We start from the raw sequence: 71,910 nt of genomic DNA, 5'->3' as shown, positions 1-71,910 counted from the left end.
TCTCTTTTCACTCTATACTTCTCTAACAGTAATTTTCTATTGTGCCTATTAATTTTATCTCTAATTCATTCTTGGGATTGTCTAATTCTGTTTTATACTATTCTTTCTTAACTGCTATTTTTTTTTTCAGTTTTCTAGCTCATTTTGAAATATTAGGTAATAGTTTTCCTCTCACGGGGGCTACATATTTCTAATGTGTTATTGCTTTTCATAGATATATTACTCTGATAATTATCCGGTTTTTCTTATTCTTTGACCACAATCTTCCTCTGTTTACTCATATTTAAGCAGGATGGGTTTTCATACATTTTGGAGGAAGTTCTGATGTTAAAAGATGATTTTCAGAAACAGGTAAAATCATGACTCTCATGCAGATGTTAATATGAACACGTTAAAAATTTTAATCTATTTGTTAATCAACAAGGGAACCAGGTGGATGTTATAACCCAGTCAAAGAAAAACTCAGAAAAGCACTAATGTATGTGGAGTAAAGGAGTGTTGAAATGAATTGCAAATGAAGACAAACATTTTGCACTTGTGTCGATGAGTATAAGACAGGACAGAATCCACGTGTCCATCAGTTACAAACTACTTACAAAGTTGTAAAAGGACTCCCACAGAATCAGTCTAATAAGGCAAAGGGTGTGCTATAGAATATGCATAATTTTCCACTAAAGTATGAGATTTTTTTCTACGCTGTGCAGGAGATGGGGTGGGCCATCTCTCCCAGCTACTGCGAACCATGGACTCCCCTATAGCACAGAGGATTTGCCCACACCATGGTAAGAAACTTGGCTAAGCCTTAGCCTGGCTTCCACCTGCACTAGGCCATGTCTCAACAGACGACCCTAGGCCACTGTGCTGAATCTTTGTTCATGTCGACTGAAAAAAATTGCACAATGTGAGAGTTGTGAGTTAAGTTTTATTTGGGGCCAAATGAGGACTATAGCCCTGGAGACAGCATTTCAGATAGCTCTGAGAAACTGCTCCAAAGAGGTTGGGGGGAAGGCCAGTATACATGTGATTTTGGTGGGGGGGGAGTACATGCAATCAAGCATATATATTTTGCAGAAAGTTGCTGCTAGTCACGAGGAGCAGACGTCACCATGAAGGATTTTTAGTGCTTTTCTAGATAAAAGAAGATGCAAGAATTGGCTCATAAAATCTTCTCCTGAAAATATTTAACTATCTGAAGACCTGTTCTGCCAGTTTTTTCCCAGAGCACAGAGTGCCTCATTCCTGATCTCCACCCTGATCTCCTTTCGGGGGTGTTGAAGGACAGGGCCTGCAGCAGCTCATGATTTAATCCTTATAGAGGTAGATGGCAAGTGCTAATTTGTAGTTGGCACTCAAAAAAACATAATACAGCCAAACCACAAAATGTACCTTGTCCCAACCCACATGCTCAAACTATTTTCAGTAATTCTTCATTGAACTCCCTTCTGTGATTTTCCATTTCCTCATAGCCCCTTTCTGTTCTCCCTTTAAAAACTTCAGTCACCTTTGTCCCAGTCAGAGTTGAGCTCAGTTTGTACCTGGGTTTCTGCCCTACTGCCCTGGTCTGAATAAAATCTGTCTTGCTGCCTTTAACATGTGTCTGGTACTGTTTTTCTTGGACACTCCACACTTTTCTCTCTCTTTGCTGTTGCTTCCACAAAGTATTAAAAAGTATTATCTTTCAGTACAGCCAGCTCCCTTTTTATTTTTATTTATTTATTTATTTATTTTTGCGGTACGCGGGCCTCTCACTGTTGCGGCCTCTCCCGTTGCGGAGCACAGGCTCCGGACGCGCAGGCTCAGTAGCCATGGCTTACGGGCCCAGCCGCTCAGCGGCATGTGGGATCTTCCCGGACCGGGGCACGAACCCATGTCCCCTGCATTGGCAGGCGGACTCTCAACCACCGCGCCACCAGGGAAGCCCCCAGCTCCCTTTTTATTTTCAGAGCTCTGTATCTTCTGGTCACTTCCCTCACAGATAATTAAACCTTTTTTCACTTTTACTCACAAACTTTCTATCCTGGTTGTATTGCGTACTATTCTCAGCAGTTTCCCCCATGAGTGACTCTGTCTCTTTCCTGAGCATTTTGGAGAGCTTCGAGGTCCCAGGTTATCTCAGCACCCAGACCCCTTCTGTCCCTGTGCAGCCACCTGCAAAGCAGAGCCTCTCCCAGTTCTGTGTACTCCGGACTGTTTCCGGTGAAAGTGAGGTTCTTGTCTCATCACAGAAAGAATTCAGAAATGAGACGGGGAGATCAAGAAAGTAAAGTGAGGATTTATTTAAGCAAGAATACATTCTCAGAGGGACAGCAGGCAGACAAGCGAGCAGCTGCTTTCCTGAGTTTCTTTGGCAAGCCGGTTATAAGGGGCGTACAAATGAAGGGGCAGAATAGTCATTGCGGAGGAAGAGGTTTGGGGGTCAAATTCCCTGACTTTCATCCCAGCTCCACCTTCCCTAGAGGGAAGGGAAGGCTTTCTGCCCACGATTCAATCGCCTCTTTTATTATGCAAATACTCCTTATTTAGCTTTGATTGATAGTATCATGGCATGGGTGCATGATGGGTACTTTTAGCTGCAAGGCTAATTTTATTGTAATGACAGCATAATGAGCAAAATGTTACATTTGGACACTGGAGATTCCTGCCTTTTCCCACCTTTCTTAGTCTGTCTCTAGGGCACTTATCACCCCCAAATATGTGGTTTCCTGTCAGTCTGGAGGTTCCTGCTTTTCTTTGTCTGCCCATAGACCCCCGCTGTTCACAAGGTGTGTGGTTTCCTGCCACCTGGCTGGTGCCCCCCCCGCCCCCCCCATTTCTCTGCTCATATGTAGCTATATGCCCGCTGTAACACGTCCACCTCTCAAGGACTCACTGCTGTCAGTCTCTGCAGTGCCTGGCTCTTAGGACGTCTGGAAGTCTTTGTTTTCCCTCTATCTGCTCCCACACAGCTGCGACCCAGGTGACCTTGTTGCCATCAGCGGTGTCACTGCAGCCTCCTGTATTCTGGGATCCTTGGTCCCCTGGTTTTATTAAATATGTTGTCTGTGGCTACTTTTCTTTTGCTCTCCTAGTTATTCTGTGCATGTGTGTAAGAGAAGGCAACTACACTGCCACTATCTCTTCCATTCTTGACTGTGCCCTTTTAGGACACGTGCAGTCCATGGTGCCAAGGTCCCCACCAGGTGGCTTCACTTCCTTACTCAGGACATATTACCCCGCTGGCCTCCAGAGGTCTGTTTCCACATAGCCTCTATTTTTCTTGGTGTATTTCTGACGCTCAGTGTGTGTTTCAGAATCTATCTGCTTATATTTTCTTTATATTTTTTTCTCTTTATAATAGCTAAGGAGTCAATCCCCACCCCCCTTCTTTCTTTGTTCATGTGTTCTTTTTTGGGGGAGGCAGGTATCTGTTTTTGTTTCTATATTGCTTTCTTTGTAGGAAAAACAATGAGATTCAATCCCTTCCTCAAGCACTTTCCTGGGACTTTCTTGAAACACCTACACCTCATTTCCTCATCTGTAAAATGAAAATAATATAAACACATCAAAGACTTTGAGAAGATTAAGAATATGGTAGGTCCTCAAGTAGTGCCTTTCTGCCTCTCCAACTGGTCATAATGTTGAAACTCAAGTACATTTCCCAGTGTTTTGTTTGCATTTATCAAGCAGTTTTACATCTTGTTTTTTTTTTTTTTTTTTAAATGGATGTGAATTCAGAACGTTTTAAAATTCCACTTTGAAGAAATACCCTTCCCTCACCCCCTGCTGGGTAAGAAGAAGAAGAAAGGAAAAAGGAACCAGGAAATCAGTTCCTTTTCCTTCTGCTGCTGTCAGTCACTGCTGTCCCTGTCTGGGTCAGGGCCCCTCACAGCAAAAAAACAAAAAAAACAAAAAAAAAACAAAAAAAACAGAGAGAGAGAGAAAGAAAAAAGGCTTTCTGCCCATGATTCAAATTAACCCCTTTTATGACCATTTTTTTCCCCTCCTGAATTGGTATCTCCCTGTGACACAAGCTTTAGCCTTTGAAAAAACTGCTAGAAATGATTAGAATGGAGAACAAAAGGATTGCAGCCTCTGAAAGGTAAAGACTGTACACGTTTGAATTCAGTCACCTCTTTTATTATGCAAATACTCCCCCTTGGATTCCGCCTTTCTGTGTGATTAAATGGAGACTGTCTTAGGATAAACAGAGCACAGATGCTTAAATAAAGGACCCACATTTCTCAAGTCCCCTTTCCTCAGAAGCCAAATAACTCTCCTCTCCATAGTCCCAGTCGTTTCTTTGGAAAGTTGTCCATGTTCCCTGGGGGAAGATAAATTTTGAATGACTGTTCCTGGCCATGGGCTAAAGACAAAAACAAAACCCCAATTCTCTGGTTTCCTAGAGACTCCATCATCCAGGTTGAGATCTGGGTGGTGTTTCCTGCCCGATAGAGGAAATAATGGCTCACATTTTTTTTCCCGAGCACTTCCTGTGTGCCAGGCACAGTGCCAAGCCCTCTCTCTCCATCCAGTCCCTCCTTTCCTCCTCCCAACAGCTGCATGAGGTGGGCACTGGTTTGGATTATCTGATTTTGCAGATGGGGGGGGGGGGCCAAGACTTACCCAGGTGGAGTCACTCAGCTCGTTAGCGCCAAGCCAGGATTGAAACCCACAGGCAGAATCACAGAGTTGGCTCCATGTGCAATGCACAGAATCTCATGGGCTCTAGGGCAGGGATGCAAGCCTGGGTTTTGTGTCCTGGACCCTGAGCTTCTGGAAACAGAGCCAAACATGAGGACTGGCATCATGTGCTCCAAAGAAAAAGAAAGAAAGAATGAACGAACAAATGAATGGATACCAATCTAAGAAAAATGCAGGATGATGGAGCAGAAGGAACATGGGCTTTGGGGTTGGGCATCTGGGTGACAGTCTCAGATGTGCCAGGGGCTTGCTGTGTGGCCTGGTGCACATTATCTTTCCTCTCTGGGTCTCTCTTTGCTCTCTCAAGGTTGTGGGGAAGATAAAATAAAATTATCCCCAGGAAGCTCTTTGGTAACTAGCATTTTGTCGAGGGGGACAATATATTGTCCAAACCAGGATGATTTGGAAAGGGGCGCTATTACCAAGGACACCCAGTCAACCTGAATGCGGGACCATTCTCTTCTCAATGTGCAAATGATCTCCTGGCTTCCCTGAGAATAGAAGAGAAATCCTGCAGGAGGAGACCCTTGGGAAGTGTTTTTAAGGTCAGTAACTCAGCCCTCTAGGCACCTGACTTTGAGTACCTTGCTCTGTCCTACTCACTCACTAGATCTCCGGGTCACTTCATAGAATGGAGCCGTTTTTGGTTTAACTCAGCAGTGGTTGGGATGATCGATGCCAGAGTCTTTCTTTTTTAAACATCTTTATTGGAGTATAATTGCTTCACAATGTTGTGTTTGTTTCTGCTGTATAACAAAGTGAATCAGCTATACATATACATATATCCCCATATCTCTTCCCTCTTGCATCTGCCTCCCTCACACCCTCCCTATCCCACCCCTGTAAGTGGTCACAAAGCACCGAGCTGATCTCCCTGTGCTATGCGGCTGCTTCCCACTAGCTATCTATTTTATGTTTGGTAGTGTATATATGTCCATGCCACTCTCTCACTTCGTCCCAGCTTACCCCTTTCCCCTCCCGTGTCCTCAAGTCCATTCTCTACGTCTGCAATGCCGGTCTTACTTTGAATATTTGAATCTCTTACAAGCTGTGAGATCTGGGACAAGATACATAACCTCTCTAGGCCTCATTTTTGTTTCCTGCAAAATGGGGCTATGAATCCCCAAGTGCACAAGTTGTGTGAGGATTGGGTGCTTAGCATGGTCCCTGGCACACAGAAGCCCTCTGTAACTGGTGGCTTCCCTTCTTTCCTTTGCATGGACCCTGGAGGCTGTTCGAGTATTTATTGAAATCCAAGCATCACAGAGGACAAGGAAAATCAGGCTGAGTTGGTCATAGCAGTCTGTTATATTTAAGTGGGTAGTGAAAGAAAAAAATACCCTACTATGCATACCTGTTATTACTAGTAATAATAATGGTAACTGTAACAGAAGTGATTGAAACCCCACTGCACATGCCCCTGGCCCTCCGGGGTTGACCCGAAAGCTGAGCACCTCCCTCCTCGAGCTTCTGCATCTCTCTTCTCTGCCAAGGGCTTCTCTCCTCATGCAGCTGTGCCCAGATGCGCAGTGGGGCTGGTCACTGCCTCCCAGGGCAGACCCCTACGTCATGGGGGTGAGAGTCGGGGTAAACGTCCCAGCCTCCTTCCCATCCTCCGGGGGGATGATACTGACATGATTCCACACTGTTTCTCAGAGGCTCGCACGAGGGCCTGAGTCCCAGGTGCCCCCAGCAGGAACCCGCTCAAAACAACACCCAGTACTGGCTTGGCTTCTGTCACACTCCTCCCTGGTCCCCCCTGTGCTTCCTGGCATCACCTCATAAAAAATACACGAGCCCAAATTCTACTCTTTGATGAACCCCAGATGAGATGGTAACTGCTGTAGTCTGAACGTTTGTGCCCCCAACCCCCCAAATTCATATTTGAAATTAACCCCCAAGGTGATGGTATTAGGAGGTGGGACCTTTGGGAGGAGATTAGGCCTTGAGGGCGGAACCCTCCTGGTTGGGATAAGTTCTCTTATAAAAGAGATGCTGGACAGCCAGCTCGTCCCTTCCACCCCGAGAGGTTATAGTGAGGAGATGGCCCTCAATAAGGAAGCCAGTCCCCACTAGACGCCGAATAAGCCAGCACCCTGCTTTCCACTCCTCAGCCCCGAGAACTGTGAGAACTAAATTTCCATCGTTTATAAGCCACCCAGTCTATAGTATCTTTGTTACAGCAGCCCTAGCGGATCAAGATAGTCCCTAACACTTACGTGCTGGCTGTGTGCGGGTGCTGTGCTTAGCCCTCCATAAGCATCATTGAACGTGATCCTCCTGAAAACCCCATCAGGCAGGTCCTATTATTAGCCCTATTTTACAAATGAGAAAAACCAAAGCTCAAGAGGGAAGTGATTTATGCAAGTTCACACAGTGACTTAGTAATTTTCCAGGACAGAGATCCTGGGCCAGAAGCCAAGGTTGCACTGGTTGATTCTGTTCTCTGTCTATTCCATTGATTTGATGTGAAGAGCCTCCTTCGGTGGGGAGTTTAGAGACCACCTCCAAGGGGATGGGGGAAGAATATCTAGGCTCTAGAGATCTGGGTCATGAGATATTGATGAAAGTGGGGTTCTGAGCCATAGAAGAGCTCAGTCGAGCCCTGGGAAGAGGCCATCAGTGTGTTTTGATGATACTACTAGAGGCACAAAGGAGTTAAGTTCTCTCAGCCATTCTCTGTCTGCTTGGCTCTTGGGAAGGGGTGGGCCTCCGAGAACAAGAGGGGCAGCTAATGCATCGTGCCTGTGGTGGGGCAGCTACCACACTGGGAGCCGCCCGTGTCATTCTTTGAGGCACATTTCTTTCCCTCCCTCCCTCCCTTCCTTCTCTCCCTCCCTTCCCTCCCTCCCTCCCTCCCTTCCCTCCTTCCTTCCTTCCTTCCCTCCCTCCCTCCCTCCCTCCCTTCCTTCCTTCCCTCCTTCTCTCCCTCCTTCCCTCCCTCCCTCCCTCCCTCCCTTCTTTCCTTTCCTCCCTTCTTCCCTTCCCTCCTTCCCTCCCTCCCTCCCTTCCTTCTCTCCCTCCCTTCCCTCCCTCCCTCCCTCCCTCCCTTCCCTCCTTCCTTCCTTCCTTCCCTCCCTCCCTCCCTCCCTCCCTTCCTTCCTTCCCTCCTTCTCTCCCTCCTTCCCTCCCTCCCTCCCTCCCTTCTTTCCTTTCCTCCCTTCTTCCCTTCCCTCCTTCCTTCCCTCCCTCCCTCCCTCCCTTCCTTCTCTCCCTCCCTTCCCTCCCTCCCTCCCTCCCTTCCCTCCTTCTTCCCTTCCTTCCCTCCTTCCCTCCTTCCCTCCCTTCCCTCCTTCCCTCCCTCCCCCCTCCTTCCCTCCTTCCCTCCCTCCCTCCCTTCCTTCTTTCCTTTCCTCCCTTCCTCCCTCCCTTCCTTCCTTCCCTCCTTCTCTCCCTCCTTCCCTCCCTCCCTCCCTTCTTTCCTTTCCTCCCTTCTTCCCTTCCCTCCTTCCCTCCCTCCCTCCCTTCCTTCTCTCCCTCCCTTCCCTCCCTCCCTCCCTCCCTTCCCTCCTTCCTTCCTTCCTTCCCTCCCTCCCTCCCTCCCTCCCTTCCTTCCTTCCCTCCTTCTCTCCCTCCTTCCCTCCCTCCCTCCCTCCCTTCTTTCCTTTCCTCCCTTCTTCCCTTCCCTCCTTCCTTCCCTCCCTCCCTCCCTCCCTTCCTTCTCTCCCTCCCTTCCCTCCCTCCCTCCCTCCCTTCCCTCCTTCTTCCCTTCCTTCCCTCCTTCCCTCCTTCCCTCCCTTCCCTCCTTCCCTCCCTCCCCCCTCCTTCCCTCCTTCCCTCCCTCCCTTCTTTCCTTTCCTCCCTTCCTCCCTCCCTTCCTTCCTTCCCTCCTTCTCTCCCTCCTTCCCTCCCTCCCTCCCTTCTTTCCTTTCCTCCCTTCTTCCCTTCCCTCCTTCCCTCCCTCCCTCCCTTCCTTCTCTCCCTCCCTTCCCTCCCTCCCTCCCTCCCTTCCCTCCTTCCTTCCTTCCCTCCCTCCCTCCCTCCCTCCCTTCCTTCCCTCCTTCTCTCCCTCCTTCCCTCCCTCCCTCCCTTCTTTCCTTTCCTCCCTTCTTCCCTTCCCTCCTTCCCTCCCTCCCTCCCTCCCTCCCTTCTTTCCTTTCCTCCCTTCTTCCCTTCCCTCCTTCCCTCCCTCCCTCCCTTCCTTCTCTCCCTCCCTTCCCTCCCTCCCTCCCTCCCTTCCCTCCTTCCTTCCTTCCCTCCCTCCCTCCCTCCCTTCCTTCCTTCCCTCCTTCTCTCCCTCCTTCCCTCCCTCCCTCCCTTCTTTCCTTTCCTCCCTTCTTCCCTTCCCTCCTTCCCTCCCTCCCTCCCTTCCTTCTCTCCCTCCCTTCCCTCCCTCCCTCCCTTCCCTCCTTCCTTCCTTCCTTCCCTCCCTCCCTCCTTCCCTCCTTCCTTCCTTCCCACCTTCCTTCTTTTTTTGTGAGTCTGCTTCTTTTCTGTTGTATTCACTAGTTTGTTGTATTTTTTAGATTCCACATATAAGTGAGATCTTATAGTATTTGTCTTTCTCTGCCTGATTTATTTCACTTGCACAATACCCTCCAAGTCCATCCATGTTGCTGCAAATGGCAAAATGTCATTCTTTTTTATGGCTGAGTAGTATACACCACATCTTCCTTATCCATTCACTTGTTGATGGGCACTTAGGTTGCTTCCATATCTTGGCAATTGTAAATAATGCTGCTATGAACACTGCGGTGCATGTATCTTTTTGAATTAGAGTTTTTGTTTATTCCGGATATATGCCCAGGAGTGGAACTGCTGGGTCATACGGTAGTTCTATTTTTAGTTGTTTGAGAACCCTCCATGCTGTTTTCCACATTGGCTGCACCAATTTACATTCCCACCAACAGTGTAGGTTGGAGGTGCATTTCTGATGCAAGGGGTCAGCCAACCCTGCTCTTCCTCTAACCTACAGCATCTCCCGAGCTTGGGTCTTTGGCCTTTGAGGGTTGCCAACCATGGGGAGACCGAGGCAGATCCTCCTCCACTCTGTGCGCACCGAGCTCTCTCCTTCCCACATTCTGACTCACGTCTCCAAGGTGGGACTTCTGATGCAACTTTACCAAGGAGAAGCCTTTCATTTCAGCTCTTGCTAAGGAATTTATGACCAGATTACCAGTAAACGTCATTTCCTAATTGGTCAAATTCCAAGAAGGAAAGTGTATTTTTAAAAATCTGGAGTTAAGGGCTTCCCTGGTGGCGCAGTGGTTGAGAGTCCGCCTGCCGATGCAGGGGACACGGGTTCGTGCCCCGGTCCGGGAAGATCCCACATGCCGTGGAACGGCTAGGCCCGTGAGCCATGGCTGCTGAGCCTGCGCTTCCGGAGCCTGTGCTCTGCAACGGGAGAGGCCACATCAGTGAGAGGCCCGCGTACCATCAAAAAAATAAATAAATAAAAAATAAAAAATCTGGAGTTAATGAGAGTCTGGAAAACATCCAGGTGAGAGGGCGGAGCAATGAGAATGCTGGAAAGCTGCTCGGCATCCTCCCTTTGGGAGGAATGCAGACACCATCTCCGAGTCCAAGCCTGGCTCCTCCTCCCATTGGCTTTGGCCCCCCGGGGGAGCCACATAATCTTTCCACTCCTCGGTTTCCTCATCTATAAAAGGGGGATGATATCATTTCCTACAGCTGAGGATTCCTGTGGGGACTAAATGGCAGTGCACGGAGAACATCAGTGCCTGACGTGTGCCAAAGGCTCGGTAAAAATTAGCAGAGCCACGAGGTTAATGGGCATAACGCCCATGAAAGATGAAAGGGGGAAGAGGCAGGGAAAGTTTCAGATGGTGGCACAGCTCTGAAGTTCAGCCAAGGCAGCATCAAGTTCTAGAGCAAAGGTTGTTTTTAGAAGAATCTGCATTGGACAGAAATAGCCAGACCTGAGTATCCATGACCCTCTCCTCCATCCCTCTGCTCTTTTTTTTTTTTTAAATAAATTTATTTATTTTATTATTTTTTACTTTATTTTTTTTGGCTGAGTTGGGTCTTCATTGCTGCATGCAGGCTTTCCCTAGTTGCGGGAGCAGAGGCTACCCTTTGTTGCAGTGTGTGGCTTCTCTTGTTGTGGATCACGGGCTCTAGGTGCATGGGCTTCAGTAGTTGTGGCAGGTGGGCTCAGTAGTTGTGGCTCACGGGCACTAGAGTGCAGGCTCAGTAGTGGCGCACGGGCTTAGTTGCTCCGTGGCATGTGGGATCTTCCCAGACCAGGGCTCGAACCCGTGTCCCCTGCATTGGCAGGTAGATTCTTAACCACTGCGCCACCAGGGAAGTCCCAATCCCTCTGCTCTTAAACTGTGCCTCCCAGCTTTGGGGAATGAGACAGTGGTCCAACACTGAGCCAAATATGTAACGTCTGCTCTCTTAGCTGCCGAAGACCCAGAGGGACCCAGAAGCAATCACATGTAGGGACTTCCTTGAGGGCATGTCTGTCCTTGTGTCTGGGGGAGAGGAACCCAGGAAGGAATCGTCTTTTGAATGCATGAGAAGCTTATGCTTTAGAAGTCAGCCAAGGTATGTGTGTGGGCTTGACTTTTTTGTTAGTTAGTTAATTAATTAATGTATTTAGCAGCCACTTACTGAGTGTCACCTATGTGCCAGGCACCTGGAAATTCTCTCAGAGGAAAAAGACACCTACTTGGACCCAAATATGAACAAAGAGGCAAGGCCAAAGTTCCTCTCAGAGAGTAATTTAGAATTATCTAGGTCAGGGCCCTAAAGCACTACTTTAGAGAGCACAGACTAAGACATTTCAACTGAAAAATGCTCAAAGATTAAAGTTATTTTATTTTTTTCTAGCTATGAAATAGTTACTCATGTCGAAACATTTAGAAAGCACAAAAAAGTATAAAACAGAAATAAATATCAGTCTCACTTCAATATTAATATTTTGGTGTTCTTGTTGGTTTTACCCTGGTCTCAAGAGGGGCCATTTTAACTGGGCTTTGAAGGATGAGTAGGAGTTCACCAGGCATATCAAAGATAGGAAAGCTTTCCAGGAAGAGGAAATGGCATGTGCACAGGCCTGGAGATGTGAAAGTACATGGACATGATTTGTAAAAGCCAACGGGAAAAGGACAGGAGGGCCAGAGAGAGGATATTCATTTGCCTAGTCTGGCAGGCAGGAAGTCATGGAGGCTCTCACATGTCAGACCGAGGAGCCAGGACTTTGTCAAACGGCTTCAGGGGAGGGTGTGCCTGCTCAGGCAAATGTGGAGGATGGGCTAAAAGAGGGAAGCCTGGCAGCAGGAGCCAGTGGAGGCTCTGGTCCAAGTAGGGGAGACAGTGGTCCAAAAGAGAATGGTAACAGTGGAGGTTCAAAAGATTTACCCCAAGGGATGAGAAGTAAATTTTTAAAAAGTGACCTTTAGATATTTAGTTCTTACAAAGACAACTATATCCTATCCTGGGGAGGGTGTGGGCCCTGTTGCTAGAGTGAAATACCTTTTTGGAGGACAGTCCATTTACTCCTTGGGTGGTTTGGGGCAAGGGTTTCAACCTCTCTAGGCCTCAATTTATTGTGTGAAAAGTGAGGCTAATAAGAGAATTTATCTTATAGAGTTGATGAGAGGCTCAAATGGGATAGTGAATAAATTGCACTTATCAGACCTGGCACATCAAAATAAAGGCTAAATACAGTTAGCTTTCATCATCATCAACAAAATTTTAAATGCTCACATCCTAGGACCTAACTAATCTCCCTTCTAGGAGCCTCTCTTAAAGAAACAACAGCGTAAGAATATAAAGCTTTGCACAAGGATATTCACAACAGAAATTTTTTTGTCGTAGCAAAATTGTGGAAATAACAGAAATGCCCGTCAATAGAGGAATGATTAATAAATTATAGGAACTCACGTTTCAGAATTCTATGAAGCTCTTAACAGGAATGAGGAAGATCTATAAATATTAACCTAAAAAATAAAAAATTTGATGGGGAAAAGTGAGATTGTAGTAGAATATGTATATTTCATTTGTATAAAGTCAAACCAAATACACTTACAGGTGAGCGCATACATATGCAGTGGCCAGATGAACGGAGATCAAAGTCCACAGCCGTTACCCCCGGAGAAGGTAGCCTTGGGGTTGAGATTAGGAAAGGAGAAGGAAGCCATCTCTTTATACACTTCTGCGTCATCTTAGTTTATTCTTATGAGCGTGTATTATTTTGGTGGGGCTTCTTAGGTCAGAGAGGTTGAGGCAGAAAAGAAGACTGAAGAAGGAGGAGTGTGAGGTGGAGCCTGACGGAGCCTGGATGGGAAAGGAGGCAGGAAGCAGCCGCGCGCCCAGAAGAGAGCACCAGAAGCTTCATCTTTCACATTGCAAACTCCACTCACACTGGAATCCTTCCAGAGCCACATTGTCCAGAACTAACAAGCCACTGCGGTCCTGGGCACATCTGTTGTTTGCCTCTGGCGATGTTCCAGAATTCTTCTCCCAGGCCTGTGGGAATGGAGCCTTGGTTGTGCTTACCCTGGGGTCAGAGGCTGGCTCAACACTACCCCCTGCCCCCCCCCACCCCGCGATGGATGGCAGGCTAAGGGGAGGGTCTGGGCAGGACACATAGGCCGAGGGCGTTCTGCCTACCTCTGCCACGCGTGAGCTGGCTATCTCTGGCAAGTCCCTGAAATGCTGCAGTTTCATGTGTGAAGTGGGAGCAACTAGAGTCGCAGTTACTTGACAGGGTGTTGTGAGAGTAAATGAGGCTGCGATAGGGTAAAATAATTGCTCAGTGCCTGTTAGCCATCGCTGTCTGTAATGGAGGCTCGACAGTGGTCGAGTGCAAATAAATGATAACACAGGTCCACACTCCTAGTGTCCACACTCCTGGTTCACTGCGGGACGTCCCGTCCCCACCACGGCAGAGCACTAACCACTGCCCCCGCTCCCCAGCACCTCCAAAGCCATGGAATCACTTTAACGTACTCTTCGATCTCGAGAAACAGTTCTCAACCCTGGCTGCACTTAGAACCTGAGCCCTGGGGAGCCTAAAATGCCGATTCCCAGGCCACCTCCGAATATTGGGATGTGATTGGTTTGGATGGGACCTGAGCAATGAGACTTGTGAAAGGCTCTTCAGGTGATTCTGGAGTGAAGCCAAGGGGGGAGAAACCCTACCCTACACCCAAACGGGGGTGCCTTCTTAATGCCCAGCATCAAGGATGGGGGCTGCCCATTGCTGCCTCTTTGTGTCCCCTCCCCCCAAACCCTGTCTTCCCGGCTCTCAACTCCCAGACTTGAGAACTGCTGCCTACACCTGGTCCAAGCAGCTTTTCTGTCCAGCCTTCTCTCCCTCTCCATTTTTTTAATTGTCAGCCTCTACTTGGGAGTCCTTTGCTTTGTTTTCTTTTGTTTCCCCATTGTCCAGATCTTGCCTTGCAAAGGAGCCCTGGGAAGCTGGAGGTGCACTGCAGAAGTGGAATCCAGTCCCAGCTTCTCTTTCAGTGACAGCATCCTTTTCCTCCTCATCGGGTCGTCCTCACTAGATTTGCTGATGTGACTCACCCCGCCCAGTGAGAAGGCCGTTGGAAGAAAACTTTCTGCTTCTTTCCTATGTCAGCCATCCAGCGGGTAAGCCACCCGGCTGCACCTGAGGCCGCTCCCCTGCAGAACAGGGTTCCCAGCAACCCCACTCCTAGTTCTGGACCGAAATTATTATTCAGAGTTTGTATCAGGAGGTGGCATCCTTTGGAATTTCAATAGCATCGTCATCTTCTCTATTTTTAGCTTTGCGTTATTAAAAACCTTGTTCTTTCCTGCTACCATCTTTCTTGGAGATTGCACATGATTAAAATACATTTTCATCATAAATGAGAATACGAGGAAAGAACTTGTTCTTGATTGCAATCACACATGATGAATCGATTTCCTGGCCCCTGGAAACGTCACACTTGCCAAACCGACACTGTGACATGCTGGAAATGGCCTGCTTGTCTGTCTTTTCCATTTGGTTTATTGCAGAGAAATAAAAGGACAAGGAAAGGAAAGTCACGACTTCAGGTTCTCCATTTACCCATTTTAAGCTTCACAGCAAGACTGTAATGTAGGTTTTATTGTCTCCATTTTACAGATGAGTACACTGAGGATCGGAGAGGGGAACTGGCTGGTCCCATATGACAAAAACAGCAAGTGACAGAGTTAGGATCTGACTGTTGTTCCTCCCCGGGACAAAAGCCTCCAGAAGGAGTCCCTGCTTTCAGGATGAAGCCCGCACTCCTTCCCTGGGCACTGAAGGGCCCTCACGACCCTGAGATCCTGGTGGCATCTTCCCCAAAGTTCCCTCCTTTGCACACACCATTCAGCCACACTCTCGCTGGTTTCCAGATCTTTCCATGGAAAGGGAAGCCCATTCCGGTACGGAGAAGCCCTAGTTTTCTTCTTGCCCCTTTTCTCCTCCCAGTGAGAAATTTCTACTCCTCTTCCCGGTATCAGTTGAGATGCCACTCTTTAAAGCCCTCACTGATTCCCAGCTCCCTTTCCCTGAGCCAGCTTCGGGTGTGATTGGCCTGTGTCGCAGCACTGATGGCCCCGAGGGCAGGGGCTGGGTCTGGTCTACAATTGTTCTGTGTTCCGCACTGCCCCCCTCCTACCGGGAGTCAGGTGCCCTGTACAATAGTCCCATTCCTACTTGTTGGCATCTTTCCAGCTTCCTGAAGCTGGAGAGATCTTGTCCTTCTCCTGGCTTCCTGCACCACCTTCCCGACCTGGCCTTGGAAATCCAGAGATGCACGTTTCATGGCCGCAGTCTGTTGCCTTGCGCCACCTGTCAGTAGCTCTGGGGATCGGTGGGCTCCAGCCGCGCGATGTTGCAGGCAATGCTGCTCCCTGGCGGCGTCTCTCGGCGCTGCGGATCTCTCCGGCCTGGAGCTCCAAAACCACAGGTTCAGGCCTGTCTATAAGGTAGATACTGTTTCCATCACTTCCAGGAGAGAGATGGAATCAAGGGGAGGGTCAATGATTGGCTCGGTAATCCCAGGGCTTGGGAGCTGAGAGGCTGGGGGGGTCACTCAACGGCCTGAACTTGACGTGTTTCTGATTTTAGAACCAATACAGGTACATTCCAGAAAATCTGAGAAACAGAAAGCTGTAAAGAAAATAAAGATTACCTGTAAATCCAGAGATACCAACTGTTAACCATTGTGGTATATATTCCTCTAATATGTCTTTTTATATATATCAGTGCATATATTATTATAAAATTGGGACTATAACCTACAGGGTTTTTTTTTTTTTTAAGTAGCATTTAATATGTCCTGAGTTCAGAAACAGAAGAAAATCTGTAAAACTAGAAAAGCATAAAGGAGAAAATTTTAAAATCACTTAAAATCCCACCATCCAGAGATAGCCTTTCTTCCCAAATTAGCTTATATTTGTGGCAATCAACTGTTATTTATCCTTCTATCTTGCAAAAATCCAATTCAGAAATTAAAAAATTCTTTTTCCCAAGGGAAAATTTCTTATACTTGGGATTACCCACAATAGTGTACACTTTTTTTTCCTACCTGGCAGTTTCTCACCATCTTCAGGAAATATTCTCCAACCTCCCCCTTCTTTCACTTCCCCCGACCATTCCATTCATATGGTTCCCTCCCAGGAGTAGACAGGTCTCCTGTGAACCCGAGTGTATCCATCTGTGGGATTAATTCTTAGAGGTGAAATTGCTTTAAGGAGGGTACGTGCTTTTATAAGTTTTGAGAGATACACCCAAACTGTCTTGCAGGAACACTGCAGCAATCTGGATGTCTACCAGCAGTCATGAGAGTGCCTGTTTCCCTGTAGGATCACCAACAGTGTTGTCAAACTTCTGGCCCCGGGGATCACATAAATTTAGCTACAATGCGTTGAGTGTACCCTGTGCCAGGCTAAGTGCTGTCCATTTATTAATTCTCATTGAATCCTCCCAATAACCCAATGACGGAAGTGGCATTAACATCATTTTACAGATGAGGAAACAGGTTGAGAGAGATTAGCCTGCCTCAGTTCATAGAACGGAGCTGAACGCGACTCTAGCATTCATCCTAACAACCACCCAGTGGTTCTCAAGTTTGAATGGACTGTGTCAGAGTCACTCAGAGGGCTTGTTAGAAGTTGGCCGGGTCCCACCTTCGAGTTTTTGATTCAGTACGAGAGGGCCTGAGAACATGCATTTCTAGTTCCCAGTGATGCTGATGCTGCTGGACCGGGGACCACACTTTGAAAACCATTGTTCCTATTACTCTAATAGGAGATCCTATCTGGAAATGACCTTGCTGATCTGCCTGTGACCTTGGTTGGGTCCTTATTGGAATTCCGTATGTTCCATAAACCTTTTGTTTGTGTGTGTGTGTGTGGGAACGTGAATACATCTTTTATAATCCTTTGAATCCCCCAAGTTAGGTTGGTGGTAAGTGATTTCACTTCTTCAAGACTGTTTCCCCACTTTTTAAATGGAGATGATGCTCAGAGGAACTGTTGGGGGTATTACAAGGAGTAATGTATGCAGAAATAAAAACATGTTGAAGATTGTAAAATGCTGTACCGAAGCTAGTTCTAATTATTCCTATTGATGGAGAAGCTGTGAAGTACAGTGGAAGACACTGGAGTCTGACAGGCCTGGACTGAGATAGCAGTTGGGCCACCGCATGACATTAGACAAATCAGCCCACATCTCTGAGCCTCAAATTCCTTCTCTTTAAAACTGGGCATATCGTGGTCTCCTTGAGGGTTCAACAAGCCCCTATGTGTATTGTCCCAAGCGCTCCTTCGTCTCCAAAAGCTACAAGGGCAGTGGTGCCCTCCGTGACAGCTGGGCTGGCTCCAGAACAATGGGTACAATTGGATGCTCATTTTGCCTCTCGGTTCCCAAGGATAACATTCATGGCCAGCTCTGGTCCCAGAAACCCTCAGATTCCCCGTTCTTTCCACATCTTGGTGATGACCTCTCCGTGACGCCAAGTGGCTTCCTTTCCACAACTGGAAATCGGAAATGTGAAGACCCTTCTTCAGATTCCCAGAAAGAGCCCAGGATGAACCCGATGACCATATGGGGACCCTTCGCTGGTGCCAGTTGTTCTAGGTGATGGAGCTACGGCCGTGGACAAAACGGAAATCCCTGCCCTCGTAAGCTTGTTGACCCTATGTCCCTAAGAACGTCAACATTGAAGCTGGAAGCCTCCTTGGAATCTGGTGAGGGGTAAATACGCAAATTCACAGAGTATTAGAAGTTGATCTGAAACTGACCCAGTGAAGCTCGGGTCCCTGGGAGCGTCGGAGATGTGGCACAGCCAGAACTTCTCCAGCTGTGATGCATACGGGGATCTCAGGGCTCCTGTTATCTGGCAGATGCTGGCTCAGCAGGTCTGGGCTGGGGCCCAAGAACTTGCATTTCTAACAAACTTGGATGTTGCTGGGCTATGGACCATACTTTGAATATCTAGAGTTTGATACTTTCTAACATCACTAACAGATGTAACCTGATCTTTCTTTGGCTTTTAGTGAAATTCTGAATACACAAGAATACACCAATTTGAAAAACTACTGTTATTGGACTGTTCCAGTTGTTCACACTTTTGGACAGGGCTGTAGATTCAGGTGTCAGACCTTGGCTGCCACTATAGTTTTCAAGCGACCAGGAGCAGCCTTGAACTTGTACTACTTGAAGCCCCAGCCTTCTCATCTGTGAGCAGAGACCTTCCTACCTCTGTCTCATTTAGGCAAAACCTTAACTGTTGGATGTTTTAAAAGGATGGATTCAAGTGTCTCCCCGTGGCCACTTTAATCTGCTACTTTTAGTGAAGTTGTGGGTTATCTCTGGGGAAGCCGCCAAGATTCTGAAATCTTACCGGTGGATTGATATACTGGCATTTTGAATGCACGTCCAGCATCTGTAGACGATTGGCAATCATCCACTGAATGGTTACTCTGTGCCAGGCACTACGTCAACCGCCGTGCTGGAATTATCTTGTTTACAACAACTCTATGAGGTAGATTCAATTATTCTTTCCAAACAATCTAAACTAATAAAACTGAAGGTCACAGAGAATGTCACCAGCCCAGATATGTTTATTTTAAAAGTGGGTACAACCAAGATTGTACCGGCTCTGACTCCTAGGCCCAAGCTCTTGAATATATTTCAATAATTTAAGTGATAAACAGAGGTCCTGTAGCAACACAGAGCAGAGACGTGACCACGGTGGGTAAAATGCTCAGTTCTTTTTTACGTCTCTTAATAAGGCACTCCCCAATCCTGGGTTAAATTTAGATTTTCTCTGTGAACTATGGTAAACGCTAGTTCCACATTAGAATCTGACAAACAATATAAAAGCAAATTGACCTGACCACATGTGTAAGGGTGTCAGTCATCAGGGTCTAAGGCAGAATCTCATTCCCCCTGTGTCATAATGAACGTACCTGGAATTACGCTGTGCGGGGCTGCCGGGGGGTGGGGGTGGGAGCCTCTATGGTGTTCAAGAAGGTGGAAAACTGGTAGCCAGGACTAGAAATATATTTCCTGCTAAAGGCATAATACAAAAATATCTCTTCATCAGGAGTTACTGATGGTACCCAGATATTAAGTTAGAATGAAAGGTACCATTGACTATAACATAAAAACTGCATCATCCTTTACATACAAATAAAAGAGAGAATTTTTTTTCATTCTGAGTTTATTTAACATTTCATCCAGTTGAACTGAAATAATACATCGACTCCAACACTGGCCAGACACTGTGCTAATACTGAAAAAAAGCTGCCAGTTGTTTAATACTTACAGTCATAATTCTTTATATCATGTTGCTAGAAATATTAATAACTATTTACCTTTACAAGCATATTGCACTTCATGTGAACTTTTCTCCAGAAGAGGTATTCCTAAGAGATCAGCAAAGATCGCCAATCTTGGTTCATTTTGTTCCTTTTTATAAACCATGATTCAACTATACAATTCATAGTTCTCTATAAAAGCATCAAAAGTCAGAAGCTTCAACACATGATGTTTAAAAAGACACATCTCCAGGCTCATTATCCCTTTTGTAATGATCCTTTGGCCATCTCATCCTGGTGTGTATTAAAATTTTGGTCAGTTTGTCAATCTTCCAACCAGGCACTCATTAATTTTTCAACGAAGGTTAAGATTTGGACATGGAGCTGCCACCTGACTGGGGGTAAGCATTCTGAGATTAGCTGGGGCGAGTGGGGTAGGCCTCAAGGGCTTTAGTTTCTTGTTAAAAGTGCCCTTTAAGCACCTCGTGGAGCTCTGCCTTGAATTTCCTGCTTTTACGCATTTTTAAAGAGAAGCATCTATGGCCACAAAAGACATCCAAGGCCAGAATGTCATGGGGAAGCTCTTTTGCTCAAATGGCTTAAGACAGGAAATCTAAATGAGAATATTCCGGCAGTATATAAAGGAAGGCTCAGAGTGGCCCAAAACCTTCAGGTCCATTCATCGTTTCAGAGAAAAGAGAAACACAGACACGAGGCACACCATTTTTTCTTTATGAGGAAATTCAGTCTGGTCACAGTGTCAGGAAAAATTTGCCCAAACTAGTTTCTACATTTTTTTCCCACTTATAAGTCTCTGAATTACAGATCGAATCGAGTGGTCTATACTCAGTGAAATGACCACCTCACGTATGCCTTTGAACCTCTACAGAATTGAAACATAATCTATTAACATTAAATATATTATATGTGAAGATACTACAGATGATGTAAACAGTGGTCCATGGGTTCATTATTTTCAAACAGGGTGGAATGTAATATACAACATTCAAGTAAAATTCATTGAGTCATTGATTCACATACACATTATTTCCGTATCTTTCTGAACGCCAAAGAGATCTACGAGGATGACAAGAAAAGACATGTAGGCAGAGGGAACTGTTCTCTCGCTTCTAAAAAAAAAAAAAAACAAACACGCCAGATTCAACCCAGTCATACAGCGTTGGTTTCGAATATACTTCCAAAATTTGACATTTGTGCATTTCCGTTATTTGATTAGTTGATTTAAATGATTGAATATAAAGTCAACAAGTGCAAGGTAAGATTGATATCTTCATAAGAATGTAAAATAGAATAAATTTCAAACTCAACCGAAGAAATCCACCAGCAATACGAAAGCATACAGCTGTTGACAGCAGGGACCTTTCACAATTGTCTATCACTCTGACTTCCGGGAGGTGTATGAAGGAGCTTTTATCCTACAAATGCAAAGAACTCATCATCTACTTCGGGTCGCCTCCAGCCCGAACTGGGCAGGAAAGTAAACTGTCCTTAATATTTACGAGTCATTTTCTTTTACAGTTTAGCTTCAGAGCTTTTGTGTTTTCTCAACTCACTACTGAGCTCTCCTTGATTTGAAACAAGAGTAGGATAAAAATTCAGTATTTTAAACAGATTTCCTTTTCATTGACTGACAGTCAATATACTGAACATCTACTCTATGCCTAGCGGTGCTTTTGAAAACTCTGGGTGAGGGTTGGGATATTGTCTTTGAAAAAACAGTGACTATAAAAGCTACAGGAAGGGTGTTTCTGTAAATTGTACCATGATTCAAATGTAAGGGGAGGCCACCCCAGGTGCTGTGCTATAAGTAGCAGCTTGACTCTAAAAGGCTAATGTGGGTCGTTAAAAGGTATCTGTCACCTGTCGACCAGAACCAGGATATTCCTTACCAACTTGGCTACACCACACTTGTGGTTGGTAGGATCCTCTGAAGATGTTTCTTTCCCTACTTTATAATCCCTTGTTAAAGTACACGCGCCGTATTTCAGGATGGGTCTCTCGGATCCTGGCTTGCAGCTCGGCCTCCAAGCTTGTCACAGACATGGAACTGGGAGAAGGGAGAAACGACAGACAGGGTTATTCCACAGGCGGAGGTGGGAATTAGAAGCTGGAGAGAGGAGAGAGAGGAGCCCCACCCACCCCCCGTGACTGGGACAACAGAGTCCTGTTTGAAAAATGCTTCACGTGCCCAGAAAACGAGTATCCTGTTCCTCTCAGAAAACTGTCACTAAATATCAAAGAAAGGCACCATCAAAACCCAACACTGAGATACGCTTTTTACCTCTCATCTTATTAAAAGCCTTAAAAACCACTTTTGCCAGCAAGGAGGTATGGTGATGACACTCTTAGACCCTGATGGTATTGGAAAACAACCTGTGGTCACGCCACTTCCCAAGGAAAACAACATAAATGTTCACCGTTAATTAAAAAAAGATATATGCACTCAGTGGAATTTTTTAGCACTACAAATTCACTTGCGTTAATCTGCTTTTGTCCATTGTACAGTAAAACATACTTATTCTAAAACTTTCAGAAAATACTAAAATGTATGAGAAAAAACATCTCTTGTTGACCACTGTTAGTGCTTGCTTTATACTTTAAAAATGTACTTGAATGTTTTATATGTGCATATGTATTAAGGATGAAGAAAAACTGTCCAGAAAAACTGTGGACATTTTGTTATTGAAAGCAACTCATTTGCCCCTTTCCTGTTTGCCCATTTCTGTTCCCCTCTAATCTTAAAAGAACCTAATGACAGGGATGAGATCACTAGGCGATTAGCCTAACTCCTGACTTGTGCTGTCCTGAATGCACACCATGCCTTGTCTAACCTGTTGATTCTTTTCCTAGATAAAAAGAAGAATGAAGAAGTAAGCAGTTAAAAAAATGACTAGCTCTCTACCTGCAACGAATATCCCTAAGCAATCCCGCAGGCAGATCATGTGGGCAAGATAACACGTGAAGAGAGTCAGCCAGTCTGCACTCAACGCAACGGAGAATGATGCAGTATCCAACCTCCTGCCTCGATGATTCGCTGAGATTCTTCCCCCTCCATTTTTTTCCCTTTAAAAACTGTCATGGCTGAGCAGAATCATCAGAGCTGGTCTCTGGACACAAGTCCACCATCTCCCCAGACCGCCAGCTTTTATGATTAAAGCACCTTTCCTTTCTACTGACACCTGCCTCTTGAATTATTGGCTTCTGAGCGGCAAGCAGCCGAACCTGGGTCTGGTAACACTATATAATTAGTCTTTTAAAAAGATTTGTTCTTTAATGTAGTTGAGATGTAGTAAACTACGAGGTAGAAAAGGTAGGAGGCCTCTTGCCTTCCAAGATGGCCCACACTCTGTCTATGGAGCGTGCATCTCCCTGAATAAACCTTCTTTCACTTTACTACGTCTTGCTCTTGAATCCTTGCCTGCACAAAGCCAAGAACCCACACGTGGCGGCCATCCCAGGGACTCAGACATGACTTGGGATGTGACCATCCTCTCGCACCCCACTCTCTTTCCTGCAACATCTTTCCTAGCACCCAATGCGGGGCCTCAAAGGCCATAATCTCGATCCGCCTATTGGGCTATGGCTCCCCTCTGAAGGGCGGCTGGGACTTACCCTGAGCCATGTAGATTCAAGTAGCCCGTTAAGGGGCAGCTGACGTCGCCTGCAGGACCTGGCAGAGACCAGTCCTCTGGCCGTGAAGAAGCGCACCGAGGCCAAGGCTTTTCCCCCTCAGTCTTTCTCATTCTCCTATTGCTCTATCTCCGTGGACTTGAAAAGATCCACCCAGACGACCACCAAACATCCAAATTATGACTGCGCGGCAAGTAACTGACAACTTGGTTGGGTCTAAAGATCTCCTGCCAGGGGGCTTATCTGGTGGCGCAGTGGTTGAGAATCTGCCTGCCAATGCAGGGGACACGGGCTCGAGCCCTGGTCTGGGAGGATCCCACATGCTGCGGAGCAACTAGGCCCGTGAGCCACAACTACTAAGCCTGCGCATCTGGAGCCTGTGCTCCGCAACAGGAGAGGCCGCGATAGTGAGAGGCCCGCGCACCGCGATGAAGAGTGGCCCCCGCTTGCTGCAACTAGAGAAAGCCCTCGCAGAGAAACGAAGACCCAGCACAGCCAAAAATAAAATAATAAAATAAATTTTAAAAAAAGGTAGGATATAGATTTATAAACATAGGCAAAAAAAAGAAAAATTATGAATATAGAAAAACACTAGAAAAAAACCACAATGGCTATTTTTTTTCCATATAGTGGGAACTTGGGTAATTTTAAAATCATGTTGCTGATGATAATGATAATGGGTATGACTTAGTACTCAGTTTTGGGGTCCGACGTTATGCATTTTAACCCTTATAAAAACCTGACAAGTCAGGGATTATCCTAATTTTACAGATAAGGAAACTGGAGGTGTCACTGAGATTTGAAGTCAGATCTTTCTCGACCCAAATGCCATGTTCCTAAGTCACCGAGCGCAAGGTCAAGGGCTGAACACACATTCCAAAGCGATATGCTAATGAAATAAACATGTCTTACCTTAAGCCCTGAGATTCTGGGGTTTGTACAATTAAATAGGTGTGAGTGCTCCTCTTTAGGAAATTCATCCGTATTGGGCTTCAACAGAGGTTCTGAAGGTCCCGCCCTCTTCAAGGGGGGCTTAGCTATAGGCATCAAGGTGATAGAAGTTCCCTCTCCTTGAAGTTTAAATCCCCAACTAAGAACAGTGGGGGTCAAAGGCAGAAGTGAAAGACCGGATAAAAGATGGATTTTTCTATCAGGTAGAGGGACCTGATGAAGTTAGTTCTAGAACAGAATACCTCATCCCAAACCCACTGTGAAAGCCTAGGGCATTAAAGGCCATATGTTTGGGGCCTGCTGGCCCACGAAGGATATTACAAGGGCAGGAGTCTGGTAACACAAACCACAGCAAAACAGCAAAATGCTGCTCCTCTGTGCCTTGATGTTAGAATAGAAAAAAGCTGAAGCCTTAGATTTATGGGATGCTGATTTAATGCCTGTCAATACAGTTCTTACATCAAAGGCAGGATTCAAGGGCAGCTTGTGATGAAAGACACGTGCACAATCAAGCTTTTAAGGCAAAAAAAGAAAAAAAAAGAAAAACAGAAAAAAAAAACCCTAAGTAGGAAGAAGGGAAGCAAATATACCAACCACCAAAGCTAAGTGCATATAACTGCTGTCCCTGGGGGTGGAACTTAAATTCGAATATATCTGCATTATAGATGCATTTGCCAATGGATTGGACATCGAGCCATATTTACATTCTTATAAGAGCAAATTGGCACCAGAGTTAACCTGAGTCTTACACAAGAATAAAGAATTTTCAAATGTAACAGTAGCAGGTAGAAAAGAGCTGGGCAAAGAGAATTTTGATATTAGACAGACACGCATTTCATTGCTGCCTCTTATCTCTTCCTTTTAGAGGCTTGGCTTCATTATCTTTTTGAGACTCAACTTTCCTACTAGTGAAATGCACCTGTGTCTTCAACTGGTTTTTAGGATTAAAATGCATGATCACTCTGAAGAGTAACAAATACATACCTTTTCTGAGGAAACAGAGCACAGCACAGAGGTGTAGCAAATACCAAACTTAAAAAAAAAGGAAAAAGATCAGAGCATTTTTGAAATGGTCGACTTTTCAGATTCTTTTTTATTATTTTACTTTGATAACAATCCCCTTTCTTTCTTTCGAGTATTATGCTGCCTCACAAAAATATGTCCTGTTCGTATAATTTTACTACCAAGGACTGCCAAAATATATATATTTTTAAAATCAAAGAGATGAAAGGAGTTTAAAAAAGAATCACACAAATAGCCCCAAATGTTGTTGGTTTCTCTAAAGACAGATTATGTCTAGCTAATGACTGGGACCATAAGTTCCAGATGTTCTGGGATGGTCTCATTTTCGAAACGTGTGTCCCATATTATCCCTCACATTTCATATGCTGTATATTTATCTTAAAAAAAAAGAAATTAATGACATCAAAGTAATTCTACTCACCAGAAGCCAACTAATCCAACTTGAATAGGCGCACTCATCCATGGGAACCTCTGTGTTGAGAAATAAATTATTTTGAGTACTTTTTATACAGGCTCTTAGAAACAATTTCTTCTGCTGGTTAACTGGGACAGGAACCTCGCCACATTACAAGATCCAGCTGGAATGCGATTAGTGAAATGCAGGGGTAACACTGTACCAGCGTTATAGTTAGTCCTGACTTCCCTCTTCGATCTGTTCATGAATGCACAGGCAAAGATTAAGCGGCTTCTCATTTTTCTCCCTTGCACATATAATCTGAGAGATGCCTGGCTATATGGGAGCTGGAGAAATGGTTATCACTTAGCTATAATTTCTCTCCTGGCTGGGGGTCTGTAGAGCGTGGTTCCAAGGCTGGAAGACAAACAAAATTGCAATCAAATCTCTGCCCTACCAGTTCATCCCCACTGTGGGAAAAGGGCACGGTCTCCAACCTTTGGTTCCTTCTCTGCAAAATGAGGATCACGACAGCTTCCTAAAAGCGTGTGAGTGAAGATATGCCAGATAACATTCATAAAGCACCTAGCACCGTGCCTGGAACATAGCAGAAACCCAACAAGTCTCCCCCCTCCTCCTTTGCACCTTTCCTTTCTTGGTTTTAGTTGCTGTCGGTATGGCTAAAACTATTGCTGGCATGACAAATTTTTGCCTGTTACTTTTTTGTTAATGGAAATGAACGAGTTGATTGGTCTTTTAGAGAATAAGTGCTGTTAGATTTTTAGTGTTCAAAAGGGAGTTTTAAAAAAGCATAATATGCAATATAAAGAGCAACGAAATATACAGATTATATAAATAAGGCCACTGAAAGAGCTGCAACCAAGTTGTGAACTGGCTGTAATGAAATCAGCCAACTTAGTTAAGTGTCAACACAAGCTGTTAAAAGATCATGACCCCAAGGAGGCTTGTGTGACAGGCATACCCTGGTCCCCGAGCAGACTCCTCTGGCGAAGAGGTACATCACATGGGTGAACGTGAAGGGAGAGAGGCGTGGACTGGAGAGGAAGGGAGAGATGTCATCAAGCAGAGACAGACCATGGAGCTTGCACAGAGGGGCCCCACCCCTCCAAGGAAAGCAGGAAAAGGAAATATTGTATCTGGGGCAACTGGCTCTGTCTGATGTTGAAGGATTTTCATAAGGAGATGGTAAATCCTCTTCCTAGCACTTCCCAGATGCGTGTCATCTGTGCGGGTACACAGACTTGGTGATGAGAAGGCAAGCTAAGCCCTGAATGAGATCTTGAGGGAAGATGAACCCATGAGAGCCCATCCTCAGGTCAAGTGGACTCTTGAACAGCTGTGTGTAATCTCAACAATGGATGTGTACAAACCAAAGGCTGATGGCGGCTTGTGCAGAGGGTTTTGTTGGAAAGGCTCTCGGTAACGACAAGGATCCTGGAGAATTCTGATCTCTCCCATGAAACCCAACCTGGATGTCATCCCTCCTCCCGACTCCTTCCCAGCATCCCATCCTGCCTCCTTCATCCCTACTTCTTTTTTTTTTTTTCGGTACGCGGGCCTCTCACTGTTGTGGCCTCTCCCATTGCGGAGCACAGGCTCCGGAAGCGCAGGCTCCGGACGCGCAGGCTCAGCGGCCATGGCTCAGGAGCCCAGCCGCTCCGCGGCATGTGGGATCTTCCCGGACCAGGGCACGAACCCGCGTCCCCTGCATCGGCAGGTGGACTCTCAACCACTGCGCCACCAGGGAAGCCCATCCCTACTTCTTAAACAGAAATTAGTCTGAGATTAAATAAGTGAGCTGAGGATGTTTGGTTTTCCCCTAGATAATCACAGAACTCCGTGAGGGAGGGACACACCTTATTTAGCACAGAATTGTGCAAACAGAGGATATTTTAAATGAAAAGTTTAAATGAATTAAAGACAGTAATCACAAGTTTAAAAGATATATATTCAATGAAGTAAGAGCTCAAAAAGTTGATATGAGTAAATTCTTTCTCCTCCCAATGATTTTTCCTCCAACAGCTTTATGAAATACAATAAATTGCACATACTTACTGTGTATGATAAAAGTTCTGATATAAGTATTCAGCTGTGAAGCCATCACCACAATCAAAATAATTAACACAGCCATCATCCTTCATGTTCTCCTTGTTCCTTGTGCCCTTGGCAATTCCACCATCTTCCCTAAACCCTGTACCCATTCCCTGGCAACCTCTGATCTACTTTCTGTCATTATATACTAGGTTATAATTTCTAGGATTTTCTATACAGTATCTACTTTTTTGTGTAATTGTTTTGAGATTCATTCATGCTCTTGTATGTATCCATAGTTCAGGACTTCTTATTGCTGGGTTAGGTATTCCACTGCATGGAATGTATTGCTTTGATACTCCATTCATTCTCCTGTTGAGGAACATTTGGATTGTTTCCAGTTTTGGGCTATTACAAATAAAGCTGTTTTGAACATCTGTCTTTTATGGACATATGTTTTCATTTCTTCTAGGTAAATACCTAGGAGTGAAATGGCTGGGTCACATGGTAAGCATAAGTTTAACTTTTTAAGAAACTGCCAAACTCTTCTCCAAAGTGGTTGTATCATTTTACATTCCCACCAGCAGGGGATGAGAGTTTCAGGTCCTCCACAGCCTTGTCAACACTTGTTATGGTCAGTCTTTTTGACTTTAGCCATTCCAATAGGCATTTAACGGTAGCTAATGTGGTTTTAAACTTGAATTTCCCCAATGACTAAAGATACTGAGCATCTTTACATGTGATATTATTTTATATCTATATATACTTGGTGAAATGTCTGTTCAAACCTTTTGCCCTTTTTTTTTTTTAAAAAAAAAACTGGTGGGATAGGGAGGGTGGGAGGGAGGGAGACGCAACAGGGAAGAGATATGGGAAGCTATGTATATGTATAACTGATTCACTTTGTTATAAAGCAGAAACTAACACACCATTGTAAAGCAATTATAATCCAATAAAAAAATGCAAAAAAACCCCACAACTGCGTTGTTTTCTTTAAAAATTATTGAGGACTCTATATATTCTGGATACAAGTCCTTTATCAGACTCATACTTTGCAAAAATTTTCTCCCAGTCTGTTTCTTGTCTTTTCAATCTCTTTACAGTTCTCAAAAAACAGAACTTTAACCTTTTGTTGAAGCCCAATTTGTCAATTTTTTCTTTTATGGACTGTGCTTTTGGTGCTATGTCTAAGAAATCTTTGCCCAAGTCTAGATCTCAAAGATGTTCTGCTATATTTTCTTCCAGAAGTTTGACAATTGTAGATTTTTCCATTTAGATTCCATGAACTATTGGGAGTTGATTTTTATATATGGTACAGTCAGTTCCCTACACATGGCCCACATCCCAGGCAACCTGACCATCTACAAGTCTCCCAACAAGCCATGCTCTGTGTCTTCTCTGAGCTTCTGCAAAGCAGATATCCCTGGCCAGTTGTCTTCAAGCCTCTGCCCACCTATGGCAGTTGGGGGCGAAACCTCTTCTATGCTCCCTCTGTGCCTCACGCTGTACTCACGCTGTACCATGCATTGGAACCATTTGCCCTGTGCCTCTCCCCACCCCCATGCTATATGGTCCCTGAGAGCAGGACCCAAGCCCTATTTCTCTGATGCTAGGACCTAGCACATTGCTTGGCATGCAACAGGCAGTCAACAAAGGGCTGCTGAATAAAATACATGAATGAATGAATAAATGCTACATTCACACTCCATTAGCAGACGATCCTGAAAATCTACTGAGTAGACAGAGCCGTCCACTTTTATTAAAGAAAATATAAATGAACTAGAACTTAAGGAACGAGCAGCTCTTATCTGACCCAGATCATATCAACTTTATTCCCAATGAAAGTGCCAGCAAAGTAGAGAGACCACAGGAGCTATTCTTCAAGAACACTGTTGGGAAAAGCACCAGATTTTAAGCGGTGAACTTTTTGGTTTACTGCAAAGATTTCTTGAGTCACCTGCCCACAGCTTATGCTTTTTGCCAGCGCTCCATTTGGGAAAAGATAAAGCGTGGGGGGAAGGATGAGTCATGCCGAAGGCTCCCCAAGCTCACCGTTTAAAAAAGCCAAGAACATTCAATTCATTTCATGTTTGCAGAGGAGTCTGGTCATATTCAAGGTAAAAGCCCAGATAAGTACATCCTTGCAGAGAGGCACATCTGGCCGCTGGAGCTGCGAGAACAATCAGAGGGCTAACCGACCCAGGCAGATGCCACCCACATGGACATGAACGGCTGAGGAAATGACCTCTAAGCCTTTGTAAAAGGGCTCAGAAAAGCCTGCCCTTCCAAATAGCATGTGAAAGTGCTTTGCAGATGGAAACATATGGATAGGAAGATAAGCTGCTCTGCCTATGCTTTTGTAATGGCCATAGGTATCAGTGAAGTCCTACAGTCCTCGCTACATGGGCAAAATGCAATATTTTGGTGTAACAGCAACCCTGAACATGGGAGTGGGATGTTACATCTGAAGAGCTCAACGTTTAGCCATTGCTTTTTCAAAGCATCATCCTCCACAGAAGTCCGAACGAGTTCAGCTGCAGCCAGACCCTTTGTAGCTAGCGAGGCGCTCGGACTGACCCATGAGCTATTCTGACCTCCTCCCCCAACCCTGCGCCATGGCTTCTGATGCCAGCGGCCCCTTCCGGTTCCACATGAGGCCCTTCAGTAGTGGAGTGGGGCGGGCAGAGGGGAATCGAGGTGGCACACCTCTATATGATTATTGAAGGGTACGGTACCAAGCAAAGCTGAAAACCACAAACAAAAACAAGGGAGGAAAACACAATATTTATTCATGTATTGCTGTGAAAAGCCTAGGGCAGTGTGGCAACAGTGGCTAACCGCTGGTATCATTTGCTGGTCGCTTCATGGAAGAAAATGCCAGGCTGTATCTACAGCAATTTCTGTCTGTCCCAGCAAGAAAATGATACAATGTGCCCAGCTATGTCTCCTGCCCAGTGTTTGTCACCAAGATATGAGAGTAACCGTGGCAACTTTTCCAACAACGCTGAGACCCCAGGAGTTCAAAGGCAGTTGGGAGAGTAAAGGACCAAGTTCATTTCACATGTCTTCCCCAGTGACCTAACTCTTTAGCATGAATGTAGGTTCGAATGCAGACTTTCCTACCGAATTTCTGGAATTCCACGCCATGATCAGCTCACATGTAAGCAGCCACGTGTGCTCAGTATCCAGAGCCTGGAGTGAGACTCCGGGGAATAATGTCCCACCAGCAGTGGCAGCTGGCAAGATTAGGAGTCTCCACTCCAGAGCCGGGCTGCTGACATACCTCTGCTAACTGGGTGCTGGGTGACGTTTGAGAGGCAGAGAGAAGGGGATGGGAAAGCTTCAATGGTGGGGACACACTGTCACTGAAGGTGGCCTCCCAACTGCTCTCACAGTCACCTGCAAATTCACGACAATCATATATTATTGATGGAATGACCACACTTGCAAAAGTATTCCTCTCTTGCCAAAGTTCACTTTTATGCCAGACAAACTAACATGATGAGATGACAATTTCCAAGCCTTGTTATCTACCCAGAAATCTGGTCTTGCTTTAAAAACCTGATTTTGCTTAAATTCCATGGGAGGGGAAGTTGGGTTTATTAAACATGGTTTTTGATTCTCCATTGTTCCCAAAGTTGGCATGCCAATACCTGAAGAAATTAACAACCAGGCAAATCCAAAGGTTGCCTGGGTCAACATATGCCCTTGCAGAAAGACTATAATCCTAATGACTTATCAGATCAAGAGCCAGCAGAGAAGAACCCAGGGCATCAATTCCATGTCTGCAAAGTTACGGATCCACTGGATGGGTCACTTCCTATTAGCATCCTGGAGGATAATGTTGATGGCCCCCTTTCTAAGTTCATTTGATAGGTTTTCTCCCTCAAAGCCTAAATTACGTCCCATAAGGAAAGCAGGGATGGATAGAGGAAGGAGCATTAATTTTCTTTTTTTTAGATTATTTGAAAAATCACTGAAATGTCAAAGTTGGTGAGTTTTAGATGTTTACATAATTCAGTAGTTTTAAGATCTAGTCACTGTTCAAGCACATACACTAATTCCTTTGGCAGCTTTAAAGAGTTCATCTGTTTATATAATTTGGTAATTTCAAGATCTAGTCCCTGTTCTAGTACATAAACTAATCCCTGAGCAGCTTTAAAGAATTAATCTTTTCTAAATTTTGCAGCAGAAACAGACTTCAGCAAAGCCTTTTCACGAATCCTCAAAATAAGGGCTTATCGAAGTAGGTAAATTATGTCACATGAGGTCACATTTACATTTCGGTCATCACTAATAGCGTTACTGATTAAATCAGTGTAACTGTTTTATATTTTTGTTTAATCTTACACTTAAGGCTGTAGAAACCCTCACAGGAGATGGGACGGGGACTCAGAGCGCATTTGAGGATGCAGCCTCCTGGGGTGGCCCGGGGGTCTGTGGACACCCCTGGGAACGTTCCCAGGAGCAATGGGATAGTTCAATCACTACAGAGCCACTGTGACACCCTATCTTGCCATTCACATCGACATGTAAGAATGCCAGAGGAAGAAGCTCAGGGAATATAATCTGCTCACGTACCCAAAGCTCCCAGGGAAGACTGGGAGGGGGCTGCTGAAGAGAGGGTCCCCTTTCCCTCACATGGGGTTGGTGCATCGACATGCCGGTCAGATGAGGCACACAACACTACTATTTTTTCGAAGCATCCTTTCTTGGCTTATTTTTCTAAGAATGTGATTGTATTGAAAGTATTTAGTGTTGGCCTGGATGGAGCCCATAGGGTGAATAAAGGTCAATGAACATTTACCTGTTGGACACTTAGAATTCTCCTAATCACAGAAATCATTCAGGAAGTGTTTGGTCTGTGAACCATGTCCTTTTTTCAAAGTCCGATACTGTCCTCTCAGTGTGACGGTTCTGTCGCTAAGACCCAAACCAATTCACCCCAAGAGAGCTGCAGTGTTTACAACACACCTGCTCCTCCAGCAAGGAACTGGACCCATTCCTCCCCGCAGGTGTAATGGTGTCAGTTTCTAGATACAGCAGGAGCCAAATGAGTCACCCTATCCCACTCTTTCCTACTTGTTACAAGAACTGGAAAGCTAAGATGGAGCATAAATATGATTGCATTAAATCATGGAAGTTACAAAAACAATGCAGACAGTGCACAGAGATTTCGCAGTGACAGTTTCATCCTGTAATATTTTCAGACCCTGAGGGGAGGCGGCTGATAGATGAATAGATTATTAGATACGATCACCAAAGAAAAACACATCAGGGCACTAAATTCAGTGTTCTGTGAAGCTACTACTCCAGGTTATTTCTTCCTTTCTGATAGTATGTATCGGGACTTACAAACACATCATTCCAAATTCACACCATCTCCTCATTATTATCTAGCTAGGGATCCGACTGCTGACTACGATGAATGTGTACCCGGGTTATAACCTCTCAAGAGGAGTGGGCAGCATTCAATAAATGAAGATTTATGAGAGCTTTTTCAAATATCTGATATTAGAAATAAAATATTCCCTGAAGTGCCCAATTGCCACTGGCCTTCAAATTCTTTACTCACTATTCATGTGGGAAATACTGCAATTTGAAGTCTGAAAACAAACTGAAAGGATTGAGACAAGGATAAATAGAAGTGGGGCTTACCTTGAGAAAGGCTTTCTTTTCCAAAGTGTTCATGATAAATGGAGGGATGGCTGGAAGTAAAGATAGATCCACTTAAATCTTCATGTCTATTTTCAGCTCACTTTTTTTTTGTTCCCCCCAACAATTTCACAAAAGGCTTATATTACTTTTAGGCTATTTTCACACTGGCAGAGTAAAAGTAATTGCAACAATTCTTTAAAATACCTTAGTATTTTTTTAAAAAATCCATTGTTTCCATTCTCTAGATTTTTGAAAAATAACACAATGCTCTTTGCCAGCCAGAAAATTTTATGATATTGAAGAGAACTTTATATCTAACATTAAATACACAACAGTACAAACATCAGGAACTTCTCCCTCCTATACCAATGAAACAAATGCAGCCTTCCTGGGGTGTCCATCCCACGTAGAGTCCAGTATAAAGATTCCTGCTTTGAGTCACGCAGACCACTTGCTAGCTGGGTGAGCCTGGAAAACAATTCTCTGAGCCTCAGTTTTCTGTTTTCCTCATCTATATAATAGGCACAATTGTATCAAACTAGCCAGGATGATTAGATGCAATGATGCACGTAAAACACTGGATAGTGTTAGTTCATTTATTCATGATTTTTATCAGACTAAACTGTCACATCAATTTCAATATATGAATTACCTTTAGAGATTTCGCTGGGATAGAAAGATTGCGTTCCTTCTCCGGGGACTAAATAATGTTTAAAGTAACCAAGCCACTGGAAACAAATTTGTTGGGCCGGCTGAACTTCAAAGAGGAGCGTCCTTATTTCAAAATGGGAAAGAACAAAACCAAAAGCCCACCCAGGGTAGAAGCCGGAATGGCCACCTTGATTTCGGCAAACTGGAAATCTGGGCTCAGCAGGTGTTCTGGGGCTGCCTCCCCAGCCTCCTCGTAGGTTACTGACAACGTGCTGGTCCCGGACTCAGGGGACTCCTGGCCTACAGTTCACGACTGTGGTTTCCACCATTCACTCACCCCTACGGTGCACACCGCTGTCTCATGAGGGCACTGAGGTGCTTCTTTGTTAAATCACTTAATGGTGGTTAAATCAGATAACCAATTAGCTGGAGTGCAATTGGCTGGAATGCGCCTCCAAGTTTTCTTTCATGCCCTTTTCTTCACCTTTCCTTTGCCCACTCCTACTGTCTGCTGATGAGCTTTCCCAGTGACAAAAGGAATTTAAAGACAACAAAAAATATTAGTGAGAAAATCTGACAGCACTTGATTAAGTATGCTTCTTTTGAGAGTTTAGTTAATAGCCAAGTGCTGTTTGCATCTGATTTAGACAAGGAAAGTAAACATACTCATTTCTCTCTGTAAAATATAGATTTATATTTTTCTGCAAAGAGTTATGTACTCCCGGGCCCTCTGATTTCTGAGTAAGTCTGAGAACCTTCTCGAGAGCCCTGGTCTGAGGGTAGCTGAAGAAGCCTTAGGAGTGGATGAGAGATTCTCAGGGGAACTAAATCACCATGGAAATTTTCTGCTTTTGGTTATGTTGAGTCCAGGCCCTAGGGACAAAACTGAGTCACATATTAATAGCTCCTATAAATAACCCAACTTGGTTCATGCTCTAAGGTTTTCCCATTGATACGAATAAATCTTCAGTAGAAGTTATTCCTATTCAAGAACTTTTGGAAGTTTCTTTTCAAGATTTACAAAGATCAAATTCTTTCCCTTCAAATTGTCATCACCTTCACGGTCACTGCCCTGGTCCAACTACCATAATCTCTTGCCTGCAGCAGTCAACAGCTTCCTGAACAGTCTCCAACCACCATTCTTGGTCCCTCTTCAGCCTTCTCTCAACGCAGGACCCTGAGTCACTCAGTTAAAACCTAAGCCAGATTATTATTCCCACTCCTGTGCTCGAAACCCTCCACGGCCTCCTACCCCTCAGACTAAAAGCCAGGGCTCCAAACGCTTGCAGGGCCATCTGCGTTCTGCCCGCTGGGGCCTCGTCTACTCCTTTCTACTGTTCCCACACCCTTCTCTCCCCTCCCGCTGCACCTGCCTCCTCTGATGCTTCCATCACACTGGGCACAGCTCCCTGCTCTCCTGCTGTTCCGTCTGCCCAGAATATTCGACCCTGGAACCACTGGGCTCCCTCGATCCCATCTGTCCAGTCTACTTCTGTAACCAAGCAGGAACGCACGGGGTCTTCCTGGGACAGACCCCTTCCCCATATCCTCTGCTGCATCTCCTCTCTGAAGTACCCAGCTAACAGTACCTCATGGATATTTCCCGAGTTTTTCAGATGCTAAAAACCACCACCCAATGGAAGAAATTAACTGTTTGATGATCATGAGCACGTAGCCCCCAGACCTTCTGGTGCCTAAGGATTGATAATGTTAACTGTCCTGTTACCTCGCCATCAACCAATCAGAGAATTGTGCATGAGTTGATCACACACCCTGTGCCCCCCCTCCCTCACCTGGCCTTTCAACATGCTTTGCTGAGACCGTTTGGGGGTTTCTGGGGGCATGAGCCACCCGTTGTCCTTGCATGGCCCTGCTATAAACCTTTCTCTGCTCCAAACTCCCAACATTTGGGTATCATTTGGCCTCACTATATGTGGGGCACACGGACTTACGTTCGATAGCACTTCCACCCCAAGATCCCCAACCCTCTTCCCACCCCCCCCCCCCCCCGCTTAGCTCTATAACCATCTCACCTATTCATATTTTACTTATTTTTGTTAGTTTTCTGTCTCCCCCGCCAGAAAGTAAGTTCCACTAAGGGAAGGGATCCTTTGCGGTTATTGCTCACTGGTGCACCAACGCTTGTTTGATTGAAACGTACCGAACAAATGAATGGATGGCAAAGCTCTACTCACCCATGCCGGGGGCCGCCATGAGGATCCTGGAGACGACTACTTGCGTGATGGCTTGTTTAGCAGCGTTTGCAGACTCACCCAGGCGGTTCCCGTTTTCATCTGTGACAGGAATGCCAACTTTGAGTTCCCTAGAGAGCAAGACAACGGGCAAAGAAGTTCACAGGTGCCTTCGCGGAATGGCTGGAAACAGCACTGAAGCTATGAAAGCCCAAGTCCCTACTTAATCCAAAAATCCACTCCAGTGTCATTTTTGGCACTAATAAGTCTATTTTTAAAACCACAAACATGCTTAATCGTCGTGTGATAGACACACAAGTAAAATCATGCTAGTAAATTTTGTAAAAAAAAAAAAGGTGTAGCATTTTGAACAACAATAGGACTCAACAGGTGAATACGCTAACTTAGAGATAAGGCTGATTTCTAAGCTCATGTGCAAATTTGAGCAACTTTCCAAATGAGAGATAGATATAATTACTAAAAAATAAACTAACTATACTGACATAGGCGTCACAAGTACACGGAACTATTGCATATTTAACTATGGTCACTACTGCTACAATTATAGCTCCTACTGTTACCCTGTTTTTCGTTATCCATTCCAAAATGCTTTTTTCTCGTTTTTTCTTCTCCTTTAATTTTTGCCAGCACTAAAAAATACTTCCAGAGATATAGATTAATATTACTTGAAACCCCAAGAGAAAATTTGGGGGGAAGGGGGGAAGAACCTATTGTATAGAAGAAGCTTTCTAGGCATAGACGTAAGTTTGAGATCTATTTTTTAAACTTTTTATTATACAGAGGTAGAAAGACTATTCTAAACCCCATATGGCCATCAGCCTGCTTTAATAATCAGCAACTCAGAGCTGACCTTGTTTCATCAATGGACCCATCCTCACCCCCAAAACCAGATTATCTGGAAGCAGATCCCAGATCTCATAAAACTTCATCTGTAAATATTAAAATAAAACAAATTTATTTAAGTTTCAACAAAGCAGATTATTATAAGACCCTACTGTCAAGCACAAGTGTTCTCTAAGAGGGCATATTAACCTTACCTTTGCCTCATTAATGGAATATTAATGCAATTAGCAGCAGCTACCGCAGCGAAGGGAACAAAGCGTCCTATGAGCGGAGAGACATGCTGCAGAAAAGATAATTCCAAAAGCAAGATCTTATTTTTCCTGTAATGCTGAATGCAAGTACTTATTTCTTCTTGAAAACCTCTACAAATGCAGAGTCCTATTTGTATAGAAACTTGGGCCAAGAGTACGTTCAAAACTTGGTTTCCTAGAGGTACTTTCTATTTCCAGCCTGGGCACACTGGGACAAGGCAGACTTCCAAGATATTTTGATGGCTTTATGTGGCTGATGGAGCAGGAGCTTTGGAGTCCCACAGTCTTGGGTTCAGATGCTGACTCCTCTACCTCTTCAGGGCAGTGCCTGGAGGTACCCAGCCCGGCACCCAGCCTCTGGTGGGCTGTATGGATGGGTGAGCATTTAGCATTGAATACACAGTGCCAGGTACAGACCAGGGTCTTGGCAGACGTTATTAGTGACACTCCTTCCCAAACGTATTGAAAGATACACTTTAAGAAAGCAGTCGGAGATAATGACTATAATAAGAGAGTCATAGGACTTGAACTATTTTGAGAAATTAACAGAGAGACTTAGAGCCAGGCAGGTGAGAACAAGTTAAGAAGCTTTACTGCTATGGAAATAAAAATCTGAGTACCTTGGTTAATGCATTGAGTCCTAGAGCTGTCGCTACAGCACCTGTTGTTGCAGAAACATAAGCTGTTCCCAGTTCACTGAAAAGAAGGAAAATGGTACATAAACAACAAGTGTGCGTCAGAAAACTCAAGCCCAACATTTTTGGAAGAAATCAAGATTAAGAATAGAGATTCCATAAAACATGACACAAATGAACTTATCAAAGAAACAGAAACAGGCTCACAGACATAGAGAACAGACTTGTGGTTGCCAAGAGGGAGCGGGGTAGGGGAGGGATGCGTTGGGAGTTTGGGAATGGCAGATGCAAACTATTATATATAGAATGGATAAACAACAAGGTCCTACTGTCTAGCACAGGGAGCTATACTCAACATCCTGTGATAAGCCATAATGGAAAAGAATATGAAAAAGAATGTGTGTATGTGTTAACGAGTCACTTTGCTGTACAGCAGAAATTAACACAACATTGGAAATCAACTGTATTTCAATAAAATAAATTTTAAAAAGGAGATCCCACAGAACAACATTCGTCATCACTCTACAAGTAGAGATATTCAGAGAAAAAGCACGCAGACCCACACAAAAATGGCATTCTTCACATAGAACCTAACTACCACGCCAAACGAGCAGACATAGAGAATACGCATGCGTGGTGGTTGGGGGAAGGAAGCAGGGACTGTGCAGGAAGCTACAAATGTGGGAAAATGCATATTAGCTTAAATGTTTGTAGCATATTTGCTTAAATAAAAAAATACTTCTCAAAATATCACTATACATACTGAAAGTAAAAATGCAGTGCCGCCATTCTAAAAATGACATCTTATGGTATAAAAAGACTAAAAGTCTCATCCTCAAAATACAATTAAGCCCAAGCAGTTCTCTCTTGCTTTAAAATAAATTCTAATTCAAGGATTGGATGAAATGAAGGTGTGACCAGCACTGCTGGGTTGCAGATTTCAATATTCTTTGTTCCCTAGGATGATAATAGAAGACTACAGATGGTCAAAAGCAATTTGAGAGTTAAAACAAAAAAGAAAACGCTTTGAAGTGTTACTAAGTTAGGCTCAAAGTTTTGGTTCACTAATCACTTTAGTCTATCTGAACATCTTTTCACAGGAGGCAAAATTTTAAATCCATTCACTTTCTTTTGGGTTCCGGAGGCGTCCTATTTTAAAGACAAATCAGATACAAAATTCCCCTGGATTTCTGCAGAGATCACATTGTTGATTCTGCTACTTTTGATGTTGGTATCTGTCTACACCCACAGGGTGGATGGGGGTACAGTGTGTCATGTCACACAGGCCAGCCCTGAGCTGTCTGCTGTGTGTTCTGCGGGGGCGAGGCGGGGATGCGCCCTAGGGTGTGGGAGCCATGTCCTCCTACCAGAGCCCCTAACGGCATGGATGATGTCTGGAAAGGCAGGCTGCAAAAAACCGTTACCTACATAGAAAGGGAGGAAAAGAAACACTACTGAAAACTATGCTCCCTAGGATTCCAAACCGTATAAACAATTTGTACGAATATACTTTTTTAACCAGGAGAGCATCACCAGTGACTCAAATGAACCCCAGAGAAGTGCAGAGGACAGTTAAATCTTCCAGTCTTACTTTACAGTGAGGGGAGCATCTCCACTTCTGTTGGTGTAATTGACCACAGCATTGAAGGACTGGTTGATCCACTGCCAGAACAGCACTGCCGGTGTGGTCCTGAAACAGATCGATCCATCACGTACCCACCAGCGCTTGTGAACCAGCCGCCATGCAGAATGGACAACGTGAGCACCAGTAACCAGAGAGGAGATGGACTGGAGAAGGGAGAACGCTGGGTCCAGGACTGTGTGTTCTGGGTCAAAGGCCGAGGACCGGTGTGGCTAGGCAGATTTTTATCTTGTCTGATTCTCAGTTTCCTCATTCGTTAGATATGGATAGCAACAAACTCAGAGGGTTAGGGTGAGGATGGAGATAACTTATTTAAATTTTACCTTAAATTTGTAAGGGAGCCCAGCAAAGAGTGGGCACCCAATTAATGTGATTAATGTCAGGTCCCTTCTCTTAGGGAAAAAAGCCATTTGTAGGCTATTTCTGGTCCCTCCTCACTACATGTCTACACCTACACCTATACTTATACCTAGAGCATATGAATGGATTAAACAGAATCTGCTTAGAGGATCGTTTTATTTTCTTTCTCATTTTCTTTTGGGTCTAAGATTTAGGGAGAAATTCAACCTCCTTTTGGGCAACAAGGAGAGTTCTACTCAACAGAGGGAAAAGGTAAAACAACCCCCTAGAGTTGCAACATTTATACAAAATGAAATGCCACATGAAATGACATTTATTTCGATGAAACCACTCACATAAAAAAATGTACTTTAAGCTTCTGGAATATAAAGCAAACAAACTGTCGTTACGTTGCCAGAACTCACCTATAGAATGTCATCATACAACCTGTGATGGTCATGTTCATTGGAACCTGAGCTGACATCCTTCCTATCAAGATCATCTTTTCACCAGTGTCGGGATGAAAAGCTGAATCATAGATGTACTTGGCTCTCCATAACTCATTTTCTGTGAGACCCGGAGGAACAATTCCTTGCCTAGGAAAACAGCAACAAATAACATGGTGATTGTTCATTCCACATATCTCACCAGTGCTCTGGAGACATGTAGCTAGAATGTTCTGGAGTTTATGTTTACCTAGAACATCTGTGTCTGGATGGAGTGACAAATCTAACTATTACAGAGTCAGGGAAAATTCTAATAACACAAAAGACAATAAACACTTAAAATGAGCATGTCAAACCCATAAACCTCAAATTGCCTATAATTTGGAAAAACAAAAGCATCTTGTATAATAGGGAAGTATTCAACTTTGAAATATTCTTTGTTTTAAATGACATTTAAAAATGTACTTTGAACTCTGTAAATGCTAAGATATTTTTAACTCATTAGACAAAATCTGTAGCAATCAAGAATGTGAATTCATTTTTAAACCTATAGTTTGAAAACCTAGATAAGAAAGGCTCACTATTTTTCCTCTTTATCAAAGAAACACATATTCATTGCAAAAAATTTAGAAAATACAGGAATTCATTAACACAATTAAAGTCATTCAAGCCTCTCCCAACTTAGCACCACTAGCAATGCTTTGGTAAATGCCCTTTCAGGCTTTTATTGGATCTATTATACATGATATTTTTATTTAAAGGCATTGTATCAAATCACCTTTTTTATTCAATAATATTTTGTAAACATTTCTCTATATCTTTAGATATTCTTCTATATCATCTGTACTGGGTTGAATAGTGTCCCCTCCTAAAATTCTTGTCCACCTGGAACCTCAAAATGTGACCTTATTTATAAACAGGGTCTTTGCAGATGTAATTACATAGTTAAGATGAGGTCATGCTGGATTGGCGGGGGCGGGAGGGAGCAAATCAAATGATTGATGCCTTTATACGACCAAGTGCAGCCATGCAAAGAAGGACATGTGATGACAGAGGCAGAGATTTGAGTGACGTAGTTACAAGCCTAGGGCCACCAGAAGCTGGAAGAGGAAAGGAGGGATTCTGCCCTAGAGCCGTCAGAGGGAGCAGAGCCCTGCCAACACCTTGATTTCAGACTTCTAGAGTCTGGAACTGTGAGAGAATAAATTTCTCTGTTGTATTAAGCCACTCAGTTTGTGGTAATGTGCTATGGCCGCCTTAGAAATTATACCAATCCCCTACTGTTGGACATTTTAATTGCTTTTAACCTTTTCCATTGGTAAGGGATAAGGAAGTAAATATCCTTATAAATAAAACTTTTCCCCCATCCAAGATTATTTAGAAAGAAATGAGTACATTTGCTGAGACAAAAGCTATGTAAAATATTAAAACTGTAAATATATCTTTTATCCTTTTCCTCTACTTGAGTATGTCTTTTTTTTTTTTTTATCCTCAGCAGCAGTAGCATCATTATTATTTAGGTAACCTGTTATATTCTTTATACAATGTGGATAATTTTGTTTAGTTATGTTATCTGCCACCCTGAAAATTTTTATGATTATGCAGTCAGGTAGGAACAAATGGAGTTCCTGCCTAGAAAGGCGTGACCCACTTCAAGATTATAGGTATGTTCACCTATATAGTTCTTTGCATTTTCCTAATAGTTTTTTTTTTGGTCACAGTTTTAAGCTATTTGAAATTTATCTTAAGATATGAATATGTGAAATTGCTTAATTTTAGATTCCAGTTGGCTGGTCTGCCCTTCCAAGACCAAGATTTCAATGCTATATTTACCATCATGAACTTTTGTGAATGTTAGGCTGGACTTTCTACAGTGTGCCCATCATCTACACCTCGTGCTGCCAAACCCACCATTTTAACTGAGGGTCCCTTTGAATATCTGGTAGAGCAATGGTCCTTCACTCCACTACTCTTCGTCTGCTTTCTCAAAAGTGCCTTACTTACACCCAGTAATTTGTTCTTCCAGGTAACTCTTACAATTATTTTGTTAATGTTATAGGGGATCGCAATTGTATTTTGACCAAAACTATATTAAGCTGAAGAGAACTGCTATCTCTACAGCAATAAGACTTTCTATCCAGGCCTACCACATATTTCTCCAGTTACTCAAAGGCATCTTTTAATGTCGCCCAGTGGTCTGTACTTGCCTCCTACTTCTGGGTAAGTTAATTCCCAGGTATTTTATATATATATATATATATATATATATATATATATATATATATATATATATATATATAGTTCTTAGGAATGAAATTGAAAAACACTGTCTAATAGAAAACAAACCTACGGTTACCAAAGGGGAAAGCATCTTTTTGTGTTCTATGTCCCCATAACATTAAAAGAAATTAAATCTCTTTATTAAGGTATCATTTAAATATTATAAAAGTCATTCATTTAAGTATACAATTTGATGAGTTTTGAAAAATGTACACGGTGGTGTAACCACCTTCAGAATCATGGTATAGAATATTTTCATCTCCCCCAAAGTTCCCTCAGGCCCCTTAGGAGTCATTCCCTGCACTGCCCAGCAACCATAGATCTGCTTTCTACCACTACAGTATTGCCTCTGAGAATTTCACATGAATGGAATCATACGAGCAAGTAGTAGTATGTGTCTGGCTTCTTCAACTTTGCATAGTGCTTTCAGATGCATCTTTGTTGTATCAGTGACCGGTTAATTGCTGAGTGGTACTCCATTCAATGAATGGACCACAGGTATTTATCAATTCTCTTTTTAGCCATTCTAGTAGGTAGAAAATGGTATCTCATTGTGGTTTTTGTTTTGTTTTTCATTTTTAGACATTCCAATGTATACTCTTTTCTTCCAGTTTCGTTGAGATATAGTTGACATACAGCACTGTCTAAGTTGAACGCATCCAGCATAATGACTTGACTTACATACATCATGAAATGATCAGCACAATAGTTTAGTGAACATTCATCATCTCATACAGATACAAAATTAAAGACAGAGAAAAAAAATATTTGTCCTGCTGATGAGAACTCAGACTTTACTCTCGTAACAACTTTCATATATAACATACAGCAGTGTTAATTCTATTTACCATGTTGTACATCACATCCCAAGTACTTATTTATTTTATAACTGGAAGTTTATACCTTCTGACTGCCTTCAGCCAATTCCCCCTCTCCCAACCCCCGCCTCTGGTAAGCACAAATCTGATCTCTTTTTCTATGCGTTTGTCTGTCTGCTTGTTTGTTTTTGAAGTATAATTGACCTACAACACTATGTTAGTTCCTGGTACACAACATAGTGATTCGGTACTTCTGTACATTTCAAAGTGATCACCACAATAAGCCTAGTTACCATCTGTCATCTTACAAAGATATTAAAATTATAGTTATTGACATATCCCCACAATGTACTGTACCTCATGTATACCTGTGACTCATTTATTTTGTAATTGGGAGTTTGAACCTCTTAATCTCCCTCACCAATTTCTCTCCTCCCCCCAACCCCCTTTCCTATGGCAACCACCTGTTTGTTCTCCATATCTATGAGTTTGCTTTTGTTTTATGTTCATTTGTTTTATTTTTTAGATTCTACATGTAAGTAAAATCATACAGTATTTGTCTTTCGCTGTCTGACTTATTTTCATTTAGCATAATACATGCAAGTCCATCTGTGTTGTTGGAAATGACAAGATTTCATTCTTTTTTATGGCTGAGTAATAGATGTTTTACATATCTATATATACCACATCTTCTTATCCATTCACCTATTGATTGGCACTTACGTTGCTTCTATATCTTGGCTATTGTAAATAATGCTGTAATAAACACAGGGGTACATATATCTTTTTCTAATTAGTGTTTTTGTTTTCTTTGAATAAATACCCAGGAATGGAATTGCTGGATCGTACAGTAGTTCTATTTTTAATTTTTAAAGAAACCTCCATACTATTTTCCATAGGTGGCTGCACCAATTTACATTCCCACTAAAAGGGCAGAAGGGTTCCCTTTTCTTCACATCCTCGCCAAAAGTTGTTATTTGTTGTCTTTTTGATTCTGACAGGTGTGAGGTGATATTTCATTGTGGTTTTAATTTGCATTTCCCTAGCAACTAATGATGTTCAGCATCTTTCCATAGGCTTACTTGATATTTCTGTATTTTCTTTGGTTTAGTGTCATCAGCCTATTCAAATCTTGTGACCATTTAAACAAATTGGGTTGGAATGAAAAGAATTCTTTATCTCTTCTGGACATAAGTCCTTTATGAGCTATACGTTTTGCAAGTATTTTCTTCCAGTCTGTGAATTGCATTTTTGTTTTCTAAACAGTGTCTTACGAAGTGGAGAGACTTATCTTTTCCCTTATTGTTCATGCTTATGTCTTATCTAAGAAACCTTTGCCTATCCCAAAGTCATACAGATTTTATCTTGTTTTCTTCTAGAAGTTTTACAGTGTTAGCTTGTATATTTAGGTCTATCATCCATTTCAAGTTATGTTTATGATTTTGTTTAAAGATTAATACTCTTTTTTTATGTGGAAATCCATTTTTTCCAGAACCACTCATTGAACAGAATATTCTTTCTCTATTGAATTATCCAGACACCTTTATTTAAAAATCAATTGACTATATATGTTTGAGTCTATTTCAGGATCCTCTATACTGTTCCACTGATCTATATATCTATACTGTTTTGATTACTTGAGCTTTACAGTAAGTCTTGAAATCATGCATTTAATATTTTTGTTGCTACTGAAAATATGATTTTTAAAATTTCAACTTCCAGTTGTTAATTGTTACTATACAGAAACCCAACTGATTTTTGTATATTGATCTTATATCTTGTGACTGTGCTAAACACTCTATTTGCATTTTTGGTAGATTCTTTCTATATAGATGATCATGTTTTCTGTGAATGAAGAGAGTTTTAGTTCCTTTCCTATCTGTACATCTTTTATTTTTGTTGCTCTTTTTTTCTTATTGGACTAGCTATGCTAGTCCAATGCTGAATAAACGTAGTGAAAGCTGAACTCCCTGCCTTGTTCCTGATCTCAGGGGGAAAGTTTTCATTCTTTCATCATTAAGTTTGGTGTTAGTTATAGGTTTTTCTTAGATGTACTTTATTCCTTCTATTCCTAGTTTGCTGAGAGTTTTTATCATGAAGGGATGTTGGATTTTGTCTGCTTTTTCTGCACTTATTGAGAAGACTGTATGTTTTTCTGTCATAGTCTACTGATACAGTGATTTCCAAATGTTAAAATGAACTTGCAGTCTTGTGACGAACCATATTTGGGTTCTGCTTATTTTGGGTATTATCCCTTTTAAAGATGGCTAGATTTAAGTTGTAAATTTTGTTGAGGAGTTTTTGTGTCTATGTTTATGAGGGATATTGGTCTGTAATTTTTGTCTTGTAATCCCTTTGGTTTTGCTATCAGTGGTCTCATAAAATGGATGAAGAAGGGCTTCCCTGGTGGCCGAGAGTACGCCTGCCAATGCAGGGGACACAGGTTTGTGCCCTGGTCCGGGAAGATCCCACATGCCGCGGAGCAGCTGGGCCCGTGAGCCATGGCCGCTGAGCCTGCACGTCCGGAGCCTGTGCTCTGCAATGGGAGAGGCCACAACAGTGAGAGGCCCACGTACCGCAAAAAAAAAAAAAAAAGGATGAAGAAGTCTTTCCCCCTCTTCTATTTTCTGAGAAAGTTTGTGATGGAATTGATATAGTTTCTTTCTGTGAAGAAATAATTTCTTTCACCTGTGATGCTAATTGGCCTTGGAGATTTTTGTGGGAAAGTTTTATTTTTATTTATTTATTCTGCCATCTTGCTCTTTGTTTGCTGTTTGTCTCATCTCTTCCTTGTTCCTTTTTTTTCTCTTTCCTTGCCTTATTTTGGATTGAGTCAATTTTGGTAATTTATATATTCATAGAAGGCTAGACATTTCACTAATATTTCTAAAATTTTTAGCAAAGAGCTACATAGTAGGCTTCATTTTTTTAAAAAAATTAACTTATTTTTGGCTACGTTGGGTCTTCATTGCTGCGCACGGGCTTTCTCTAGTTGTGGTGAGCGGGGGCTACTCTTCGTTGCGGTACACGGGCTTCTCATTGTAGTGGCTTCTCTTGTTGCAGAGCACGGGCCCTAAGCGCATGGGTTTCAGTAGTTGTGGCTTGCGGGCTCTAGAGCGCAGGCTCAGTAGCTGTGGCACACAGGCTTAGCTGCTCTGCTGCATGTGGGATCTTCCCCGACCAGGGATCGAACCCATGTCCCCTGCACTGGCAGGAGGATTCTTAACCACTGCGCCACCAGGGAATCCCCTTCATTTTTATATTTCTATTTCTCACAGGCAACTTTCTTATCTTCTTGTTACATACTTTGAGTTTTATTATTTATTTTATATTGATTAGATGTGCCAGAGGCTTATCTTTCTCTGGGCTTATCAGAGAACCAGTTTTTCATGTAGTTTTCAATTCTGTTAATTTCTGACCTTAAAAAAATGACCTTCTCTCTGTTTTCTTTGAAAAACAGTCTATATAGTGGTTAACAGCATGAACTGTGGAGTCAGACTGTCTGAGTTTCTATGCTGGCTCTGCCACTTAACAGTGGCAGGACTTTGACTTTTGTGCCTTAGTTCTTTCATCTGAAAAATGGGCATAACGAGAGCACCTACCTTCAAGGGCTGCTGAGGTGTAAATGAATGCACATGAAGTGCTTCAGGCAGTATCATTACACAGCATGTGCTATTGCTATTTTCTTTTTATTATTTTGTGCTGTTCTTTAATTTCTTAAGCTGAAGTCTCAGTTCATTTGTTGTAAGCCTTTAACGTTTAATCAGAGAGACATGTAAAACTATAAACTTCCACTCAGAGTACAATTTTGACACAATCCCTTAAGTTTTCATATTAATTTTCTCATTATTTTTACTTTGTAATTTTACTTTTGGTTTTTCTTTTTGTACAGTTAAAGTACTGAACAATTCTGACGTGATTAATCAAGTTCTGTCTGTATTTCTAACAGTCTTTTCTTTGTATATTTTGATGTAACATTAACTAGTTCATGAATACCAAACATGGTCATTTTATAAATATCAAATTTTTCTGATCTATTCGCCCTGAACTGAATTTTGTCCGATTTTCATACAGCTTCCTTTTTATTTGCAGTTACCTTCGTCCTGCTTTGTAATGTTAGCCATTTTTATTACCTCCCTTTGGATTCATACTAAAATAGTACGTTGGTATCCCATGAGGACTACAGATTATTGGTATTCATATTCCTTGAAGGTACACTGTACATGATACTTCCTTGACTCCAACTAACCCTTTGAGCTATTCTCCTCTGAGAGTTCACAGCTAATTTGTCTCTTAGTGGGTAGGGGGAGAACTCTGGGGTATCTCTTATCCATTAATTCACAAATTGGTTTTACTGATGAATATATAGATAAAGATATAGATATAGATATATAGATATATAATGAATATAAAAGCAGCATTACACCTAATCCCCAGTGGAGCAATTTATGACACAGACTTTAAGGGTTTTATATTCCTTAAAAGGTGAAGAGAAAAGAAGGTGAGGTGCTCAACGATTCTTGGAGGAAGTCATTGTATTTTTCCATGCACAGTGACCTCATACAGAGATTAGTCATGTAGCTAGCAACTCTCATGCATTCTGATTGGGATGTCATGTCACTGTTGAGCTTTTTAAGTGTTTTTACACAATTTTAAAGTCTCTGATTTTAATAGAGGGTTTTAATCCCTTTTACACATACTGTTATTACTAAGCTGTCTGGCCTCCTCCATCTTGTTTTACGTTATTTTAAAAGCTTCTATGACAGTTTTTTGGTTTTACCTTTAGTTATACTTATTACGCTGTCTTTGTTTTTATGCCTTTGGGGTTTTAGAAGATATATACTAAGATTTAACTTGACTAGTGGTTACCATTAAGATTCTCAAAACCGGGCTTCCCTGGTGGTGCAGCGGTTGAGAGTCCGCCTGCCGATGCAGGGGACACAGGTTCGTGCCCCGGTCTGGGAAGATCCCACATGCCGCGGAATGGCTGGGCCCGTGAGCCGTGGCTGCTGAGTCTGCGTGTCTGGAGCCTGTGCTCTGCCAACAGGAGAGGCCACAACAGTGAGAGGCCCGCGTACCGCAAAACAAAAAAAGATTCTCAAAACCATTCTAAGATACATTTCTCTAACATGGTAAAGGGCCAAACCATACATACTTTTGAGTCTACCTCCTATTTAAGATAAATATTTGGTATACTTTTAATTCCCCCTCTTCCTTTTTTTTAATTAAAAAAAAGTTTTTTTTGATACTACAATCTAGGGCTTTAGATTCAGATAGCTATTACTATTTTTTACAAAACACTTAAAACTTCTTTTTGCCTATACATTGCTTTATAACTAGAAATGTAACAACTATTTCTATTTTAACAGTTTTGACATTCATCACGAGTCTATTTATATTACAGCTTTTTTTTTTACTGTAATACAGTATATAACATAAAGTTTACCATCTCAACCATTTTTAACTGTACAGTTTTGTGGTACTAAGCATATTCATGTTATTGTCCAACTACTGCCACCATCCATCTATCTCCAGAATGTTTTCATCGTCTCCAACTGAGACTGTATTCATTAAACAATAACTCCTGATTCCCCGGCCCCCTAGGCCCTGGCAACCACCATTCTATTTTCCGTCTCTATGAATTTGGCTACTCCTGGCACATTATATAAGTAGTATTGTACAATAATTTGTCCTCTTCTGACTGGCTTATTTCACTTAGCATAATGTCTTCAAGGTTAATCCATGTTGTAGCACGTGTTAGGATTCCCTTCCTTTTTAAGGCTGAATAGTATTCTATTGTGTGAATATACGACGTTTTATTTTTCCATTCATCCATCCATGGACACTTGGGTTGCTTCCACCTTTGTCTATTATGAGTAATGCCACTATGAACACGGGTGTGCAAATATCTGTTCAAGACCCTGCTTCCCATTCTTTTGGGTATATACTCAGAAGTAGAATGGCTGGATCATATGGTAATTCTATTTTGAATTGTTTGAGGAATCACAATATACTATGGATTTCCTAGTTTTGAACTCAATTTTGCTTCATCTCCTGACCTCTCAAGAAGGATTTATGAGGAGTTTACTTTCGATGTTGTTATGTATTTTTCTGTTGCCTCTGTAAACAGAGACACTCTGGTATAAAATTCCTGGGTTACATGCTTTCTCCTGGAAACTCGGCACACGTTCCTTTACTGTCCTCTGGCACTCAGTACGTAGATAAGAAGATTGAGACTTCTCTGTCATTTGTTCTTTTTTAATAACTTTTTTTCACTGTTTGAATGCTTACGAAATTTTTAAAAGTTGGTTTGTAGAAAAAAGAAAAAAAAAATCTCCATACGTGGGTCTCTTTGCCTGAAACAGGGTGAGCCTAATTTGTGGATGTCTGTCCTCACTACAGGACAATTCTTTTATCTACTTACTATGACATCTTTCGCATTTTTCTAGTTTCTCCTTGAGAAGCATCAATAAATTATATCTTCACTCTCCATCCTCTAGTCCCCTGAAATATAATCCTTTTCACACTCTCACCTTTTCATCTATATCAGGAGTTGACAAACTACAGCCCACGCCTATTTCTGAATAGCTGGTGCGCTAAGAATGGTTTTTCCATTTTTAATGGGTGGTGAACAAGCAAAACAACAGAGAATGAGACTGTAGGGCCTGCACAGCTGAAAATATTTATCATCTGGCCCTTTGCAGAAAAAGTGTGCCGACCTCAGATCTTCACCCTTGGAGAGTGACTCAGGTTTATCCCCAGCATCTCTGTTTCCACTTTTTTCTCGGTACCATTGATGTCATTACTTCTCCACCGCTGCCTCCAGTGAAGATTTTAATTTTGCTCTTACAAGCGTAGGGGCTTTGCAATCTCTTTTATGGCTTCTTTTCAACTCCTCTAGCTGTCTTTACATCTCCACCTCTCCCCTTTTTATGGCTTTTATTCCAGAATCAGGGAATATTGACTTGCCGGAATTCTGTTTTTTTTTTTTTTTTTTTGTGGTATGCGGGCCTCTCACTGCTGTGGCCTCTCCCGTTGCGGAGCACAGGCTCCGGACGCGCAGGCTCAGCGGCCATGGCTCACGGGCCCAGCCGCTCCGCGGCATGTGGGATCTTCCCGGACTGGGGCACGAACCCGTGTCCCCTGCATCGGCAGGCGGACTCTCAACCACTGTGCCACCAGGGAAGCCCCGACTTGCCAGAATTCTGAAATGCGCTTCTGCCGTCTTCCTCTGCCTCGTTCCTCAGGACTTGCTCGTAGGGCTCCAGGATGTTCTGCTTCCCAGGGAGCCCTCTTTCTGCACGGCTGCGCATGCTAAGACCTGGCCAGACTCACTGTTTGGTAACAAAGTTTATAGACCGCCCTTGGTGGCCTCGCTGACTACCCACGTGACAGTCAAATACGTACCTTGCATGGATTATTCTTGGCATGTTTAGGCTCACAGCTCCCACTAATCCAATTCTCAGCTCATGGCTGACTTTCCCTGAGAGCAGGAGTCAGCAAACTACTGTCTGTGGCCTGTATGGCTGGCTAGCTAAGAGTGATTTTTACATCTTTTAAAGGATTGTAAAACAACCAACCAAACAAAAAGCCCTGGAAAACAAACAAACAAGCAAGCAAACCCCCAAGACACTAAGAAGACTAGGCAGAACATTTAGAATAAGACAGAAATCCTCTGTAGTCCACGAAGGCTGAAATATTTCTTATATGGTCTTCTATCAAGAAAGCTGCATGTCCATCAACAGATGGATGGCTAAAGAAGATGTGGCACACACACACACACACACACACACACACACACACAGAGGAATACTACTCAGCCATAAAAAAGAATGAAATTCTGCCATTTGCAGCAACATGGTTGGACTTGGAGGGCATTATACTAAGTGAAATAGGTCAGACAGAGAAAGACAAATGCTGTATGATATCACTTATATGTGGAACATATACATATATATATAACAAACTAGTAAATGTAACAAAAAAGATGCAGGCTTGGGCTTCCCTGGTGGCACAGTGGTTGAGAGTCCGCCTGCCGATGCAGGGGACACGGGTTCATGCCCCGGTCCGGAAAGATACCACATGCCTAAGAGCCATGGCCACTGAGCCTGCGCGTCCGGAGCCTGTGCTCCGTAACGGGAGAGGCCACAACAGTGAGAGGCCCGCGTACCGCAAAAAAAAAAAAAGAAAAGATGCAGGCTCACAGATATAGAGAACAAACTAGCGGTTATAGTGTGGCGGGGCAACATAGGGGTGGGGGAGTGGGAGGTACAAACTATTGGATGTAAGATAGGCTCAAGGATGTATTGTACAACACGGGGAATATAGCCAATATTTTGTAGTAACTGTAAATGGAGTGTAGCCTTTAAAAATTGTATTAAAATATTAAATAAATTAAAAAAAAAAGAAAGTTGTGACCATTGCCTTAGAGCATGTCTCTTCTCTCACCTCATGCCTGGCTTTTTGAACTGACAGAGTCCATCCCAAACCTACAAACTGTGTCACCAGCATCCTTCCCATCTGAGCTACTGTATGTGGGGTTTATTCCCTGGGGCTTAATCTGAGAAGAAGCGAACAACCTACCCTAATTCTTGACGACTTGCTTTTTGTCAGATGCAGTCTCTATCTGGAGACAGAAAGTTGTGGATGCAGGTGTGGTTGTATTGTCGAGCAGAAGGCAGGGCTCTAGAAAGGGGACCTCACGGATTCGCACCTATGAGTTGGAGGGACGGCTGGCTTATTTTCAGGTTACTACGAACCCTGGATATCTGTGTTAAGTGTCAACAATGGGGAATGAAACATGTCTTCCTATTTCTTACATTTTTTTTTTTATAAAAAGGAATCAATTGCAAAAAAAAATGTTGAAAAATCACTAAGGGAAGGTTTAAAGACAATAGGCTAACGTGATGATCTATTAATATATTAAGCCCCAAAGCATACTTGTTAATGTTACCTGTAATCATGCACTACTTTCCTTGCATCCTCTAGTTGTTCGTTGGTTAACAGAATATTCCTGGGATCAGTTACAGTGAAGAAATGACTGGCTCGTCCAATGAAAGTGCTTTGATCCCATCGAGGTTCCTTGATGTTAATGTTTGGTGGAAGTTCTCCAGACATTGTCCTGGACTGTAGAGGGTCAAAAGGACAGGCCTAGTTAAGACTTACAAAGTCACTACACATTGAGAAACTTTGTAGTCACACTAATCTTCAAATAAAGAGTTATTTACATTACATTCCTATTTATGAAAATAATTTTGCTATAAATGGCAGAAAGGCTATTTAAATCCAAAGCTAAATTTGTCTGTAAATCTCAATTTATCTTAACCAAATTTCAATGATTTCCCACATAGTTCTTTTTATAAGGACATAGTATTTCATCATCCCTTACTTTGGAAATCTATTCTTCAGAAAAAAATGAAAATATAAAGAGTTAAAAATAACATTAACAATAACAGTGTCTGAAGTCTGAAACACTTTTTCTGGATGAAAGAACCAACGTCAAACTACTGCGGCATTCTGGTTTACTAAATTTGTTTTTCCTACAAGTAGAAGTGACTAATTATGCAAAAAGGCTTACATGCTAAAAATTCTAGAATTAAAACAAGATTCAGATTCATTCAGCCTTATTCAGCGTATAAACCACCAATCAAAAATGAAAAATTATTCTCCTCAATCTAACAGAGTCATAGTGGGAAAAACACATTTTGACAACCCCATAAATAGTAATAACATAGAGCATATTATTTTCCTCATAAAATACTTATTTTCTGGCTAAGAACCATTACTTCTTTCTAAAGTAACTAGTTTCTTTCGCTGAGTAATATACGCTTATTTTTAGAGCTGCTTTGTATTGCTGTAATACGTGCTAATTGTAGTATTTTGAATAATATAAGCTTATTGTAGAAAATAAAGAATAAAGAAACAAAATCTGCTATAATTTAGCCATGCTGAAATAACCATTGTTGATGTTTTGATATATTTCCTTGCAGACATTTTCTATACATATTATCCTCTAACTAAAAAAATAAAGTTGACATCATACTCTATATTTTAATATCTTGATTGTTTCCTGCTGTACTTATTTCACGAGCACTCCCTATGGCACTAAATATTCATTTCAGGTATTTAGCAACACCTTCAACCTTTATGTTATTTTCAGTTTGTCACCATGAAAAATAATGCTGTATCCTTGTCTATTAATTTTTTTCCTCATAACTGGTGACTTCCTTCAACTAGATCTCTCTATGTGATATTAGCAGGTCAAAGGATCTTATCACTATAAAGGCTTCAAACCATTGCTTTCTCATACCTCTTTCCTCTTTCTATATTTCTAATATTGGTTCTTATAGTGGCTTTCTTTTCCAGGTATTTTTCATGAAGTTATTTTTCAGTGCTTCACTAGATCATAGGTCCGTTAAGATGTCAGGTGCAGACGCCTGTCATTTGAACTTTATCAGAATCTCAAATTAACACATTTCATGGCCCACTGGATCAAAATCAAGCATGTTAGGCCCAGAGATGTGAGGAATCTAGTATATGTAAAACAGCTGGTCAGTTGAGAGTAAGAAAGTAAAAATCAGCCCCAATGTGAGGAATCTAGTATATGTAAAACAGTTGAGAGTAAGAAAGTAAAAATCAGCCCCATTATTCATAAAGCAGGCTGGGATGACAAACACAGATAAAGTCAGCTGCAAAGCTAATAGGAAACCATATTTCTCCCGAGGTCACACTGAAGCTAAAAGGTGTCCTAACAACCCCCTTCTTTGGGTGACCACTGCTTTCTTATCTCATTGAGAAACCCTGTTCTCCACAGTCACAGACTGTCAGAAACTTTGCTGTTTGAAATCACACTAGGAAGAATGAATCATCCCACTTTAACACAGAAAAGGAGCCTGGATTTCCAGCCCAGATGCAGAGTTTCAGATTAGGGAGTTTCTGGACACAACATTCCACGTCTTTTTTCTTTTTTTAAAAAATTAATTTATTATTATTATTATTTTGGCTGTGTTGGGTTTTCGTTGCTGCACGCGGGCTTTCTCTAGTTGTGGCGAGCAGGGGCTTCTCTTCCTTGTGGTGCGTGGGCTTCTCATTGCGGTGGCTTCTCTTTGTTGCGGAGCATGGGTTCTACGTGCATGGGCTTCAGTAGTTGTGGAAGGCAGGCTCAGCAGTTGTGCCTTGCGGGCTCTACAGCACAGGCTCAGTAGTTGCGGCGCACAGGCTTAGTTGCTCCACAGCATGTGGGATCTTCCCGGACCAGGGCTTGATTGAACTTGTGTCCCCTGCATTGGCAGGAGGATTCTTAACCAGTGCGCCACCAGGGAAGTCCCTTCCATGTCTTTCTTAACTCTGTAGTTTCCAAGGAAACTTTGTAGTTTCCAGGTCATGGGCTACTTCACAGTTCAGATCTTTACACCCAGCCCTGCTTTGAGCCAATCAAAATATTGCTTCATTAAACTTCCCTAAGTTCCACCATTCTCCAAGATGCTCTGAAAGACCCATCTTTTCCTTTGTTGGTGAGACACTCCCAGTTCCTCCAGTGTGTGGTCTTCCTCATTGAAATACACATGACTTTGTTTAACTAAGGTTTGTCCCTGCTGGTTTTCAGTCAGCTGGGCTATGATAAGAGAAGTGTCTAAATTTCAAATTAGGACACCTCTAAGCCATGAACGTCAAGTCCAGGGATGTAAGGATATAATTTTCACTTCAAAGAGCTGTGTCATTGTATGAAGAAATGTCTCAATTTTGAATAAGAATGTACCAAATGTATTATTTATAAAACATACAAAAAGTCAAACAAAAACTCTAATTCACACCCAGGAGAACAGTTTTCAGACTTCTGTGCAGGGACCTAGGGCTCTGCTGAGGCATGCTAGTGACCTGCAGGGAGTGGAGGGGATTCAAGCAGGTGGGTTCTGAGCCCCTGAGTTTACAGTCAACTAGAGCAGGTCTGCTTTCATCTGCTCTCTACATCTGGGTTTTATGGCAATGATCATTTAAAGGGAGGGTTCTAATGCTTGAGGGTTGCGGGGGGGAAGAAAAAGCAAAAAAGAAAAAAGTTGAAAATCACTATAGGAGAGGAAAATCTGAAGATCTATGAGACGATTCATAAAGGTCCAGAAGGTTTCAAGCTTTTTTTTTTTTTACTCCAGTTTCCTAAGTCAGCCCCGGCATCCATTTGATTAGTGCCTCTTCAACTATGTCCGGTGAAGGACCTGCTTTGGTTGTTCTAATTTCCGGTCCCATCATGAACCAATACTTTTGTAAACTATATTAAAAATAAATTTTGAAAAAATGAAATAAAAAAGTGGGACACATACAAAAGCCCCCATTTTTATTATTAGGTTCAGCAGATATACTAGAACTCTATCATATTGTTATGAAAGTTCCTAAATGCTTACCCCCAATTTCTGTATTTTCCCCAATATGAGGACACTGGCCTTGTCCAAGGGTCATAATTTGAATTTACACTTAGGCGTATAGATCACAATTTGTTTCTATACTTAAACGTCACCAAATAAATGCTACATATAATCATGTAACTAGAAAAGACAGACAATCTGGTCTAACTCACTTCTGTTTTTGAATGGACCACTAGAAGGTATAATTCTTACCCTCAAGTAGATCGCATACTAAATACAGAACAGATGAAATTCTGACCAGGACAAAACTTTTAGCTTTGTTTTTTCTTTAAGGTCTAGAAAGTGCTCCTACCTTTAGTGTTCACTGACTGGGCACCCACCACGTGACAGATTCTTGGGCTAAATCAGTGAACAAAAGACAAAAATTCCTGCCTTGGTGGAGCTGATGTTGGGTGCTGGCAATGGAAGGGTAGACAGACAATAAACAAGGTAAGCCAAGTATCCACTATATTAGTAGGTAATAAATGGTTTGGGGAAGAATCACAATGGGAAGCATCATGAGGACAGACTGCATTTTTAGACAGGGCAGTCGGGGTAGGCCTCATGGAGAAAATAACAATGGGGCAAGCTCAAAAAGAAGTGAGGAACTGAATCATGTGCGTATCCAGGGGAGCAGTATTCCAGGGAGAAGGAACAGACATTGCAAAGGCCCTGAAGCAGGTGTCTTCAAAGAACAGCAAGAAGGCATGCAACTGGGGTGGAGAGAGGAAGAGGGAGGGAGACAGGAGATGAGGGGTCAGAGAGGTATGGGGAGGGGTTTAGTTGGAATCACACTGTTTGGCACCTCGTGGCCACCGTGAGGCCTTTGCATTTTACCCTGAGGGAAATGGGAGTCATTGGTGGGTTCCAATCAGAGGACTTACAACTGAAAAGGATGTCTCTGGCTGCTGTGTGGAGAACGCAGTGGGGCTATCAGAGGGGATGCAGGAAGAGCAATTGTAAAGCTCCTGCAGGGATCCAGGAGAGGGCTGATGGTGGCGCAGGTGGTAGCAAGGAGGAGCAAGAAGTGCTGACGTTCTGGATACTGTGTTGATGGAGCCAACAGGATTTCCTGAAATCTTGGATGTGGGGTGTGAGAGAAAGAAAAGGCATGACTCCTAAGGTGTTTGCCTGGAGGAGAAGCAAGTGTCAGGGATCAAACAGCAAGTTCAGGACGGATGGAGTTTGTGACGCCTAGGGGACTTCCAAGTGGAGATGTCCAGGAGGCAGTTGCGTACGAGAGTCCAGAGTTCAGAGGAGAGATTTAGTCTGCAGATCTTCATCTGTGAGCAGAGGCGGCTGAAACTCAGGCAATGGGAGAGCGACAGACAAGTGAACGTAAACAGAGAAGAGATCCAAGACCTCCAATGTTAAGAGGTCAGGAAAGGCTAAGTTATAGCAAAGGAGTCTGAGAGTGACCAGTGGGTAGGAACTCAGCAGAGCGTGGTGTCCTGGAGGACAGGTGAAGTCAGTCTACCTGTAGTCCCATCGGCCAAAAGGAAGAACACCTTGGTAGTTGGTTACTCCCATCTTGGGCTAGTGAAGAGGGGGATACAACTCCTGAAGGGCCATCTAGGGAATGGGAACGCTACAAAGATGGTTATCTAGGCAAATTCTAAAAATTCTTAGCAATGGTGATGGCAAGTAGGGAGTGAATGCACAGCACATTAAATGCCCCCTCTTCGGGGCACTGTTTATTCCTGCAAGGTCACCGGCACAGACTGGTGGTTCCTAACCAACAGAACGCATTGAAATCACCTGGAGAGCTTCTGAAAAAGACAAATACTATCGCCGTTCTAGAGATTCAGACCTAGGAGGTCTTACATAAGGCTGGGCATGTGATTCTGCAGGTGCTCTGGGTCTCGACCTCCAGCTCTCTGGGCACCAGGCTGGGACTCTACATGAAGCTGGGAGCTGTTTCCTTCCCCGCATCTTTCTCTGTGCCGCCTATGCCTTCCCCCAGGCCTGAGCAATCTGCAGTGCTTCCCAGTGGATATCTGATACTGATTTTTTTCTCATAAAATTGAGTACCAAGCAATATATCTTCCTTTTAAAGTATAATTCTCACTATTTCCCCTTCACACTTAATATATATAACAATAGCACAAACAAAAAATTAAAATGTAGCTTTCATAGAATTGTAGTTCTTAATAACCAACTGTCTCCAATTTGTTAAATATAGGGCAAGCTTCAGGTCAAGCTGTGGAAAAGATGATCTGGTTTTACAACATGGTGCTTCATAAAATAAAGATGTTCTATTGCATAAGAGCTGGAGAGGATCTTAAAAATAATCCACCCAATGTTCTCTTCATGTAGGAAACAGAGGCACAGAGGGGGAAATAACTTGTCCAGGGTGTGCTCCTGGTGATGGTGGCAGAAGGAAGTGGGCGAGGATGCAAAGCCAAACTGACCTCCTGAGCACTGGTCAACCAGTTTACTCCTTCTAGTCTATTACTCTCTTTTAGCTATTCCCCTCCCCCCCCCGCCAAAGTACAGCAATTAATGTCTGCACAGAATTGGTATCTTTGAAGCTCTCCTTTTCTCCTTTCAATAAAAACAGCTTTACTCACACCACGAAGCTCTGCGCTACGCTAACCCTCTGGTGCCTCCATAGTATATGTGAGAAGAATGCTGTGGAGGCCTCACAAAGTCTCTTTTTTGTTTTTAATTGAAGTACAGTTGATTTACAATGTTGCGTTAGTTTCTGGTGTAAAGCAAAGTGATTCAGAGATATATATATATATATATATATATATATATATATATACACACCTATGTATGTAAGTATGTGTGTATGTGTGTCTGTATTCTTTTTCAGATTCTTTTCCATTATAGGTTATTATAAGATACGGAATACAGTTCCCTGTACTATACAGTAGGACCTTGTTACTTATCTGTTTTATATAGAGTAGTGTGTACAAAGTCGCTTCTTAAAAAGGCAAAGAGAAAGGAGATAGATGGGGAAAGGAAACCCCACATTTTCGGAGTTTCTATTACATACAAGGAACTGGGCTGGATGCTTGCCTAAGAGTGCAAGCCCCTACTATGCGCCAGTGGCAGAAGAGTCTATGTCAGTTTTCGCAACGCTGTGCTTTCCGCATATTGTGCACATTTCACAGAAGAGGAAAGTAAGATTCTGAGACGTCACTCACAGCTACCCCCTTATCTCCCGGCAAGGGAGGAAGCAGGCTTATCATCAGACTACAGGCCAAGCCCACCAAGACCCCAACACTGAACGCTTATACTGATCCACTTCGTATAGACTTGGGGTGGGCAGAATCGTGCCCGCCCAAAGATGTCCACCTCCCAACCGCCACAGGATCTGAATTGATTACCTTACGCGGCAAAGGTGGCTGCTGGTATGATTAAGTTAAGGCTCTTGAGACTAGGAAACCACCTTGGATTATTTAGGGGGGCCTGTTAATCACAAGGGTCCTTATAAGAGAAAGAGGCAGGCAGGAGAGGCAGAATCAGAGAAGTAGATGTGACAAGGGACAAGCAGAGCTTGGAGTGATGCCACGAGCCAAGGCAGGTGCACAGCTTCTGGAAGCTGGAAACAGCAGGGAAACAGATGCTCCCTTGGAGCCTCCAGGAGCAATACAGAACCATTTAGGCTTCTGGCTTCTGACTTCAGAACAGTAAGCTAATACACAGTTGTTTTGTTTTAAGGTACATTTGTGGTAATATGCTAAATAGCAATAGGCTACTAATTCAGCACTCTTTTCCCCTACTTAAAAGGATTTTATTTTGTAAATAAGTTCATTTAGAAAACAAACTTACGGTTACCAAAGGGGAAAGGAGGGGGGGCGAGGGAGGGATAAATTAGGAGTTTGGGAGTACCATATATACACTACTATATATAAAATAAACAACAAGGACCTACACCTATAGTTCTCTGTGTGTATAGCACAAGGAACTATACTTGGTATTTTGTGATAACCTATATGGGAAAAGAATCTGAAAAAGAACATATATATATATATATCTGAATCACTTTACTGTACACCTGAAACTAACACAACATTGTAAATCAACTATACTTCAATAAGAATAAATAAATAAAAAAATTTAAAGAGAATTTTAGTAGAACTCTATACTGGTGTAAGTAATACCAACTAGACTTGAGAGCCTGTCCTGCCCCCACCAATTTCAAAACCATAAGGCTAATCAGGAATACCATATGAACATTCTTACAAAGCTGATCTCAAACCAGATAAAATTTTAATTATTGACTAGGACTCCCATGTTCCAATTAGACAAGCATTTTCACACACCAACCTTCAAGCCCAGGAACAGTTTTCACTTTTTTCCCACTCTGAAAAAATAACCAGTTTCTATAATTAGGGGTCCAGTTTTCAAAAAAAATATTTCTTATTTTGCACTAAAAAAACAGTGCATCCAGGCGCTGCTGCCCTGGATCACTGGTCTCCCTCCAGTTGTGGACCTGGGAGCAGCTCTGCACATCCGGCCAAGACGCAGGGGGCCACGGCTGGGGCTCCTGACCCAGTAGCGGCCTCTGGGGCCAAGGCACCCCCATGGCCTTGGCTGCTATGCGGGGGTCCCTGGGGTACATCACCTTCCTACCCGCCTCATCGCCAGGGCTTGGTGGGCTGGTCACTTGGTCAGCGACCTGCAGCATCCAGGATGCCCACCAGCTGCCGGGGTCTGCGCTTTGGGATCATCCACCCCACAAATTCGGTACCGAGCAGTGGGCCAGGGGCTGGGGCCACCGCGGGCACCTTCGTGGGAAGGAAGCAAAGTCCCAGGGGTGGTAGGGGAAGAAATGGATTTGGTTTCCCCACTGTCTGGTTTCTGCATGAAGAGCACAGCCATCCCTGAACTTGTGGTTTCTGGACTTTCCTCTCTGCCTCCTCACCAAGGTTGACATTGGTCAAAGATCAGATACCTTTCCAGAGAGTTCTTAAGCACCACTGACCACGCAGTTCTGACAGTATTTCATGACAATGTATGGTGACAGTTTAGAACAAGTGTTTCTCAGCTAAGAATTTCTGCAAAGTAGACTGGGTAAGTCATTCTGCTGTACAGCCCTAGCAATGATACTGGGGACCGTGCGGATGATTGCAAACCCACAATGGCTCAAAAGAAAGTTTCAGAGAACAAGGTATATATATGTATATATACATACATATATGTATATATCGTCCAATTTCAGGGGTGGCAGAGATAAGGGAAAATGCCACACCTCCAAGGGACAGACTGCACGGGACACCAAACAATGTGTTCAAGGAAGTGCAAGTGTATCAGCTTTACAACAAGCCATGCAAGTGAAAGATGCCATGGACAGACTTAGAAGAGATGAGTGGGAGGATCTTCTCTCTGCCATGTCTATCTGAGGCTTTGACAGTTATGCAGAAGGGCGGAAATATCTTCAGAAATTTAGAGAGGCTATAGAAGGAGAGACAGGAGAGACAGGAAAGGTGGAAATATCACAGCTACAGATTGATTAAGTGAAGAGCTTCCCAAGGAGAAATTTACTAACCAGTGACCAGCTGATTGAATAGCTGCAGATGGTCAACTGTGGAATGTTATGGTTTACACATAATCATATCAGTAGATTTCTGATCAACAAACTCAGTTTCCATGACCTGAAGAAATGATGGAATAGGGGGTGTAGAGGAGCAAAGGAGGCTGGAAGATTCTGGAACAGAGGCGTTAACAGGAACTGACCTGTGAAAGGAGGTGTCTGTATATTTAAATAGTTATAATGTTGCTTTTTTTTTTTTTTTTTTTTTTTGCAGTACGCGGGCCTCTCACTACTGTTGGCCTCTCCCGTTGCGGAGCACAGGCTCCGGATGCGCAGGCTCAGCGGCCATGGCTCACGGGCCCAGCCGCTCCGCGGCATGTGGGATCCTCCCGGACCGGGGCACGAACCCGCATCCCCTGCATCGGCAGGTGGACTCTCAACCACTGCGCCACCAGGGATGCCCTATAATGTTGCTTTTTGACACTTGGCCAACTGAGGTGTTAATTCTGACTTAAGAATCTTTTTTTAAAATGAATGATTTCAAAGAAAAATTTGGATTGTAAAGGTATGAAAATATTTTTTTGTATGAGAAAAAAAGTGGGATTCAAAAAAAATTTCTGTAGTGACTGACATCACTTATGCTAAGAAATAAAGTCAAGGCTTTTTTACCTAAAGACAAAATCAATAAACTAAGAATGACAGCTATCTGGGGCCATTAATACTTATAGCATTAGATTGCATTTAAATGAGTCATTCCTAAAGATATGATTTTACAGATTATATACGTTAATACATTAATTAACCCCTCAAAGGGGATAGAAATAATCTCTTAGAGGGGAAAAAAAATCCTGTTAAAATTCAATCTCTTGGCTAAGGGGTTTTGGGTAAATATAGTATCATGAAGCCTCATCAAAACTCATCAAAACGAATTTCTCCAAGTTTTCTTTATTCATTCATTCATAAACGAAATTAATATATGCATTCAGTATGCACTGAAGGCCTCTCCTATACCCAGCACTGGCTTGGCCCTGGATTTGGAAAGACCCACCATGCGGTAAATAAACTGAAAGGCAAACACATTCTAATGAATACAGCCTAAATTTCCCCAAACGTACTTACAGACACCCTTCTCATATAGAGCTTATTATGGGTGGACATCACCCACCTCTGTCCATGCAGTTTTCAACTGAGTTATCAGATTACTAACCTGGGTAAACCTTATTGAAGACTGTGATATGAATGATTCTCATATCCAAATCTGTACACACTTTTCAAAAATATCTATTATTTCAGTGAAGTAAACCTGGTTTAACATCCACAATAACTCAGTCACAGAATTTATAAGTTTTTAAAGCCAAAATGAGTGCCATGACAAAGATTCTCTAGTCATAATATTGTATTACACATTATAGGCCTACTGGAAATGGTACTTAACTCCATCTTTTTTCAAGTCATTATTTAAGTTATATCACAACCTTCATCACCAATTCTGGGAGGGCAATACTGTCTCCCTTTTAGGTTAGATGTTACACAGTCAGTGCACAGCTATGCAAGGGCGAGGACCACCCCCTGACTCAGAGGCCCAGGACCACTTCCCACCACACACAAGCCTTCATGGCTGGTAAACAGTCTGCTCCAATTAGACAACGGTGATCAGTTTCATTGCCAAATAACTTTACTGAACCAGTTGGTTAGTGGAACTTGAATTTCTGGCTCCAAGCCGCACCTCCCTAACTGCCCTGTAACCTGGAATCCTCCGATGGAGGTGATGAGGGCAGGGGTGTGTAGTGGTTAGGGGCTTATGCTGGTGGAGGCAACTGACCTGAGTTCCAATGCCAGCTCCACCGACGACTCTGTGACCTTGTACACATTATCCCACTGCCCCAAGTTTCTGCATCTTTATCGGCAAAATTAGGATGCTGCTTAATAATAACACTAATGTTTAATAACCACATATCATAAGAGCCCTCCTTATATGACCCCATCTAACCCTCATAAGGGTTTGGTTACAAGGAAGCGGTGCTGCCAGGGTGTGACGTTTTATTACCTGGCTCCAGAAGCCCTGCTCCTTGGGGAGGTAGTTCTGACCTGGAAAGCGGCTTCCTGGAAATCCTGATTCAGGAAAGCGGGGGTGGAGCCTAGGAAGGTGATCCTTAAGAAATACACCAGGGGTATCCTATGATCAGCTAAGTTTGGGAAACACTCTGTGGGAAAGGATATAAAACCTATAGATAAATAACCAAATGCCCTACCAGCTAAGGGAAGATTCTTACCCTCTTTCAGGGGCAATAGAAATATTTAGATGACTCCATGGCCACTCAGGCTGGTTGCTGGCTGGGTCCTGTGGAGGAAGGCTCCCTGCCCTGCAGCCTGGTCTGCTGAGTACCTACCCTGCCAACCCACGGAATTGAGAACTGGACTTGAACCACTGCAATCTGGATTAGAGTCCTGACTCTGTCTCTTCCTTTCTAAGCATGTCACTGGGGGAGTCATCTCCCCTCTCTGAACCTCAATTTTCTCGTCTGTAAGATGGAGATGAGAGTTGGCTGACACAGTTGGAAGAATTAGGAAACTGAAGTGTGCAAGAGGGCTTTATTGACCTTTATTAAGTGTAAAGGGCTAAACAAAGGTAGGGTCATTACTAACATGTCATTCTCCAAGCAAGGAATCTCCTGCCCTCATTGGCTCAAGTCCTGCACAGAAACACAGTGGCTGGTAGTATTGGTGGGGTTGGTGGTGGGGGGAGGGTGGGGAATGCAAGGGCACTTGGCTTCCTGAAGATGATGCCTAAGAAAAGTGATTTTCCCTGAGATAAGCTTTATTTCAAACTTTTAGCTACATGCCAAGAAAATGCTTAACTACTGGGAAAAAAAAAAGAATTTTCCAAAACTTCACAGAAAACAAACTAGCAGGGAATGTGCTTTCTCAGGGACTTGGTAAGAAAGACCTTTAGCCCTGGCTAAAGATTAACAACGATAATTAAATTATTAAACTGGAAACTTATTGTTAGTTATGTTTTAACTAACATAATGCCGTTGTTTACTGCATTTGAAAGAGTTGAAAAAGTCTGGTTGCTCTTGGTTTATTTAGTTAGGGCCAGAGAGGTGTGATGTACCCTATCAAAGTCACTATAGGGGGACATGGCTGAGCACCCATTGTGGGCCAGACACAGGGTGTTCCACGCGTTACTAGACTGCTAAATTCTCACTTCAGCTAAGAAATTTCCCCCTACTTTGCAGAGTTACTCAGAGAAATCAAGTGCCACGCCCAAGAAGGCAGTTCGGCCTGACTTTATACCCCACTTCTGACCCTTGCGGGGCCAGAAGTGATGTGTCTGGCAAGGGCAGTCACGTTCATTGAAGGCACACATTTCCTCATTTGGCTTTGTGATGGTCGTCCACACACAGCATTTCTCTCTTATGGGCATGGCCACACAAGAGATCAAATTATAGATCAGAGGGGCTTCCCTGGTGGCGCAGTGGTTGAGAGTCCGCCTGCCGATGCAGGGGACACGGGTTCGTGCCCCGGCCTGGGAAGATCCCACATGCCGCGGAGCGGCTGGGCCCGTGAGCCATGGCCGCTGAGCCTGCACGTCCGGAGCCTGTGCTCCGCAATGGGAGAGGCCACAACAGTGAGAGGCCCGCGTACCACAAAAAAAAAAAAAAAAAAAAAATTATAGATCAGAAAGTTGAATCCTGTGCTAAGAAGCAGATTCTTTCAAAGGGCATTTCCACTCAGCAATGGCTTTCTGTTGCATACCCTCCTCTATTCCAGGGACAGGTCTGCATGGAGACATGGGGCCTGTGTAGTAGAATCAGGAACCCATGGGGAATGACTGCCTTCTGTCTGTCTCCCTGCCACCATACTCCCTGCCTCCACTCCCCATCCACATGGCAGATCCCATTCTTCTATGAACTTTAAAACACCCAGGTAACAATACAATCATTGTTCATATTCTGGTGAACCTCAAGATCAACTTTGGGTTTCTTAATCAATTTCTTATGATGAGTGAAGTTCTTATCCATTTTTTAAAAAAAATTCTATTAGTTTTTACTTGAGATGGTGGTATCAGCCTGTAAAAATAATAAAGTACTCCCTAACTGTAGTATTTTGGACATATTCAGTTGAATATTTTCCCACCTACTTTAAAGAATCAAGTAACAGCTTATATATACTGTGTATGAAAATACTTCACAAAGTAATAGCAGTTAACTAAAAACTTAATAACTTTGAACTTTGTATAATTAAGTATAGGTTTGATATGTATTCTGACAATAATTTTTCACTGTCTAGGTAAGAGTCAGCCTTTTAAAAAAATGACTTAGTGCTGATTTCTTACCTTTAACCTCAAACAAAAGGTTGGTTCTATTCACAATTATACTCCAACCGAATGCATCTAACCATGGCTTGCTTAGTAGGATGTAGATGCCATATTTCATTCTAATGCATCAGAGAGCAAAGAAGTTTTATGATGGATCTGCTCTAAGGGTCACTGCTGCTCTGGTTGTCTTCTCAGCTTCCTCTGCAGGAAGTGAGGAGGGGGAAGGGGTGCCCTCCCTCTGACAACATCTTTCTATACTCATCCACATGGGATTTCATAAAACTTTTACAGAATATTAAAAGCATTCTAAATATTTTCCTGATCCTGAATTACATCTACCCCTTGCTATACAGCTTCTTCTCTGACAACTGCAAGCACAGATACCCCTTTCCTGAAAGCCCATGGGACTTAAATGCTTGCCTGCTCAAGCAAAGCCTTGAATACATACTTAAAGCAATCATATGTTAGAGCTGGATAGAAACCAATATATCCTCCTCTCCAAACACCATCATTTTTTGCAAACTAGACAACTGCAGTCCTGAGGCGAGAAAGGAGCTGCTTGAGGTTCCAGAACCTCCTGGTGGAGCCTCCACTCATCCTCCCAGATTTCCCTCTCAGCTTACAGCTCTTACATGGCAAGTTCAGCACCACAAGAGCTGCAAAGTCTCCTTATTTACCTGTATACCCGCCTTGCACCTATTCCAGTGCCTGGAACATGGAAGCAGCTCAGCAAACTGCGGATGGGCAAAGGAAGAGAAAAGCTGGAGACAGGCAAGTAAAAATCTAGAAGATGAGGCAGAAGAGAGATTATGACTGAGAAAAGTAAAAACAAAATGCCATGGCGCTTCAGAAGGCAGTTGCCCATGGAGTGGTTAAGTGCCCGAGCTCTAAAGTCACTCATACTGAGCTTTCTCATTCAGGCACTCAACAAATATTCAGTGAGGGTCTCCCTGGTGCAGGGAACAGACAGATGAGCAAGACAAACAGAGGCCCTGATCACAAGCAGAGAATCAAACAAGCAAGTAAACAGTTAATTTCAACTGGTGACAAATTCTCTTAAGGAAAAAATCACAGGGGTAATCTAACAGAGGCTGTGTGCATGAAGGGGCAATTTCAAACAACACAGCCAAGGGAGAGCATCTCTGAGGAAGTAACATGTAAGCTGAGACTACAGATGACCAACTGTGTGACTTTAGGCAGGTTACACAACCTCTCTGAGCCCCAGTTTCCTTCCCCATCTGGATTAGGAAGGCAAGGCCAAGTACCTCATGGGGCTGGAGGAATGTAAAAGTAGATGGACCTGAATCACCTGCAAACTCTTAGTAGGCATTGTGTCTATTGTCATTCTGAGAAGGTTAGAGGCTCGTGACAAGTGGGAAAGCTCAGGCGGTCAGCACGGAAATGCAAGGTCCGGGCAGGATCACTCCTGTTCCCATTACCTGCTTTTCTCTTCCCTACTAGATTGCGAGTTCTAGGGCAGGGGCCAGGTGGTCTCTCATCTCCGAGCCCCCCCTCTGCGCCAGGAGGAGAAGCCAGGAGCTAGGAGCTTGAGGGGCGTGGGGGTCGGTGCCACCGAACCACCGAGCAATCGCTCGCGCCAGTCCCCGCCGTGGCCTGTCCCCGCGGCAGCCATCTTGGGTGTCCTCCCCGCGGCGAGTTTCGTCACGCGGCCGCGGGGACAGCGTGGCAGGGCGCGTGCGGGCGTGGATGGGTGAGCCCCCTCCCATGCCGGGAGACCCACTCCACCGCGGGGGCTCAGGGGGAGCTCGGAGGAGGTCAGGCTGCTAGAGATGGGGAGCTCAGGCATTGGGATGGCAGGGGTCTCCAAGGTGTAGGGACCCCCTGGCACGGGGAGTCCCGGGCATGGCGAGGGGGCTTCTGACCTCCCAGCCCCGGTGTCTCCTGGCAGCCGGCCCGCGGGAGCGCGCCCCCGCTCCAGCCCGCGCCCCTCCGCCAGGCTCCCTGCGCGTTTCCAACCCACAGCACCCGGGTCCGCGGCCCACGACTCACCGCTCCCCCCCGGCCACAACCCGCGCCGCTCTGGGGACCCGCTCAGCGCCGCCTCTGCCGCCACCGGAAGCGCTTCTCCCGCCACGGCGGCCCTGCGCGCCGCCGCCGTCCGGAGCGCGCCCTCAGAGCGCGTCCCCGTGCGGAGCCCAGAGGCCCGGCTGGGCTGGGCGGCGGCCGCGCGCGGGAGGCCCCGGACGCGCCATCGCAGTCGCTGCGCTCTGGAAGCAGCCTCCGCCTGCTCCAGGCGCAATCCTCTGTGCCCGCGCTTTTGCTTCTGGCTCCATCATGAACTCCGAAGTTCACCCTCACCGCGGTGCGGGCTCCGTGCCGTGTTTCCCATTTTGGTTTCCCCGAGACCGACCCCTTACTTGATCATTTCTCAGTTCCCAGGGTCTTACATAGTCAGCATCCTCTCATTCATTCATTCAAACCATTGTTTCCCAAAGTATGGAATTTGGCACCACTGGGGCTACAAGGCGATTTTAGGTGGTACAAGGGCCATGACCTGATTTATGTCTAAACAAGAACCATCATCCTGGCTGCTGTGTGAATAGGCTGTAGAGGAGATGACGTGGAGGCAGAGGAGCCAGTAGGGAGGCTACCCGGGGCTAACCAGGGGAGAAATGACGGTGGCTTGGACCAGGTTGGTAACAGGAGAGGCGGTGAGAATTATTGGATTCCGGGTATATCTTGGAGACAGGTGAAATTTAATAAGTAGTGAAATTAAATCATGTTCATGGATAGGAAGATTCGATTTTTAAAGTCGTAAATTCTCCCCAAATTAACCTAAAAATATAATGCAATACCAAACAAAATTCTGTCAACTCTAGTGGGTATAAGAGTTTGGTGTATAACTTGACAGGGTGACTGTAAAATGTATATGAAAAATAAAGAGCCAGAAATAGCCAAAACTATTTTGAAGAAAAAGAGCAGGGTGGAGTGACTCATCCTATGAACACAGAGAGGTTGTGTGTTTGTGCAGGGATCAACAAATAGTGCAGGCAAATAAGAGGTACCAGACACACACCCTGCACATACAGAAACCTTCTATTAGCTGCATCCTAAGTGAACGGGAAGGTTAGATATTCATTAAATGACGCTGGGGCAATTGAACCCCTACCTTAAACCATATATAAAACTGAATTTCAGGCACATTAAAGACCCAAATATGAAAAACAAAACTCCCAACTTTTTAGCAGACAACATAGGAGGGTATCTTTATGACTGGGGATAAGGATGCATTCTTAAATAAACACAAAATGGATGGAATATAAAGGAAAGATTGAAAAGTTAAACCTCATTAAAACTAAAAAAGTCATGCTCACCAATGATAGCATAATAAAAGGGAAAGAGTTCACAGACTGGCAGGAAATATTTTCAATACATGATCTGGCAAAGAATACATATGGAGAAAATATTAAAAAGTTTTCAAATTAATAAGAAAAAAGAGAAACAATCCAATAGATAAACAAATAAAAAACAAGAAGCATGCAATTCACGGAGACAGAAAAACAAATGACCCTGATACCTAAAAAAAAAAATCAACCTGGCTAGGGATTTGGGCACTCAGCGTAGGTTTCACAGATAGTTTTTTTTTTTTTTTTGCGGTAAGTGGGCCTCTCACTGTTGTGGCTTTTCCCGTTGCGGAGCACAGGCTCCGGACGCGCAGACTCAGCGGCCACGGCTCACGGGCCCAGCCGCTCCGCGGCATGTGGGATCTTCCCGGACCGGGGCACGAACCCTTGTCCCCTGCATCGGCAGGCGGACTCTCAATCACTGCGCCACAAGGGAAGCCCTACAGATAGTTTTTTGGTGGGACTCCTCATTCTCAGAATTCCTAGGAACGTTTAACCGGTTTCTGTTCTTTACTACACTCTGTGCCAAGTGTTGGGCTCAAAAAGATTTAAAAAAATTCCTCCCTCAAAGAGCTTAGTGTCAAGGAGATATATATATATGTAAACAAGTAGTTACAATAGATGATTACAACTCAGTATAAACATTGCAACAACATACTTTGGGTTATGTAAGTGCGTGAGCACAGGAGGGATGCCCCACTCTGCCCGCAGAATGGTGATGTGAGAGAGGTCTGGTAGATACAAAGTGTATCCGTTATCTGTTGCCACGGTGATGCTATAGCAGAACCACAAAAAACCTCAGGAGTATACAAAAAAAAAAAAGGTTATTTTTGTTTCTGCATCTATGGGTTGGCTGGTGGTTCTGCTGATCAGAGCTGGGCTCTGCAAGGCTTCCTTAGTTGGTGGCTTTGTGGGTCTTGGCAGGGTTTTCTCACTGTCTGAGTCTCCAGCTAGGACATGTGGACTGACTTGGCTCTGTTCCAGGTCTCATTTTTCCAGCAAAGTTACAGAGAGAGAATCCTCAAGGCTGCCTTCACTTCTGCTTTAGCCTATTGGTCAAACCAAGTCACAAGACCAGCCCAGATTCTTTATCTCTTGATGGGATGAGCTGCAAAGTGACATTATAAATAGATGTGATATATAGACAAGTGGAGACTTGGGGGCTTTCTTTTTCAAAAATTCTTTCTTGTGTGTATTTTGCCTTCCCAGCTTCCCAGTTTCTTTTGGGGATCTCCTCTCTCTCACTTCATTTGATCCTGGTCAGATTGTCAGTCATGGGACTTTTATCTTCTCACGCCTGCCACTGTCATGGGTATGTGACCCAAGCTCGGCCAAACAGAATCCCGCTCTGAATTTATATGTAGACACCGGGAAAAAGAGAAGTCATCCCCCTCCTCTGACCCTATAGGGGTTGCTAAGTTGGGAGAATGTGGATCAGGGGCTGCCAGGGCTGCTCTTTTTGCCTGTTTGCAGAATTGAAAGTAAGCTGAAAGAAGGCAAGAGAGAGAGTTCAGATGACATCACTGCAGGCCCTGGGCTCAGCCAATCCTGAAGCTAGGTCTACCTCCTAGGCTTCCAGTTATAAGAGCCAATAAATCCACCCACATACAGTTTTTGTTTTTTTAAATCATAAGTTCTTTTGAGTTGGAGTTCTGTCTCTAACTGACTGGGGGCTTCACAGAAGTGGTGACATTTGAGCTGAATGAAATCAAATTTGAAAAATCAAGGAAAAGAAGGAAGATGAAGGAAGAAGAAATGAGCTAAGGTTTAAAGAATAAAAAGCAGGTGTCCACATGTGTTCCTACCATTGTTTTAAATAAACGTCTTTCAGAAAGAGCTTCCAAGGAAGCTAAAGTAGTATTTTTCACCTTTGTTGATAAGAAAACTGAGGGCTTGGGAATTCTTGCTAGTCTAGCATTGACAAAGGTTGCAAAACCCTGGCATTTTAATATGGACTTTGAACTGTTCAGGGCATGGCAAAAACGAAACAATGCTTAAGTCAGCAAAGATAGGGGGACATTTCTGAGCATAGCAAAAGTTCCGTGAGCTGAGCAAAGATCTTGCAGAATATATCACAAGGTGAGAGTTTCCTCATGGTAGAACAGGGAATTCAGTGAGACTTAATATGTTTCTTTTAAATTAATATTTAAATGAAAACCTTAAGTTACAGATTCAATTAGCAAATTTATTTGTGATGATAAAAGAAATGCATAATCATGAATTTGAGAGGTGTGGAAAACTTCATGCTGTTCCTCACTCCATGCTGTTCCTCAGCTCTCTCCCTGGGAGATTTTTAGTATGTTTCCTTCTAGGATTTTCTTTTCTTTTCTGACCTAATCAAACTTCTGTTCTTCCTGAGCCTTGTAGGAGAAGGAACATAGGGGAATAACAGTCATTGAGTGCCCACTGTGAGTTGGGCACATAGTAGACACTTTCACAAACATCTTTTCTAGTCCTCAGAGAAACACTGAGAGGTTAACTACTTGTAGTAGTCAGGGTTCACTGAGAGAACAGAACCAATAGGATACATTTCCATCTCTATAGCTATCTATCTATCTATCTGTCTATTCTTGCTGAGGAATTTTTTCACATGATTGTGGGAGCTGGCAAGCCTGAGATTTATAGGACAGACCAGCAGGCTGAAAACTCCTATTGATGTGTTGAAAGGCTGAACTTCTCTGGGCAAATCAATTTTTGCTCTTAAGGCCTTCAACTGCTTAGGTGAGGCCCACCCACATTATGGAGGACAATGTTCTTTATACAAAGTCAACTGATTACAGATGTTAACCATATCTACAAAATGCCTTCACAGCAGCACCTAGATTAGTGCTTAATTGAATTAATTGAATTAACTGGGTTTCTAGACTAGCCTAGCTAACACATAAAACTAACCATCATATTACCCTTCCCCTGATTTTATATCTCCATTCACTCTTGCCTCTAACAATTCATCCCCTGATCTTTTGAAAATGTGAATCAGATCAATTCTTGCCCCGCTTTAAAATCCTCAATGGCTACCAGTTTTATTTACAGTTAAATTTGAACTTTCCATCATGGCCTATGGACCCTCATGATCCGTCC

The 71,910-nt window shown here is 43.4% G+C and overlaps 1 protein-coding gene and 1 pseudogene across 11 annotated transcripts; one reads left to right on the top strand and one right to left on the bottom strand.

The window, feature by feature from the left end:
* Window positions 1–14,728: 14,728 nt before the first annotated feature.
* Window positions 14,729–67,585, bottom strand: SFXN1 (sideroflexin 1). 11 transcript variants are annotated; one of them, XR_009539686.1, is made up of 13 exons: window positions 67,475–67,571; window positions 52,214–52,386; window positions 40,142–40,312; window positions 39,327–39,425; window positions 37,721–37,796; window positions 37,044–37,129; window positions 35,989–36,116; window positions 33,143–33,192; window positions 25,460–25,509; window positions 25,000–25,047; window positions 21,324–21,481; window positions 19,063–19,165; window positions 14,729–15,757 (listed from the first exon to the last, which is right to left on the bottom strand). XR_009539686.1 is itself a non-coding variant. In XM_060144219.1 (13 exons), the coding sequence occupies exons 3-13, from the start codon at window positions 52,375–52,377 to the stop codon at window positions 21,419–21,421; spliced, it is 1,008 nt and encodes a 335-aa protein (XP_060000202.1). In that variant the 5' UTR covers window positions 52,378–52,386; window positions 66,142–66,247; window positions 67,475–67,585; the 3' UTR covers window positions 19,314–21,418. The 11 variants fall into 11 exon arrangements, 6 of the variants coding, with proteins under 6 accessions (XP_060000202.1, XP_060000203.1, XP_060000206.1 ...); XM_060144219.1 differs by lacking the exons at window positions 14,729–15,757; window positions 19,063–19,165 and adding exons at window positions 26,415–26,487; window positions 66,142–66,247 and having other exon boundaries at window positions 19,314–21,481; window positions 67,475–67,585; XR_009539684.1 differs by lacking the exons at window positions 14,729–15,757; window positions 19,063–19,165 and adding an exon at window positions 19,314–20,543.
* On the top strand, window positions 60,809–61,263 carry LOC132518430 (nuclear transcription factor Y subunit beta-like; annotated as a pseudogene).
* Window positions 67,586–71,910: the final 4,325 nt, after the last annotated feature.

Source organism: Lagenorhynchus albirostris, chromosome 3 (genome assembly GCF_949774975.1).
Source record: "Lagenorhynchus albirostris chromosome 3, mLagAlb1.1, whole genome shotgun sequence".
NCBI classification, from domain to species: Eukaryota; Metazoa; Chordata; class Mammalia; order Artiodactyla; family Delphinidae; genus Lagenorhynchus; species Lagenorhynchus albirostris.
Note: the sequence above shows the minus strand (reverse complement) of the source record. Positions and strands in the feature narration are given on the sequence as shown.

Coding starts and splice junctions, on each gene's coding strand:
- SFXN1 (XM_060144219.1), bottom strand. CDS start 52,377: ATGTCTGGAGAACTTCCACCAAACATTAACATCAAGGAACCTCGATGG. Junction 40,313..52,213: donor AAAGTAGTGCATGATTACAG/GTAACATTAACA, acceptor CTGTTTTCCTAG/GCAAGGAATTGTTCCTCCGG. Junction 33,193..35,988: donor CATGGCGGCCCCCGGCATGG/GTGAGTAGAGCT, acceptor CTTTACTTCCAG/CCATCCCTCCATTTATCATG.